Here is a 68,373-nt window from a genome sequence, read left to right on the forward strand (position 1 = left end):
AGCTCTGCTCGAGTTCAACCAATCCGTGCTCGTGAGCAGAAAGGACCCGGAGTCGAGGAGGAAGGCTGTCGCCCAGGTCACAGAGAGGCTGACCTCCGATGGCTACTGGCCTCAGGTGAGCTCTGCTGCACCTTGTGGGCATTTCAGTCTTGTTTACCAGGCTGGCAGTTACTCCCATATGAGGAAAACAGCACGGCGAGCCTCACAGAGAGAGCTGAGTCTCTGCTGATGATGGCCTCCTGGATCCTTCCTCCAGCGTGAGCAAACAGCTGATGAAGATTAGATGAAGTGTTTGGGATGGGAACAACACTCTCTGCTGCCTCCAGAGAGCACATTCCTCATTGCATCCTTAATTACAGTTTGGAAAGTAACCTCAGGTCAGGCCTGGTGCACATTTCGCTGAGTGCGAACAGAAGGTGTTTTGGGCATATTGAAACCAACCTCGGTGCAGAAGAAGCCAGACTGGCCTGAAGATGCTTTCAGTCGCAGGCACACGGCCCTTTGTGATTCCACAAAGGGCCGTGTGGCTGCAGGTTTTTCCTCCAACCAGTCTGACCAATCAGCTGTCTGAACACTGAGATCAGCTGATGAAATGAGTCAAGTCTGGTTGGAAAGAAGACCTTCAGCCACTCGGCCCTTTGTGCAATAGTTTGGACGTGCCTGCTCTTAAATCACCTGCTGCACGTGCACAGTGTCTTAACTCCTCTGTCACGTTTCACTCTTGATTAGATGCTGATGTTTCCCGAGGGAACCACGACTAACGGCAGCGCTCTCATCAAATTCAAACCCGGTGAGTAGCAGGCAGCTGGTTTTTCCTGCAGAACGACGGCGCGCACACACACACACCAGCTCGTTGTTTGTACGAATCAGTGAATGAACGAGTGGCATGAAGGGAGGGAACGGGCTGTTCTGGTCGTGTACTATTAAAAATCCAGCTTGCTTTCACTGGTTTCTCCAACGTGACCAACTCCAGCTTTAACTTTGTTGTCTACAGTGTTGCCCCTTCTCATTTCAGCCCCTCCACTCACTTTTTTTTTTTTTTTTAAATCCTGTCATCAGGTGCCTTCCTCGCTGGAGTCCCAGTCCAACCTGTTCTGTTGCGTTACCCCAACAAGCTGGTGAGTGAAGTCAGGTTGATCTGCTTCTAAACACGACACATCTGATAACTTGCTGCTGCCATGTGTGCTCTTTAAAGAGGAAGAACTGGGCTCTCGAGAGGTCAAAGTTGATTTGTGGTTGTAAACAAACATTTATTTAACATTAGAGTAAATCCTTTCTGGCGGTTCTTTAATCAGTGATTTATACAAAGCTTATAAAAGCTTATAACGCTGCAAACATCCACAACTTAAGGAACAGAAAACATCTCATTTTATATGAAACGTGCACTGAATAAGAGTTTGGAGGTGAACCGCTGCATCATTCATGCATGTCCACCCTTGTTTTAAAGATGGCTGACTTTGCTCCTCACAGCTCAAAGCTGCACAGTTTGAGGGGTTTAAGGAAGCAGAGACTCAGCGGTTTTTTACTGCACGCTAAAGAGTCAGAGGTTTCCTCCATTCAGATATGAATTAGACGATGTTAAGGACGCCGTCATTAGAACAGCTGTCCTCTGTCGAATCTGAGGGGCTGCATGCAGGATGCTCACAGATTCACACCTGAGAGCGACGCTCCGTTCTGTTGCTGCAGCTTGTTTTGCTCGTTTGTATCTGCCGTGTCTTCCCTGTCACGCCGCTGTCCACAGATCAGTGTTCGCAGCACTGCTGTGCGTTTTATCAGGCTGTAGCTGTGCTCATAAACATGCTGTAATGTTTGTCCAGGCCGGTGTGTTTGCATACTGGTTGCTGTCGGGGTGTGTAGTAGGGGAAAATGTCCAGAATACACATGCCATATAAACTGTCCACCCTCTCCTCTGCCATGGATACTCCACCACTGTTTGATCAGCCTTTTTATGACTCTTCCTCAGGATACTGTTCGCTGGACGTACAAAGGAACAACCTGGTGAGTTCCTCCACCTGCCGTCTCCAGTCTAACCATCAGCTTAATGCGAGACATTTCATTTCAGCACTGGAATCGTACAAAGGCAGGAAGCTGAGTGAGCGTGGGAAATAATTTTAACAACTCAGAGATCCTGTCGCACCGTTTATTCTGTGGCAGCACTTTGCTGGAGTAGCCAAATACAAACATTTCTCACTGGTTGTTTCATCCTTTTAACATTTTCTCAACAGCTTCTCCAGAGAATGCCCTCTATCGTGATGCGGTTTATACGCAGCCGTATCAGATTACGCAGCACAATAGAAAACTGTAGCCATGCTGCCGCTCCAGTCCACCGCCAAACTTTAGTTCTCTTATGTCGGCGTGCATGTGGTGTGGTGGTTTTACACTTTATTGCGTTGTGGTTTTCGTGACCAGCTGTAGCTTGACAGGATTTATATTTTCTTTTAGGAACTGTAGTAACACAATGACTGTATTGATTCTTCTACGTGAAATCTAATGTTGACTCTTTGTGCATCAGGATTGAGGCGCTGTGGCACACAGCCTCACAGCTCTACACCAACATTACTGTTGAGGTGAGACCAGAGGTTGACCAGATCGTCCACCCGACAAGTTGTGGCACATTTTGCCCAAACATGTCTTTAAAGAGTAACTTAACACATGCTCCAAACCTTGTTTTTGACCTCTGTCTTAGTTACGTATTAAACATGTGAATATTAAAATCCTGATCCGATGTTTAAAACTTCATCCTGCTCCACCTTTGCCTGCTGCTGAAACTAAAAATGTCTTATTGTGCTGCAGTTCCTGCCAGTTTACAACCCCTCCCAGGAGGAGAGGAATGACCCCAACCTGTACGCAGACAACGTCCAGAAGCTCATGGCCAAGTAAGCAGTGCAGTTTATGATTTCTAACACCGTCGGGCGCAGTCAGTAATCCTTTACTGGCTGTTGGATCTACAGCAAAGATGCCCTCTCTGCTCGTTAGTTAGTTATTTTGAGCGACGTCGGCCTTTCATCTGCCGTGTTCGTGGCTGCTAACATGCTGGCCAAACAATGCTCTGATAACCCACCGTGTGATCTCTCAATCTGGAAGAAATAAAACAAGCACTGGGAGTCCAGTTTTTCAGTGTTGTTGTAGTTCCCCTCATCTGCCACTAGAGGTTACTAACGTGTCTTTTCCACGTTTTATTTTGCCTCTGTGTGTTTGAACGTGCACTGAGGAGGAGCGGTGCTGGTATAAACTCACACTGACCACACGTATTATTTAGTGCACTTCACTGACGTGCATGGCTTGTTTTTGTTGGCCCACATCAGAAGTGAACCAGCACCACTTCGCTTACAGCAGCGCTCGTGTCATCCCTCCGCCTCCTGACTCTGAACGCAGCTGCCGCTGTTTATCAGCTAAACACCGCGGCCTTGTTTTGATGGTTGTGAGCGTAAACCTCTCGCTTTGGCCACATATTGTGATGTCTGATGTCTCTCATTGTCTGCTGCGCTTCAGGGCCCTCGGAGTCCCAGCCACAGATTATGTGATGGAGGGCCGGGTTCCTGTCAACAAACTGGGGGGTCTCTCTCTTCCGCTGGAGTCACCTGCCAGGGAAACGCTCTCACTGTTAGACAGAAACGGGTAAGAAAAGATCTGTTGTTTGGTTCCTGGCCTCCCCTTTTTTTTTTTCTAACCATCTTCATCTCTCTCAGACTGGGGCCTCATGAGGTGGAAGCAGCGCTGGACAGAATGATTGACAGGTGTCAATCAGGAGCTCAGGGGTCAAAGGCCAGCGTGGAGGAGCTCGCCTCTGTTCTCGGGCTGACAGATAGACGGACAGCCGTCACTATCTGCGGCTTCTACTCTAAGGTAGGAGCAGTTTCTGTGTGTTTCGATGAACTGACGGAGACTTTTTTCACCGGTGTTCACGTCTGTGGTTTTGTAGATGACTAACAGCTGCAGTGAAGTATTAAACGTCCTCTGGAGTTTTGTGGTTTTGGTGTAACTGCTGTGAGCGGACGCTCTTTTTAGTGGTTTATTGACTAGCGAACCAGTTTGATATGTCAGTTTCTGCTCACGCTTGTTTCTCCAGGATGAATCTGTGGACCTCAGACAGATCTGCGTGAGCGTCGCCACCCTGTCAGGCTTTGTCAGCTTCAAGTCGCTTCTTCACACAGCTTTTACCGTAAGTCCCGTTGCTTTATTCACATTTGCTTTTATTTTTTATTTTTTTCCTGACTCGAGATTGTCGAGTGTCAGTCACGTGGTCAGCAAGCTCTGATGTTTGCTGTTCTCTTAAAATCCATCTTTTGTCTTCTCTGAGTGCACTGTCTTTGTTTTCCAGCTGTTCGACAGGGAGGGCAGAGGCAGCCTGAGTGCAGAGGAGCTGTCCGACCTCATGGGGGCGCTGCTGGGTTTTCCCCAGCACAACACTGCTGAGCTTTACGCTCAGGCCTCCAATCAAGGCCAGCTTACTGAAGGTGAGCGTCTTAATGCAGGCTCATTCCACAAAGGGCCGTGTGGCTGCAGGTTTTTCCTCCAACCAATCAAGAGCACGCAGTCTGACCAATCAGCTGTCTGAAGACTGAGATCAGCTAATGAAATGAGTCAAGTCTGGTGTGCTGCTGCTTGGTTGGAAAGAAAACCTTCAGCCACTCGGCCCTTTGTGGAATGAGTTTGACACGTGTCTTAATGAGTCTGCCAGCGAAGCTAAGTTTAATGCTAATGAGACAACAAGCACCTCAAATACCCCTCATTTAATTGTCTCTTTGGGGGGTATTTAGGCACAAACATCACCTTTCCACCTGTGACCAGTATCTGTTACTGGACACGTGATGCACCAGCCTCCATGAGGATTTTGTTTGATTTAAGGATACTGAACTGTCCTGTCTTCTCAGTGAGATGTCTTTAAGTTTCAGGTTTGTTTAGGTTGACTCATGCTATTCATAGGCTGCTCACAAACTGTCTGTCCAAACAGCCTGAGATGGCCAGTCTCACATTTCTGTAACAAATCAGTGTGTCGCACAAAGAGGTGAAGAGAACATCTGACACATTCTGTGAACGTAATCTGACAGCAGAAGGACAGAAACGCATGACACTCGACTGAACCTCCGCTGTGGAAACACATTCAACCCTCGTTTCACCTGCTTTGCTTTCCACAGAATGTTTGCTGCGCGTGCTGACGAGCCACCCGACCTATCAGAGAGTGGCGAACGAGTACCTGCAGCCCAAGGAGGCGGGCTCTCGGCTGGCCAATGGGAAGGCAGTGAACAACAACGGAAACATGCGCGACAGCAACGGGTCCCTCTATTACAGCAAAAAGTCAGAATGAAGATTTTTAGTTTTCTTCTTCTTCTTCTCTTATTTTTTTACACGTTGTTCAGGCAAGATGGTTCTGTGCATCCGAGCGTTGTACACAGAACCAGAAAAACCGTCGACAAAGGATTGTATTTTTTTAAAGTTTGGTGTGTGCGTGTGCGTGCGTGCATGTGTGTGTGGGGGGGGCGGGTTTGTCTGAGACCAGCTGTGGAGGTCTTGACGTTGTGTTCATGTTTACCTTTTAATTACACTCTTTTTGTATGATATTCACGTTTTGTTCCGGGGGCGGCGGTCTGCAGAAAGAAGCGAAACACTCTGTAAATGAAAGCATTTCTGTAAATGAACCTTCTTACATTTTTGTATGAATATTGTTTATATTTAATTATTAATTAAACTGTGAATTCTTTTAAGGAGGTTTTGCTGCGTTTTACTTCCCATGTTTGCTCTTTGCGACTCCACCGTCTTCATGGTAGAGATGTAACTAAAGGACGAAGTGCATATTGGTGATTCCTCTTCTTTCCACCTCGGAGCAGTTTTCCTTTCTCCTTATCGAGCCGCTGTTTGCGTCTGTTTGTTCTGCACAACACGAAGTTGTTATACTTGGTGGGTAACCTTCTGGAAGTCCGTGTCCGTCTCTTAGAGGGAAGATGTGGGATGTGGGTTCCCCTACAACTCGCTCTGGTTTCCATCGAGCTGCTTTTCCCACCTCTGGAAGTTTCCTGTCCAGCTGATGAATCTGAGATCTTTTCATCCTTCACCTCTCTGTGACTTGGTTTACAGCCTGAGGCGTCCTCCCTGTGCTGTGCCTCATCTTTCTCGTTCCATGTCGGCTTCTGCTCTTCGTCTCTCTCTGAGTTTATCTTCCACCTTTTCACTGGACTGAAGCTCGTCAGGTCTGTTTCCTTACCACCACTTGGCTCGGGGTTAGATGAGTGGTGCGTTTCCTCTGCTGCCTGATCCTCTTGAACCTTTCTCTTCTTCACTGTTCCTTTTGACACATTAGGCTTTTGAGCCTGTGACCTGAAGTTGTCCCAAGTTTCACCTCCACTTATGGCCTCTGCTTTGCGTCGTTGCTTTTGTGAACGAGCGTCCGTCTTTACTCCTGAGCTCTGCAGAGAAGGTTCGGGCAGAGACGCCTTGTCCTCGATGGAAACTTGACTTGAAAGCAGCAGAGTCTGTAGTTCAGCTGCCGTCTCTCTGTTCTCATGCTGCATTTCTCTCTCAGGTGAGGATTTTACCTCTCTTCTCTCTGAGTGTTTGGTTTTGGTTTTCGTTCCAGCACTTATTCCCAGATTTTCTCCACATTTTCTCTCCGTTTCACCCCGCTCTCCAGACGAAGTGCCAGGGGCTTGCAGTCCTTTGGGCGGCTCTACTGTCTGCTTTTCAGGCACAGCGTCTGATAAATTGGAATCTGCTACCAAAGGCAAATTAGCTGGCACAGGATCTGCGTAGTCCTTGAGAAAAGAGGACTTTGGGTTCAAGTTGTTGGGGCTGCATGGTTCCTCAGGCTCCCTTATCTGAGCTGGTGTTGGAGGCAGGACACTCTGAGCTGGTGGGCTGACAGTCAGCAAAGAAACTCTGAAGATGGTCCCGGGATCTTTCACGGCAATGGCGTGAGGGTCCTCGCCTGACCCTGAAACACTGGAGGTTGAGGGCGGCTCGGAGGCAGGAGGATCCCCAGGTAGACTTCCTCCCTGAGGCTTTTGGGACGTCTCAGCTGACTGTGTGTCCGCAAGGTTTGAGAGGGATGCTGAGGCTTCTTCTGACACATCCTCAGTGGGAAATGTGACTGCATGTTCTTCTACCAATGCAACATTGGCTCTTGCCTCAAAATCAGAAGTAAGACTCATGAGAAGCTGCTGAAACAAATTAAAATCGGAGTCCTTGACGAGGGAACCGTGGGAACAAAGAGGAGACGCGGCATTGACAGGGTTGTTTGTTGTCGTGGCATCAGTTGGTTCTTCGAGAAGGACTGAAGGATGGAGAGGGGAACATTTAGTCCAGCCTTCCTCTGACCCAGGGTTCGTCCAGTTGGCAGGAGGTGGATGTAAATGCTGCTGCAGGAGGTCCTCCAAAGGCTGCTGATCAAGAGAAGAAAAACATCATTGGCCTGAAAATTACCATTATTTTTCTCCAAACATTCTGTCATATCAAGGCAACAAATCACAGCCACAAAACTGGGATTATCTTTTTATTATGTTACCTGTTGCTTAGGTTCCTTTAGTGGAAGAGGGTCATTAGGCTGTGGATCTGAAGAAAGGAGGGAATCCAAGCACTCCATGCTCAGTGTCGGCCACACCTGAGAGGAAGGTATCAAAGAAAGAAATTAAAGGGCTACGACAGCATTTTATCGTTGCACTTCCAGAAATTTCGGGGGTTTGTTAGTGACAGATTTAAAAAATAATAATCAAAATCAAAGAGGCAGAGACAGTCTGACGTTTAATCTAGGATGAGCCACGCCCCCCAAAACCCAGTATCCTACATTTCCCATAATGCAACTCTGTAGTGTGAAACCCTCCCTGCCTGATGTCTTCTAAACTCTACTTTAATGCTTCAAGTGCGTTTCAATTAAAACATGGTGGTCAAAAAAATGAGCTGAATAATGACAAAGTGCTCGGCGACACACCGGCAGTGTTTCTTCAGGCACAGGATCGATCCTGACGTCAGCAGAAGGTTGATGTTCCTGCGGCATCGCCTGCAAAGTCCAAGAGCAAAAAACAAGAATACTGACATTGTCTTCCTCTCCTAAGATCAACCCCCTGCTCACAAGGCACTAAAGCTTTTACAGCACTTCATATCATGTTACCTCTTGTTGTTGTTTTTCCAGTGCTAGAAGGTCAGTGGGCTCTGGGTCTGCAGAATGGAGGGAATTCAGGTATTCAATATCCAGCATCGACTCCACCTGCAAGAAAGACATGAGCACAAACTGAAACGCAAAGACAAACAAAATCCTTTTACTTAATTTAGTATACAGTACATGATGGTTTTAACAACTGTTTACCCAAACTTACCAGTAATCTTCATCCAGAATGAAGAATATTTACTTATCAGTGTCCTGGTTTAGACGTTATATTAATGCCACTAATGACTCACGTTTTTCATCAAGTCCTCGTCACTGCACAGTCCGTCCAGATACTCCAGAAACGAGCCGTTTTCTGTATTCGTTTTTTTCTTCTCTCCGTCCTCTTCTTCCTCATTTTGACTGCCACTGGCCTTCACGTCCTCTTGGGTCTGAGCGATCAGACAGATTTAGGCGTTGAAGATGTTGTCAGAACATTGTATATTGTTGAGTTTTTCATATAAAAATGTAGAAAATGTACATTTTTGTAAATATATTTTAATCTTATGGTGTGAAAACCCTCTATACACGAGTAATTGATATGATTTCCTAAATGTTATAACTTGTAGTCGGGGACCTCGAGAAAGAGGGAGTCCATGATGGTCATGTATTCCTCAAAGGCTCGTTCTGCCAGCGAGTCTTTGTCCAAAGAGGGCACAGATGCCGGAGTTTCATCGTCTGTGCTGTTTGCTTGGGGCTTGTCCTCATTAAATGCGTCATTTTTCTGCTCTTTTTCTGTGAGGAAAGACAATGGAGAAAAAAAAGGGCAGAGAACAGGACCTAAAACATCAGTTTAACTTTCAGTGATTTTCATTTAATTGAAAGGCCGGTGCAGGTGTTAGCATGCTAGCATTTGATAATTAGCATTATACAAAGTCTACAGCTGAGGCTGATGGGAAAGTCATTACTTATGCAGGTGTTTGACCGTAAACTAAAGTCTTGGACAAACTGAGAAACAAATATTTATATCATATTTCAGCTCATGTTGTTGCCAAAGGACAAGTCAGTAGGATCTGGAGACAATGAATGAACTAAATTTCATGGCAATCCATCAAATAGTTGACATATTTCAGTCTGGACCAAAGTGGTGGACCGGCCAATAAAACGACATTACCAGCTAGCGTGGTTAAAAATGGACTTGCGCTTTGACGTCACCTCCTTGCCCTTTCATCTAAACCAGGGGTGGGCAAACTGTTCCACAAAGGGCCGCTGTGGCTGCAGGTTTTCTTTCCAACCAATCAAGAGCTCACAGTTTGACCAATCAGCTGTCTGAAGAGTGAGATCAGTTGATTGAATGAGTCAAGTCTGGTGTGCTGCTGCTTGGTTGGAAAGAAGACCTGCAGCCACAGCGGCCCTTTGTGGAACAGGTTGCCCACCCCTGATCTAAACCCTTGACCTCTGACCTTCTGACTGGGCCTGCTCTTCGTTCTGGTTCTTCCCTGACAACGCAGACTCTGGCATTGTGCTAAACTGCTCGCTGAGCTGCTGAGCTGCTCTTCTCGAGACCCTGAAGTCAGATACAGTATCACAATCAGGATTTAGTTATGTTTAGAATTCAAGTATTAACTTATCTGCTGCATGTGACCTACAGGCCTGCTGCGCAGGACTGGTGGACGGGCACCACCTGTGGACAGCAGCAGCACCTGCGATGTTCCGCAGGCAGGAGGACCAAAGAATTGGGAGGTAAACATGGACTGCTGAAGGCCACAAACACAGGACTAAAACCAAGTGTGCAGTTTGCTGTCGAGATGACGGGGCTCATATTCATCCAGCAGTCTGGAGGACAGCAGGGTGTGTCTATGAGCTCTGGTAAAAGTGGCGTCAGCACAGGCTGCAGCGCGGCAAATGGAGATAAAGCCTGGACACCGACTGCACCGGGACTGTCCTGGGCTTGTATCTGGGGTTCGATGTGGCCCGTCAGGATCAGATGTTGCACAAACTGCTGGTTCGAGTCCCTTTGTGGCCGAGTCGGCGTGTCCGCTCTTTGATCAGAACTATCCATCACAAGGCCAACTGTCCAACCTGGCCGATGGCTACGTGGCTGGTCTGAAGGGACAGCATGAACAGGGACAGAATGAGAAAGTCCTGACTGAGCGCAATCAGGCTCTTCTCCTTCGTTTTGGATCAACTTGGCAGTCCTGGATTCATCTTTTACCTCTGCTGCTTGTAACTGTTCAAAGAAAGTGAGAACATAATGAAGGTCAGTGACATTTTGACCAATTCCAGCAGCAAATTTGAGCAGCATGTTGATTTAACACGCCTTCACTGGTCTGAGTATTTCACAATATGTTCCCACCTGCCATTGTGCTTTTCTGTCCAGCTGCCTACTGGTAAGGGCGTGAAGGGCAGAATGCTCCAAGGCAAGGAAACAAAGGCTTCCCTTTACCCGAGAGCATACTGAACATAACAGTCATATCTGAAAACGTGCAAACCTGGAGGACCAGCCGAACAACTGCAGGAACTGCTCCCATGTTTGTCACTTATCATAGACGAGTGTAGAATATACTTTAATGCACCTGCAGAGAAATGTGTCAAGGGCTCTGCAGTTCCAAATAATACAACAGTAAAACTACAGAAGACATTAAAATGCAATAGAAAATGCAAATAGATAAAGTGCTGCATGCAGCCATACATGTCTGCTGCATAAAGCCCAGGCCAGCCGCACCTTTAAACCGCTCAGGTTTAAAATGACAGCACGTCTCTTATATATGAGCTTTATATACATTGAACCACTGAAGAAACCATTGGTTAGATGTGATCACACGTGTAGGATATCATACATTTTACATTTGAAAGGCTGAGCAGCTGTTCAGATTTCATCCATGGATGAGGGCAGATCTGTTTTCATGACAGACGAGCACACTGACTCCATCGAATGATGAAAATTGTGTGCCGTTACCTCATTTGTTATCATTATCCATGGAATTCAATCTGTATGCTCACACTAACATATAACAGTACATAAAAGCATATAGTAAACTGCCATGAAACGACAGCTTTGTAATCAGGCTCATATTGTGCTGGATCTGCTATATTTCTTGACAGTGGGTAATACACGCTGTATAGGTTGGTCAAGTAAATCTCACAGGGCCTACCTGTCTTGCTGGAGAGGTTTAGTCTTCAACTGCAACTTAAATCAGTTTGCATTTGCTGTAAGTTTTAAAAATAAACTTGATTCAGGTTGATTTGTGTTCTTCCAACTCAAAGTTCTGTACACACAAACATTCTAACCTTCATAAACCCTCATACATTAAAATATAAGACTACTCCTGTATTATATACAGCATTTATATAATATAGTATATAGTGCACTGGTTTGCAGCTGCATCATGAAGAGACCAACATTTCCTTCTCCTACATGTGCTCAGTGTTTTTTTTTAATTGATTATACACACAAATTATGCCAGAAATGATTTTAAATATTTTATTTTATTCTTTATGAAGCAGCAGAAAATGCTCAGTTGGTAGAACTGAGATGGAGAGGAGCCAGTAAGCCTAATCAATGTTTTATTTCATCCATTTTTTACTGTTTTCTTAAGCAGGCGAAATTAAAAAATAACACATTTCATCATATTTTATTGATATTAACATCATATATTGGTATTTTATGTTAAAAACCTCATTACATACTTCAGAGACGTATCAACTTTTTATCAGATATTATTAAATGCAAGTCGGAACTTTGCAGCGGTTGTTACGTTAAGAAACCCCATTTCCCAGGATGCTGTGCGCCCTGATATGTAAACCGGATATCCGCCCTACTTTCTGAGCGACGAGAAACTTCACCACACGTGGAGGCTTTAGGAAAAATAGCGTGTAACTCGCAACCCTTGAGTTTTTTTGTCGAAATTGAGACATTTTTTGTTGTTTTTTGACGCTTTGAAACAAGTTTTCGTCGACATGTTTCTGCAGTTTTACCTGAATGAGAACGGGGACAGAGTCTACACCCTGAAGGTAACGATAGTGTTGTGTTTACGTTATCCATAGCTAACATTCTTCCTCTGATTACACCTATTTATTTATTAAAATTGCTAAATTTTAGTGCAGTGTATGTTATGGTTTATTTGAAGCAATGAAACTAACTCTTTAAGCTCTAACTCAACGTTGATACACGTTATTTGTAAACTAGCTTGTGGCTAATTCCTTACACCAAACGTGTAGTTTAAATAAGACCTTTATCAGCCATTCAAAGCTCCAGTCACCAGTTCTGTTTAGTCTCTCTCAGATGGCAGAAAGCGTTAACGTCGGATTAAATAAGCTCAGGCAGTCTGATAACAGAGGCTGCGTCTTGTGTTTAAAGATGTGATCACTCCAGTTTAAAATATTTTGCTTGCTTGCACATCCTGAATAATGGAATAGCCATCAAAAGTTACCAGAATCCAAGTTTGTCCTCACAAAAAAAGGATGCAACTCGCAGAATCTGTAAAACTGATTTCACTGTTATTGCCTTCATGTAGAACCACTTGGTCCTGTCAATATGTTGCTATTTCTGATTTGTCCTCCGCTCTGTAATCATGACTTCTACCACACCAGGGTGTCTTGCAGGGTTTTAGACCTGAGGCAAACCACGTCAGCTGAAAAGATATTTGCTAACACCACAAGAACTTAGTGTGATTTTATGAAATTAATCTTTGAGGTTGCCACGTATTTAATGTGTGTTGCTATTGTTAAGCCTCTCGATGCGTCAGGACGTCAGTACACTAAACTACAGGCCACAAAGAGGTTGTCCAGTTGGTTGCAGAACAATTTCTGCAGTCACTTCTGACAGCGTTTGCATGGGTGTGAAACTTAGCATGTGTTGGAGATATTATCTAAAAATGCCTTTTATCATATTAAAATCTCCCAGCACTGAAATCAACTGAGCTGTGTGGCTTTCTTTTTCCTTCTTCATCACCACAGAAGGTTGGTCCTGATGAGCAGCCCACCAGCTCGGCCCACCCGGCCCGCTTCTCCCCAGACGACAAGTTCTCCCGACACCGGGTGACGGTGAAGAAACGCTTCGGCCTTCTGCTCACCCAGCAGCCCAGACCTGTTCTGTGAAAGCGTGGTGGAGGAAGAGGCGAGAGATGGAGGGATGATGGTGAAGATGGGACTGTGAAGCAGAAAGTAAAACACACATGCAGGTTCCCCGCTTACGAAAGTACAGTGAGGACCCAAAGCTCATGGATCACATTTAGGGGACTGTTCATGCACTGGACATCAGCTGTTGGTCTTCTTTTTATCTACCGTAATTTCCTGACATTCATGGTTTTTCATTTAAAGTTAATTTTCTAACTGTGTTTTCATGCTGAATAAATGTTTAGTTAATAAATGTTTGGTTGATGGCCTGTAGTTGGTTGTCTCTGTGTATAAAATCCAGATGGGAAGCTTAAAACCTTAAAAAAATGAGTGGAGAATCAGAGCTCAGTGAATTGTTTGTGTTTGACAGCAGCATGAATTAAATACTGTGGCCTTCACTGTCACCAGATTGCAACCCAAATTAACACCTATGGGAGATTTTCCAGCAGTGCTCTCCTCCACTGTCACTGAAGTCTAAATTAATTTATGATAAAAGGGGGAAACTGGTGTTACATTTAGAAAATCATCAGATTTTCTGATGACTGTTGATTCAATTGAATGATATGAAATGACTCATAAGTCATGAGGAAGTTTTTTTTAAAACATGTGACTTGTTGATCCTCCTGCTTTACCACAAAATGACTGTTTTCCTGAGTGACACAGTCAATACACATCCAAAGGTCAAACTAAATATTTTTTTCATATTAAGAATCAATGCCACAAAAGTCTGCAAGAAGAAACAGTATCTCAGAACAAGCAATACTGTAAATACACATTCTGTACACATTTATATTCTGTGGATGTCACAGTAATGAAAGAAGTACTCAGTACCAATACAGCAATGAAAAGATACTCCATACAAGTAAAAGTACAAAAGTATTATAAGAAAAATATGACTAAACTATTAAAAATCAAAGTACTGCTTTGCTGAAAATTAGATAGTAAGTAGGTAGATAAATGTAGTAGAGCACAAAACTCAATCTGAAATGGAGTAAAACTATAATAAAGATTTTAATGGAAATGCTCAAGTTAAGTACAAATATGTCAAAATTGTACTCGAGTGCAGTTTTTTTTTAAACGTAATAGATTTTAAGAAGGTAGCACTGAAAAGCTGGCGTGGTCTTTAAAGACTACAGTTCCCAGTCAGCGTTGTCAACTTTTTCACCATTACGCATGCGTAAACCGTTGAACCGACGGCAAGGGAAATAGGACCTACCAGGCTCAGTCGCATGTTTTTTGTTGGGTCGCTTGGACAAAATAAAGTGCCGAGGGAAACTGGGAGAGGAGCCAAATCTTTCCAGATGTAACGGAAAACAGCCATATGGTGGAAGCATTCTTCAAAGGAAACTTGAGCCAGGTATGCGCTTTATGTGACTAATACGCAGGGCGTGAGGTTTTCAGTGCGCATTCGTCGCTGTCAGTGAAATAGCTGGAGGTTCCGCGGAGTTAATCAGCGGCATGGCTAACCTCTGGCTAATGCTAGCTTCGGCTAGCCGCGCCGAGCGCATCGAAACGGCAGCGACCACCTCACCCGATACAACCTCCGTGTACCTGTAGCCACCCAACTGATGGCTCAGGGCTTGATACGCCGCCCTTCATCATGTGATGATTAATTCAAACGGAAACCACAACTTTGTCAATAACAGGCTAATGACTCCGCCGGTTTATCCCAAACTGCGCGCCTTTCTGATTTTAGCCGGTTTCAAAATGCGTTTAATTGAGCCCCGAAACCGCAGCTTCAGACAGATGCCGCATTCCTTTTGTCACGGAAAACGCTGTCTGAGGTTTGGTCGAAACGACATCCGCTCATAAATTTATTACAACGCCAGCTCTGTCTGTGTATTAATATCGGGAGGTGTTTACTGACCGGTTCAAGCCAGAATTATTATGGCTAGCTTAATTGGCTTAGATGGCATCATAGCGGCGGTTAGCAAGCGAGCATCACCGTCAGCTGAGCTCTCCTTAAGTTGCCGGTTGCCCCTAATTAAACGATATTTGTCCTAATTGATTAAGGCGTGTTTGGCTACATGCTTCTGCCTGTATCGTATTGATTACAGCTGCATTCACGTGTGCCCCCATGGTCATCAGCAGCACGTTACTTCCTTATTTTGAATTAATACTTCGTTATTAATGGTGATTGCAGCATTGTTTTGGCTGTGAATCCTGATGCTTTGATGCGGTAGTTTAAATTACAGGATCTGGTTCTTCCCCTCTGATAGCTGACGATAAAACGCTGTGAACTCAGTGTTAAATGAGCCATTTATTGATGATTAAATTCAGATAAAACTTCAGACAATCATTACACCTTCATCAATAAAACAGCCTTTAGGAAATGTGACAGGTAGTGCTTGATCACCTTGTGACAGGTGATATCTCCTGCATATCACTGATATTGATTTTTACATCAGCTAAGGACAGTGGGGTGTTTATTAAAGAGATCTGGGGAAGCAAACCCTTAAGAATCAAAGAAACACATCACACCGTGCTGGTTTCAGCTCTGCAGCTGCTCCAAAGACAACAGTTAGTAATACAGCATGACGTCTGTAACGGAGCACAAAAACTCTCCTCTGGGATGCAAAAAGAGCCGCCTAAAAAAGCAAAAAAATCAGAGCCGGGCTGCCAGAAGGGAGAACAAAGTGTTCTGCGCCGCGTTATGCTCTGATATCTCTGCTTGGACTGAAAGTGGACAGGAAGTGGAAACCTAAGTTTTATAGTAACCAAATCTGCTGAAATAGCACATAAGTGGCAGGATGAAGGGAGCAAATGTCTGCAGTCAAGAAAAGGAAACACCCTCGTCTCAGTATCACAGAGACTGAGCTGCGATCCCTGCGCCGGTTTATTGATAGCGTGCTATGTTTAACTGCACCAGGATGTATTACTACATTTGTATATGAGCAGTGTGGCTTTAGATCTGAGCTGATTGCATCTTCTCCTCGGGTTGGTACTTGGTTTCCTTGTTCATTGCAAAGAAATCCCGTCAAACTGTCTAAGAGATTCCTAATTGGCTGTAATTGTGAATGTGTTTGTCTAGACTAATAACCTCTCTGGGGTGTTTCCCAAGCCTTTTACACAATGCATGCTGGGATAGGCCTCGGCTCCCCCGCTGAGTCGGGCCAGACGTGGCCTGAACTTTGTGAAGACAATAAGGGAGAGGCTGCCCTTGCTGAATGTGGAGGACGAGTGAGCTGTCTGTCCCCTGTCCATCTGTGAGCGTGGACAGACAGGGCGTGCGAGGGGGGGCGGCGTTGTAAAGCGGAGAACTGTGCCGTGTCTCTGCATGCACAGTGGGAGAAAACAGCCAGCAGCTACTGGCACAACCGGTTGGAACCGCTCTCCTTTTAATAATTAAATTATGAAGTGAGGTAAAACAACGATTCGCCTGCATCCACCTGCCGTGTCACTTTTGTCTCCAGGATAACGGGAGCGGATTGCGTGGTTGACTTTGCACCTGCAGCGTGGTTCATACTGGTTATTGTTTTACACCTCCTTCATTTTCATGTTGTTGAAGGATAACGCCCCTGTCTGAATGTCCCTGGAGTTAGTTCAGCTCGGTTAGTTCACTGTAAAAAGATACGCACTTAACGGGACGTTGAAGAATGAATGTTTGGGCAGAAAAGTGAGTGAAATCTAAGGTGTAATCAGAGGAGTCGCTTTTAGGTGACCTCTCTACTGAGCAGAAAGGCGTGTTGGAGCCTGCATTTGTTGATTTTAGGCAAAGCTTTGAGCCATAAACTGGAGTTACAGAGCTCCTTTTTCACTTCTCTACTGTGCATGCATTTTTTTATAGCACTCCAGAGCAAGCATTGTAAAACCGCGTTAAACTGATTACCTTTACATATAACCACATTACGTAAATGCTTGTTGATAGCCACGACCGTGCGACCAGAAGATCTCATGAGACGTGGTGAAATTGTGAAATGTAGACTGCATGCGGTCCATACAATTATACGGAGATTAGTGCTGCATTTCCTAATTTTAACTTCACCGTGCATGTAGCGTGCTTACATTTTAATACTGTGTTGTAATGCTGTAAACGTGTAAGCCAGTTATTTGCTGTCTAACTAACTTCATCTTCATTTTTTCTCCCTCTCTCTCGTTTCTCTCCCATCCTCTTCCTCACTCCCCGCCGTGATCGCGACCACTGATGGATGGGCGCTACGAGCAGACAGACGTTGTTATCTCCGAGTGCAGTCAAGACAAATTTTGGTCGTGTTTACTTGAGAAACGGCAGAGAGGAAAACGAGTTTGACACGTTATGTGACTGCTGTCCTGAGCCATAGTCCGTATTGAGACGTATAGTAGGCGGAAAAGATTTCACTGCCGTTTGATGGGAAGAAGGGAAAAGATTTAGCTTGACAGACACATCTCAGCTGTTTGTGTACTCATCATCTCTGATAGCTGCTTGAAAGTGCTGCTCTCCATATTCACATATTTATCTTAAAGGATCTGTATTTCTGTGTATGCATCACTTATAAATCCACTGTATTTCAGACTGAGTCAGACAGATTATTGACACCGGTCGGCACTCAGAGGCCTGCGGTCGATCTTCTTTCACATGCCCGGCGGCGGACGTCCACTTTGCTTCGATGGAGAAGTGCAGCAGCAAAAGAACAGATTGTAGAGGCCGCTGTCACCTCAGCGTCAGCTAGCCTAGCCTAGCTCAGCTCAGGTCAGCACAGCCCCGTTAGCTAGTCCTTGACCGCCGCCCGACCCCATCCTTATCTCCCTGCATCCCACGCAACGCCCCTCCCCTTCTACTTCTTCCAAGCGAGTTGCCATGGCATCAGTGCGCTTCACGGTGACGCCCACCAAGGCGGAGGACCTCCCGGGGCTGTCCGACACGTCGCCCGACATCAGCTCCCGCTCCGGCGCCCGCGTGCGCTTCGGCTCCAGGGAGAGCGTCAATCGAAGTGACCCGCTCAGCGAGGCGTCGGGGGGCGTGACGACGGGAGGAGGGGCCGACACGCCGGAGCACAGCAGCGTGGACCAAGGTGACGAGCACACACATCCACGTAATGTGTTATGATGTTAAGGTGTACTTTAACAAGAGGTAACATGTTGGAAATATGCTCCATTCAGCGCGTTCGTGCTTTGTGAAGCGACTGGAAAAGCAGATCACACACCCAGTCTGCATACCAACCTGTCACTCTGATCCCGCCACTCGGGTGCAGACAGTGAATCCACAGCTTAACGTGTTTGAGACTTGTCAGCCCGTCACGTCACGCCTTCCTGAGCAGCAGACAGGCTGCGTTTTGAGCGACAAGTCGCCGTTCGCTTTCCCACTCCTCTCAGAAAAAGAGAAGTGCTATTTTTAGACCTGTCCTCACGCACGTCTCACCTTTAACAGTGCGTTTGTAAATGCGTTTTATGGCCGTCTGGGCCGTAAAGCTCTCCATTTGTTGTCTTAGTCAGAGTTTTACTCTTTTGGGGGGGTTTAACAGCAAGAGGAGCAACAGCTCAGCTGAGTGCAGACGGAGAGAACAATGAGAGGAGTGTCGTAAGCCTGTTGTGATCATGATGGAGGTTTCACTTCCCCCGCTGCTGTCATCAGCCCGCCCACAGGGTGCATGCAGCCATTCAGGTCTTTACTTCATGAGAGCTGACAGCAGCAACCTTTTCACGTGGACTAACAGGTACAGATGTACAGCCAGTAGGTCCAGTTTGACGTGACGCGGGAATCCAGGTGATCAATGGGAGGAAAGCTGGAAATAGTTTCCTTCTGACTGTGCCGTTGTCGTGCCTTAATTCACTCTCTGGAAGCGCTCGAGAATAGCTGCGCTGATTCACAGGATCAACAAGGGGGGTATAACCGTGGAGAGATGTAACTGCATTAGCCACGCTGATCCACTCAAGTGCTTGCATAGTAGCGAGGATGCCCCACGTTGTTTAATAAGCCTCCATAAATAGAAATGGAGCCGCTTAATCCGATTGAGTTTGATCGGGCTGTGTGATACTGCGGCTGTTTATGCAGAGGCACGACCGCACAGCCGTCGTCTCGGCTAAAATAGAAGAACGGCCCGCCGACAACAGAAATGCTGCTGTTGAAGTGAATGAGTCAAGATCCCAAAAGGCGTTGAGGAGGAAAAAGGAGGGCGGAAAAGTGGAGGGTTATTTTCAGAGAGGTCGAATGCTCTGTGATCCGTTACGTTTTGGACACCAATAAAGTTAGCTACTGAATTTGATGTGCTTACAGCTTATAGTCCACACACACACCTGGTTCCAGTAGCTTTCTGCTTCACTGGTTGCTCACACACACATAAAACGGCCTTGTGCTCAGCTGTGCTAATCTCAGGTGGGGGGGCTTCTCTCAGGGAGCACAAACACAAACAGACAGCTGGGCTCCCCCGAGTTAAAGCTGAGGTGTTTACAGAGGACAGGACGCTCTTTTCCTCTGCAGTAAGTTGACTGTGGGTAGTGTCCTGCGTATTTTCAAGGCCTGTGCTGCGACCAAAGCTCTGCTTCAAGTCGTCAGATTTAGCTCAGAGGCCGGTGCGTCAGCTCCCAGCCTGCACGGCGTGGTGGGGAAGCTGGTGCGACCAGGCCGCCGTCCGGTCAGACCGGCTGAGCGCAGTTACTAACTGCTGACATCCTTAAAATGCTGTCGTCATCTGTCTGATTCCTGACCGTCCTGATCAGCAGAGTAGGCCTTGAACATAGCAGGGGGAGATCCCATGTTTATCTGCTTGTTTACATGCAGCGATGTGTATCTGTGTTTACCCAAAACACCTTTGTTTTTTGGTCTTTAATATGCAAAGAGCTCTGTTATTGTTACAGTAAGCATTAGAGCATGTGTTGACGAAGGACAGACAGTAAACATGTCGTCAGACCAGCCAATCAGAAAGTTTTGAGGAACAAATTAGCAAAGGTAGCTTGTGAGTTAATCTTCTCCCACCGCGGCAGCTTCAGCCTCTGAATATTAACACGCACGCTGCTTTCTCTGGTGTGGACTCAGTTTCACACTCGCTATCTTTGGCCAAACGAAGGACTGCGCACAGGACGGGAAGCTGCCACCCACAAGCCGAATGCTGTTATTTATTTATTTTCATCTTTACGTGGCTGTTCGCTCTCTCAGCGCGTAACCGGCCGCCGTTCGCTGCTGAGATCCTGAAAGTTGGCCGATGCAGTTTGGGATTCACCAGCTTTCCCAGAGGCTTGAAAAGCAGAAGAAGAAGCACGCTTGTCCCCCGTCACATCAGATTATAGAGCAGTTCAGCCCATGTTTTTACAGGCTGGCACTCTGCATTTGTCTGCTGCATCCACACATGATTGCATGAGGTTAATTTTCATGTTTAATAGCTTTAGAAGAGAGCACTGCAGCATATATACAAATATTCTTTTAACGAAACGAGCCGTGCTTCGTGTGGGTCCAGTCCTGCCGTGTTAGAAGTGTCCTTGCGCCGAGCGCGACGCCGCATGTGGCCCTTTGCTGCCGTTGGCGTGAGGGCGGCGGAGCAGGAGGGAAGCGATGTTGCTGACTCAGGAGCTGCTGATGCAGTGCTCTGTGCTGACTGAAGCGGAACTGAACTGGCGACACGGTGGCCGTGACATCAAACTGTGTGTGTGTGTGTGTGTGTGTGTGTGTGTGTGTGTGTGTGTGTGTGTGTGTGTGTGTGTGTGTGTGTGTGTGTGTGTGTGTGTGCGCGAGTGAGGCTTGACGCCGCCAAAACTTGGTGACTTAAACAGTCGGGTGCCCGTATGAGCTTTGAGTTGCGTTATTTCTCATGTCAGCATTTTAGCACTTCTTGATTTTCCACCTTGCTCTACTGTTTCCTCCCTCACCTTGCTTTTCCCTCGCGCTGCATCCACGCCGTCTTGTCTCGCCCTTTTTCTGCTCCCCTTTTCTGTTCCTTTGTGTTCGCCCGGCTAACTTTAACAAAGTAGGTTCTCTGTTAAACGGGCGACACAGTCAGTGCGTTCGCAGGAGGGAATGCCAGACTGTCAGCGGACAGGCGAGGCAGCGTGAGGGGAGGCTGTCCGCGGGTGGTGTTGCTCTCCGATAGATAAGATGGTAAAAATAAAAATGCTAAAATGTGTTGCCAGATAGACTTTGGCGGGCGTTGGTGTGCCCGGGCTGCGGCCCAAGTGGAGTCTGTGTGTGGGGAACAATGAGGCTCAGGCTCACTGAGCAGGACGGATGGCTTCAGGGTTCATTCCCGCCGGCCGAACGGGAAAACCTGGGAGGCAGATCTTTAAAGACGATTTCCTGCTTTCGCTTTCATTAATTACCTCTTCCTCTGTGTCTAGGTGATGGAAACTCCAAAATCTCCAGCGTGTACATCAACAACACTCACGGGGTGGATGACGATGACTTCTACGACAGAAACTTGGCGTTATTTGAGGTTCGAAACTCAAAGTCGTTTTCCGAAACTGTTGTTCGTTAGAGAGATGTTCCATCAGAGGTGGAAATCACTCAGCTTGTCTTGTGTTGTACTGCGCCTGGCTAAAAACAGAACCTCCAAATGGTGTCTGCTCAACCAGAGCCAGAAATAAACCAGCGTTTGGCTGGTGGGTGCAGATCACTTCAGTTTTTTATAGATTTTTAAGTTCGCTCATTCAAAATGCCTCTTTCTGCCTTCATGTTCCTCCTCTTTTATGTCTCATCTTCTGTCCTCTGTGCTTCTCATCCCCTTTTTCTTCCATCTCTGCTCCTCTTCGCTCCACTTCCTCTCCCTTCTTTATGCCTCCTTGTCATTTCTATGCCCTGTCCCTGCTCTTTCTCTTCTTTCCTCTTATTACCCTCCCTCCATATCCCCCGGCTATCTCATTCCTCCGCTTTCCTTCGTCTACTGTCCGCCTCCATTCTTTATCTCTTTCCACCCCAATTCTCCCCTCTTTTCGTACCGCAGGAGGAGATGGACACTCGGCCGAAGGTGTCGTCTCTGCTCAGCCGCCTGGCCAACTACACCAACCTGACGCAGGGGGCGAAGGAGCACGAGGAGGCCGAGAGCATCGGCGAGAAGAAGAAAGCCAGCAAGGTGCGCCGGACTGTCTTTTTAGAAAGTGATGAAGGGGGTTTGGTGGTAAAAAGAAGCAGCACATAACACACAGATGGCCCCCCCACAGCGTCTGTTACATAAGAGTCTGATCCAACTCCAAAGAGCTCACAGTGATCCGTCCTGGTGAAGTTAAATACTTCTCTAGAAGCCTCGTGCCGCCTGCACAAAGCTAAAGCGTGCCTCTGTGTGGCTTCTGTACGGTTACCAGTGAGCGTGTTTTTCTAAAGGAATAAAAGGGATGAAAGAAACGAGCACCTTCATTCATCAGCTAACTGTCATAGACATATTTTATCTGCCGCTGTCGTCCTCTTGACTCAGCGTCTGGAAGTGAACGTACAGTCGAATGTGACCCTGATCTGCCCTGATAAGGAGCCAGCTGGCCTAGATAAGACAGTCTGTTGCGGCGGTTCAGAGTAATTCACCGTCTCCTCCCCGCTCTGAGTGCACGTTTGCAGGATCGGACGCGTTTTCCAGCAGACGGCCGGGAAACCAAAACATTTTTAATCTTCCCCTCTGGCCACGCGGTGTAAGCGTTAGCATGAGCGTGGCGCCTCAGGGTGGTGAAGTGCAGGGATTCCCATCCGAGGTGCATCCGCAGTGCCGGGGGGGGGGGGGTGGAGCAGCTCGTCTAAACTGAAAAAATATATATTTAAACAGACATTTTCACATTGTTCTGTTTAGGAAATGGCCTCACGCCCTGAAGCACCTGTAACACCACAGATAATCTCTATAAACAGATATGAATGCGTCATCTGGAGGCAAGGGACAAGAACGTGGCTTTGTTCTGTTCTGTTATTGACCAATCACGTTCAAGCAGGCTTTGGTTGCATGCTAGCAGTCAGCCTGGAGAGTCAGAGGCGTAACGCTTTGCCTGAGATAAAAGATCAAAACCTGATGATGATGATGATGACGATGATGATTTAGCTTTTTACTGTCCTTTTTTTAAAAATCCGTCTGCATTCATAAGCACATATCTGTCTGTAGAGATTAGCCAAAATGTCTCTCAAGTTGCTAACTGGACTGCAAGCGTTGACTGCTGCATGGAAGGAAAGTCCTGGTCCAGGTAGCTGAAACACTGGCCTTTGTCCCCAGAGGCTAAGTCCTTGTCTGAGCTCAGTGGACAGTGAGAGTAGAATTAAGCTGCAGGCAAGCAGTCTGCAGAAGCTAACAGATGATTTATAAGGAGCTGATGTGATTAGCCACAGGTGATTTATAAACAGTGTTAAAATGGTTATCAAAGAACTGCTGTAAAGCGTAGCTAAAAGTCATTTATGACTACATTTAAGATGAGTAATTGGTTGGAATAATCAGGAGGTTAGTTTGCTTAAAGTAATTGAAACAATTAGCTTAATGGATAAAAGGTTGCTACAGATAATTAAGTGGAATTTAACAGTTTTTGAAATACAGTCGGCAGTATTGAAAGCTGTTTCACTCATACAGATTTCTCTGTAAATTAATTCAGTTTAAAGTCGGTGCAGATTGATGTGTTGGGTGGTGTTGAGTGGTGGTGGTGGTGGTGTGGGTGTGGACAGCGCTGCTGTCAGTCGTCCGCTGATCGCTGGTTGACTCTTTGCTCCATCTGCCCTCCAGTCGCCACAGATGGGCACGTTCATGGGCGTCTACCTGCCCTGCCTCCAGAACATCTTCGGCGTCATCCTCTTCCTGCGGTTGACCTGGGTGGTGGGAAGTGCTGGGATCCTGCAGGGCCTCTGCATCGTCTTCATATGCTGCTGCTGTGTGAGTGTTTGATTGTTCGGCTCCGTTAGAGACGAAATTCAGACCCTAAACTGACTAAAATCTGTCTGTCTGTCTGTCTGTCTGTCTGTCTGTCTGTCTGTCTGTCTCTCTGTCTCTCTGCAGACCATGTTGACGGCGATATCCATGAGTGCTATCGCCACTAACGGAGTTGTACCAGGTATTCCTCCACCTTTCACTCGTTTCCTTTTATTCTTTCCACACAGGTGGATTAAATATGAATAATCTGAAAAGTAATCTTACACAGCACAGCTGGAGTAGAGACACTCTCAGTGTAATATCTTGGGAGTGATTGATGATGAGCAAAGGATTAGAGAGCTAACTGATAATTAACGGTTTATTATCAACCTGTCCAGCAGGTTCAGGCTTTCTTTGCTTCATGTCTTCATGAATTAATATTTTGTCATTTTCTTTTCTGGTCGCTGATCATACTGAGCAAAAGATTTTGTGGTGGCTTTTTTCATGATTTTTAATTTGATCAAATAATCCAGACAAGATGGATTAGTGGATGGTTGAGGTGGTTTTGATCTATTAGAATTGTAAATTTTGGAACCAGATGGATAAATCAGTGATAAATCTGAATTTGAGGTCATTTAGATGAAGCGTTGTTCTTTATCTTCAACTTTAAATGAAAAAATCCCGTAGTTACAGGAGTTAACTGCTCAGAGGAGAGTACAGCTGAGATGAAAACGCTCTGAAAATCCAATGAGGGGACGTTTAATAGATCAAATAGAGTCAGCAGAGGGCGATGTGTGTGTTTGGTTACTGCACTGAAATAAATAGCTGACAAATGACAAGGCGTCATCACACTGATGTAAAGCCGATCCTGATTAATCGAAGTTCTGCCCAAAGGAAATGTGACGTTCGTACAGGTGTGCAAAGTGTAGGTGAACATGCAGCAGCATTTTGTTGGAGTTTCTGGTGCCTGTCCACACGTCCCGCTCAAATGCTATCTGTGTTTATGGACCCTAGTTTCCCATGTTTGTTCGTCCATGTGACTAATGGGCGCCACAGTTTTTAAAATCGGTGCAGTACTGAGCGAGACGCCAGCAGCCGTGCGTGTCGAGTGTAATCTCTCAGTGAGCATCCACTGAAAGTGTCCCCACGAGAGCGTCCCCACGTAGATGGACCTGTTTGTCAAAGAGTGAAACCCTTTTTGTTGAACCAGAAACGGCCACCGTATCGCTCCAGCAGAGCCACCAGACTCCATTCACAGAAACGCTAATTTTAGTTAGGATTCAAACTCGACACAAATGAAATAAAACTCACCGAAACCTTCTGGTTTTGTCTTTCCGCTGTTCCAACGATCGACTCTGGTTTGGTGGAAATGAACCCTTAATTCGCAGAGTTAGACGTGAGAGTGAAACGGCGTGCAGAGCACATTTTGACTCTGGTGCAGATGTGAAGTGAGCGGTTCGGTGCTTGATTTCGGAGCACGCCAGAGTCCGCTAACTGCGCCTTCTGCCGCAGCTTTAGATGCTTTAGTCGCTCCAGATGTCGCTCTGTAGCACGTCCATGTGACTTTTCCAGGTTGTTCTCCCGTGCTTTGTCCTGCTTGTCCTCCAGCTGCGGCAGCTCTGATAAAATCCATGTTTTTCTAATGAGTGTCATTTCTGTTTGTCCTGTCTCCCCCTCTGTCTACCTCTCCCTGTCTGTCTGTACACGCATTTTAAAATAAAACCCCGGATTATCTATCCGCCATTGACTTTACCTTTCACTGGAACGCCTCTTGACGAATATCCCAAATGTCAAAGTAGTGTGGCTTTTCCACCGGCATGTGACATTTCGGTAGCTGAGCGTAGAGCGAGAAACCCTCGGTAACATAGAGAGTTAATCTAACACGTCTTGTTTGGCATCATTTCACTCCATGCTGTCTCTTTCTCACCGAGCAGCTTCCAGCTCTCGTGCTCTCTCACCATCTCACCTCAGATGGTAGAGGATGCTGTCTGGATGTAGTTAACGTAAAGGAGTGATCAGAAGTGTTTGGCTTCCTGAATACAGCTCGGAACAGTTTCCTTCACCCGATCAGTGACGTGTAGAAAGCTTCCCAGAGCAGTTTTAAGCATGTTTAAACCTGCAACATCACATTCATGCGGCCATTTTTCTGCATAATTAACCTTAATTTTGTCCTTTTTGTCTAATGCACACGCAGCTTTTTGTTAAACGGGTTGCATTTTGGAAACCAAACACTGATTTGTAGTGAATTCGTAGTTTCTTTACTGTGTGATTCCCTCATGTGCTCTGTTTTAAAAACGGGTTCAAACCGTATCGGCAAAGAAAGTTCACTGTTTGTTTGAAGCTCACTTGGAGTACGAGCCGTGTGCACATTTCGGGCTGTTGCAGGGCAGCTTGCAGTTAATGAAAATGTCAATTCGGTCTAAAAATCGGCTTTTTTGTTGATACCTTACTGACTTTTTTGATATACTTAAGACAAAAGAAGCCAAAGCTCTTAAATGTTAAAAGTCGCCGAAACACAAGCAGCTGCTGCAGAGCTTTGCCCAAATAAAACAGCTCGAGAACTGCAGCATCCGAGCCCTGAAGACGGCCCAGGCTGTCCCCGGGATGCAGTACTTGTACTTCGAGTGAGGCGGGAAACAGTAGCGAGTCGCTTGCGGATACTGCCTCTGTCTTCTTGCTCCAGTGTGTCGTGTAGAACAATATGCTTATTCCTTCAAGCATAGGATGACTTCTCTCATCACCTGTCCTCTTTTCTCTCTCTTTACCTCCTAACATGTTACTAACATCCACCCCCCCCTTTTTGTGTCCCATGTCCTCTTGTTGTCCATCATCTGTCTCTTCCTCCGTCCTTTACGATCTGTCCTTAATTTTCCCCCTTTGTCATTCTTCACTTTACCCTCCTTCCTTCTCCATTTCCACCTCTTCCCCTGATACACAACCCGCCCCGCTCTCTCTCTCTCTCTCTCTCTCTCTCTCTCTCTCTTCCTCCTCCTTCCCTCTCCTCCCCCTCCAGCGGGAGGCGCCTACTTCATGATCAGTCGCTCTCTGGGTCCGGAGTTTGGGGGGGCGGTGGGCCTGTGTTTCTACTTGGGCACCACCTTCGCTGGAGCCATGTACATCCTGGGAGCCATCGAGATCCTTCTGGTGGGTTAATCTTCGCCTCTTTCTCCAGGATTTCATCAACAGTTACATAGAAATCAAACCAAAATCTTTCCATCGTCTCTGTCGCGTTTTGTCTCACGTCTCCCCCCCCCCACCCTCCAGATGTACATCGCACCTAAGGCGGCTATTTTTGAGTCGAAGCAGCCCGAAGGCGAGGGGGCGGCCATGTTGAACAACATGCGGGTCTACGGCTCGATCTGCCTCCTCCTCATGTCCTTGCTGGTCTTCGTGGGCGTGAAGTACGTCAACAAGCTGGCCTCCATTTTTTTGGCGTGCGTCATCGTCTCCATCATCTCCATCTACATCGGAGCGCTCGTCTCCGCCTTCAAGCCGCCGAATTTCCCGTGAGTGCCGGTCAAGCGTTTCCAATCCCGATCCTTTTAACCATGGCGCTTTCCACTGACCAATGGGCTTTTCCCTCCGCAGCGTGTGCATGCTGGGAAACAGGACCATCAGCGGCCACGAAATTGACGACAATGAGTGCGCCAAAACCGTCCTGCTGCAGATCAAAGAGCCGGCGGAGAGCGCCGACGCCAACCTCACCATTGTTTACGGTAGGAGTGCGCTCTGCCGCCATTGGCCTTCTCGTGTCTGCCCGCTCGCTTTTCTTGACAAACCGCATTCCTCCCGTCAGAGAACATCACCGTGGGCCCGACCTTTGACCCCAGCCTTGCCCCTGCTCTGGTGGAGAAGACCACGTATCTTTGGAAGCAGTTCTGCGAGGGCCCCGAACTCAACGCCTCCTGCGACAAATACTTCACATCCAACAATTTCTCCCAGATTCAAGGGATTCCCGGCCTGGCCAGCGGGATCATTTCAGGTAGAGCGTGTGTTTGTGATTTTTGTCTGCCTCAGCAGCAGACCCTCGCTCAGCGGCGGGTAAATTTTAACATACCCGACCTGTTTTCAAGCTGTTTTCACTCACTCACGAGCGCTCGTTGGATCTCCTCCTCACAGAGAACCTGTGGAGCGCCTACCTCAGCAAAGGGGACGTGGTGGAGAAAGGCTCCCTGAACTCCTCTCTCGCTGCACATCCGGCGTCCACTCATCAGCCTTACGTGTTCGCCGACATCACCACCTCCTTCACGCTGCTGGTGGGCATCTTCTTCCCCTCTGTCACAGGTACGCACTTATTTCTGGCTCCGACTCAGAAATAGGAACACATAAGAAATGTAAACATAACAGGAGTGCGGTGATATTGATTCACTCGTGTTGGAGCTGTGGCTGCTGGATCCGCTGCATCAGCTCACCGTGTTCTTCTTTTTGCTCTGTACAAAGACATGAAACTCTGCGCAATTCGGTTTGATTTCACTTCAAAACAGGTGGATTCTTCTACAAGATTTGAAGAATATTGTCGCGTCTAAGCACCGTAAATAACAAATAACAACAACAATCTGAACGGTTTTCTTCTTCTCCTCAGGAATCATGGCTGGTTCCAACCGGTCGGGAGATCTGAAAGACGCCCAGCGCTCCATCCCAATCGGAACCATTCTCGCCATCCTCACCACCTCCATCGTCTGTATCCTTCCGCGATTTGTTCGCGATCCGGTTTCCAGCCACTCGAATTCAGCTCAAAGGACCGTTCAGACATTTTTGTCCCACGTCAGTTTACGATCTCAGCGCAGAGTTAAAAAAAACCATCTGCCAAACAAAGTGTTGGGGAGCTAATTTCATTTTTTTGGTCTCATCATTTTTATGATTTTAGCTCAATTGTTTGCTCTTTTTTTTTTTGATCTGACTGCTGGGCTGCTATGTGTTGTTTTCCTGAGTGCCGTCCATCCAGACCTGAGCAGCGTTGTTCTGTTCGGCGCCTGCATCGACGGGGTGGTCCTCAGAGACAAGTCAGTACCTCTGCTCGTGTATCTGACTCTTTTGTCCGCTGCTTTGAAAGCTCTGAGTGTTGGTATTGTTGCCTCCTGCAGGTTTGGAGACTCTGTGAAAGGGAATCTGGTGGTGGGGACTCTGGCTTGGCCCTCCCCCTGGGTCATCGTGATCGGCTCCTTCTTCTCAACATGTGGCGCAGGCCTCCAGTCGCTGACCGGCGCCCCCCGGCTGCTGCAGGCCATCGCCAAGGACAACATCATCCCCTTCCTGCGGGTTAGAGCTGCAAACATTCGTTCACCGGGACTCAAACTGACAAAATAACTTACAAACGATCCACAGCTGGAACGTAACTGCCTGAAACATTAGACATCACACACACAGTTTAAGTTCTGTATATATTTTTACCCTCCTCTGTGTGTGTGTGTGTGTGTGTGTGTGTGTGTGTGTGTGTGTGTGTGTGTGTGTGTGTGTGTGTTCCTGCCAGGTGTTCGGTCATGGGAAGGATAATGGGGAGCCCACCTGGGCCCTGCTGCTGACGGCGCTGATAGCCGAGCTCGGGATCCTCATCGCCTCTCTGGACCTGGTGGCCCCCATCCTCACAATGTGAGACATGGTAGCCCGCGTGTGTGTGTCTTTCTGTGTGTGTGTGTGTGTGTGTGTGTGTGTGTGTGTGTGTGTGTTTAGGGCGTATCTCACTGTTGGAATTTGTGTCTTTAGGTTCTTCCTGATGTGTTATCTGTTTGTGAACCTGGCCTGTGCCCTGCAGACCCTCCTGAGGACGCCCAACTGGAGGCCGCGCTTCTCCTACTACCACTGGTACTACCACACACACACACACACACACACACACACACACACACACACACACACACACACACACACACACACACACACGTATAAACCCTGATCTGTGCCTCTGGTGTGTCCAGGACCTTGTCATTTTTGGGGATGACTATCTGCCTGGCGCTCATGTTCATATCCTCTTGGTACTACGCAATCGTTGCCATGGTGATCGCCGGCATGATCTACAAGTACATTGAGTACCACGGGTATGTTGCCATGGAGATGTATTCCCCCCCGCATGCTGTACATGTACAGCATGGTCAAGAGTGATGTGTGTAAAAGTGTGTGTTTAGTGTTTTTGCAAGCATCTGCGTCTATTTTTGGTGTGAGTCATCTGTGTTTTGTGTGTGTGTGTGTGTGTGTGTGTGTGTGTGTGTGTGTGTGTGTGTGTGTGTGTGTGTGTGTGTGTGTGTGTGTGTTAGGGAGGCCACACTGTGCACAGTATATATCTTTATTATATATCTTTATATAGTCCATGTTTCCATGTATGTGTGTGTGTATCAGAGCAGAGAAGGAGTGGGGGGATGGGATCCGCGGTCTCTCGCTCAGCGCTGCCCGCTATGCCCTCCTCAGGTTGGAGGAGGGACCACCACACACCAAAAACTGGAGGTACGGAGCTGAAGCCTGCTTCTGCCGCCATCATGACTGCACCGCCGTCATAAACCTCAGACACATGCCATTCAGTAGTTACAACTACAGATTTACACAGTATATTCATGTGATTCTTCTCGCCCGCTCCTCTGCAGGCCCCAGGTGTTGGTCTTACTAAAGCTGGACGAGGACGCCCACGTCAAGTCTCCTCGCCTGCTGACGTTCGCCAGCCAGCTGAAGGCGGGAAAGGGCCTGACCATCGTTGGCACGGTCGTCTCGGGCAACTTCCTGCAAAGCTACGGCGAGGCCCTCGCCGCCGAGCAGGTGGGAGCTTCTGTCTTGGCAGCGTTTTTGTGCAAACGGATGAGTTTGTGTTTCGTGTGGAGGCTCCAGGTTTAGTTACCTTCAGATGGCAGGAAGTCAGTGATGACAGGACATGCTGTCAGGGTCAGTTCATGTGTGTTTGCCGTGTCTTGGCCCAGGCATTACTCATCGATTAGTCCTTCCATGAGCCCTCTGCCCTGTTTGTCCCATTTCAGACTCTGAAGCACCTGATGGACAAGGAGCGTGTGAAGGGCTTCTGTCAGTGTATCGTGGCTCAGAAGCCGCGTGAAGGTATCAGCCACATGATCCAGTCGAGCGGCCTCGGAGGAATGAAACCCAACACGGTGGTGATGGGCTGGCCTCACGCCTGGAGGCAAAGCGAGGACCCCCAGGCCTGGAAGACCTTCATCAGTGAGTCAAAGTACTATGAAGAGAGCGGAAATGTTTTCTTTCCCACATAAGCTCAGAGTTTGCAGGCTAACGGCGCCCCCTCTCTTCCTTCCAGACACAGTGCGGGTGACCACGGCGGCCCACCTGGCCCTGCTGGTGCCCAAAAACATCTCCCTGTTCCCCAGCAACAGTGAGCCATGCACAGAGGGCTACATCGACGTCTGGTGGATCGTCCATGACGGCGGGATGCTCATGCTGCTGCCCTTCCTGCTGCGCCAACACAAGGCACGAGCAGGCTTTTTCCCGCCTTTCAGCCCATTTTTTAATATCTCTCCCTCATGCTAACTGCTTCGCCTGAATATGCTCTGCTGCTCAGGTGTGGCGCAAGTGTGGGATGCGAATCTTCACGGTGGCCCAGATGGAGGATAATTCCATCCAGATGAAGAAGGATCTGGCAACCTTCCTCTATCACCTACGCATCGAGGCCGAGGTGGAAGTAGTGGAGATGGTACGCTGCTAGCTAGCGTTAGCTACCTGACAGGCAGACGACCAAAATATAAAGCACTCCAGTTAATCGATGTATCTTCTGGTCGCAGCGTTCATTCACGCTGACATCCACTTTAGCTGTTAATCTCCTTCATGCTCGTCTTTGTGTTCTTGTCTCTCTCGTCTCCTCTCAGCACGACAGCGATATCAGCGCATACACCTACGAAAGGACCCTGATGATGGAGCAGAGGTCTCAGATGCTCAGACAGATGCGACTCTCTAAATCGGACCGGGAGAGAGAGGTGAGCTCAGGTCGTGTTTGAAGGCGGGGCGTAGGGTTGCATGTAGACCGTCAAAGACCTGAAATCACTTTTAAGTTTCCACTCCATGTTTAATATTCCTAGTGGTGGATTAAAAGTGGTATTAAAGCAACAATATGTAACTATTTTACCTTCGTTTCAAAGGCCTGTTGGGACTCGAAGTCGCAAAAATATTGCATAACGTTGCTTTAAGCGATCCGCCTGCTGTAGTTGGGTCATCATTAACATCAGCTGTGTACAAAGTCAGCTGTGATATTACCCGTCTGATCTGCTTATGACTGTCATGCATCATTTTATCAGGGAAATCCTGGTAGCAGCAGCAGTAGGCCACAGACAGGTGGAGCTACAAGGTCTCAGGTGAGGTCAGTGGTTATGGCCGGCTGTGAGTTCATCAGTTTGATTTTAAACTGTGGACGATGTTGTCGAGACCGCTTTAAAGATAGCTGTGGAAAGTTCTGTGTGTGCATCTGTTGGTTAAAAGAAAAGCTTTGTTATTGTAAAAGTGTGTAAAAAGTGGTTTACTATTTTATGCAAATGGTCCTGTTGTCTCAGATGTATGTACAAAAACAATGTGCTAAAAGTTCCTGAAAATCAGAGGAAAAGAAATCATCAAACTCTTGTTTTGGAGAAATGAGCAAGATGGTCTGGAATCAGAAGTATGAGCAAACTGGAGATGATCTGTCTTTAAAGATCCTTCAGACATGAAACCAGAGTGAAATTGGCCATTAACACTCAGAATTTAGCTTCTGAAAGTCGCATCCAGGTGCATTACGCTCAGGTGGAACCTGAGAAGACATGAACCTCGCTCGGCTTTGTTGTTGAATCCATGTCTTCTCCTCTCCCACCGGTCTCCTCAGCGGGTACGCTGGAGTTTTGATGATGTAAGTTTACTGCGTGCACAGTAGTAAAGCATCAGCTGTCTGATGTAGAGCAGCGTAGACATAGCGACCGTAGATCAGCGAGTTCCTCCTGAATCCTTCAGAAAAGGACAGAAAATGTGGTCAGACTGCATCACAGCACCGATAAATGAATGAGAATCTTTGGGTCACTAGAAAGGTCAATCTGACCTTTGACCTTTCTGGTGGAAAGGTCGAGCTAAAGGATCATTAAGCTCAGATCTGACACTCACTCACTCTGTTCTTTATCTGAAGGATTCAATTTAGAGTTCGTCTAGTAATCAAGTTAATCCATGCTGATCTGGGTCAAATGTGCTGCTTTTTAATCATGAAACCGGCTTTTCTGTTGCCATTTGACTCGGGTCCTCTCAGGAAGTTAACCACTAATGGCGTCATGTCCCTCTAGTTCACCTCCAGTGCTTCTGCTAGCGTAGACGCAGCCTGTGTTTGTATTAGCTCAGGTGACCTTGTGTTGTCTGTAGGTGTATCTTTCCCCCAGGTACAGGAGTACCGGAGTCCACACTTCCAACACCTCCAAAGGGAACAGAGACAGACAGGTACAGAGGGACAGGAGGGACAGGAGGAAGGAGTCGGGGAAGGGAGAGCAGTGATGTAGAAGAGGGAGGCCTGGAAATACGGTAGAAAACAGGGTGAGATGAGAAAGAACATGTTTCCTGTGCTTTTGTATCAAACCAGGCCCAGCTGGTGAAAGACCGCAACTCCATGCTGCGGCTGACGAGCATCGGCTCCGACGATGACGACGACACCGACGGCGGAGAGCGAGACAGGGCGGTGAGCAGCGGCGGCGGCGGCAGCTCGGAGCACCACAGACGAGTTCAGATGACCTGGACCAAAGAGAAGACGTCGCAGTACAGAGCCACGCACTCCGGCTGCTCCACGCCCGAAGGCTTCAGAGACATGCTCAGCATCAGGCCGTGAGCGGAAACAGCACTCACCTGAGGGAGGGCGGGGTCCTCTCTGATTGGTGATCCTTTTAATTAAATGCGTCTCGTTTTCCCCCAGGGACCACTCCAACGTCAGGCGGATGCACACCGCCGTCAAGCTCAACGAGGTCATCGTCAACAAGTCCCACGACGCCCGGCTCGTCCTGCTCAACATGCCGGGACCCCCCAGGAACACGGAGGGAGACGAGAACTGTATCCTTCACTCTGAGTTTCACTTTTTCACTGGTTCCACTGAATTCTGCCAGCATGCGTCAGCAGAAGCGCTCGTCTGATGCTCGAATAGCTTTAGAAACATGAGGTCACAGCAGCGCAAGGACAGAGAGAAGTACGGATAAACTCAAAGAAAACACGTGTATGACATCAAATTAAGAGTAGAATAGAGTAAAATAGAGTACAGAGCGATTAGACTCAAAACAGAAAATTACATTTTAAGCTTTGACTAGTCGACGAGTTTAAGAGGAAAAAAAAAGTAAAAAATGAGCACAGTTTAATCTGCTGTATTATGAATATTGTCCAAAAATATTGCAGTTAAGAGCCATTTTAAACTCTTAATCATGTTCAATGCTGCTGAAATCTGTGGCACTTCACTTCCACGTGTCCTGGAGCACTTCACTGTCCTCAACAGACACCATTTACAAAAACAGTAATTTTACCATCATAAAACACGCTTCATTCAAGCTCTCATTCTGCAACAAAACAGCAGCTAACAGACGAGACGATCACATATAGGGATGATACGTTTGCATACAGAATCCTCCTGAACGTGCCGTCCAGACATGGAGTTCCTCGAGGTTCTGACTGAAGGACTGGAGCGCGTCCTGTTGGTCAGAGGTGGAGGAAGCGAAGTCATCACCATCTACTCCTGATGGGGCAAACGCAGCGTTAAAGACGCAACTGATCATGCAGAAGTGAAGGGAGACGACGGCGGCTGCGGGTGGGGGGACGAGCTCTGGGGGGCACGGGCCCCAAAACGAGAGACTATCATTGGCTGCAGCGTCAGTCGTCATGCCCAACACCCCCCCCCTTCAGCCCCCTTCCTTTCATCTTTACGCTCTCCTGTCATGACGAGGGTTTCCATTCCACCTTCCTCATGTCAAGCTACAGAAACGCCAACACGATTCCACGAATAAGCAAAAAAACAACAAAAAAAAGAGTGATCACCTGTGTGTGCGCGTGTGTGTGTGTTTGTGTGAAAGTCATCCACCTGAAGGAGTTTGTTGGAGAAAGGGACCAGTGTTGTGTGTTTGGGCGGTGGACCAGCGAATGAGAGCAGAGATCCCACGCAGAGCAGGAGAGGCTGTGAGCAGTCCCACTGACGAGACTCAGGGTTGCTTTTTGTACAGAATGTATTCTGGAAGCAGGTGTGAGTGTCTGAGAGGCGGCTGAATGTCTGCGTCCAGTGCTTTTATTGTTGTCGTTTGTCCTTGAAGACGCAGTTACATTTATTCCAATACTCCATGAAAACTGGGAAAGTAACAGAGGAAGTGAGTTTTGGTTCCTGCGCTGAGATGAAAGGAAAAAAAAGAGGCTTTCTTTTAATTGCATATCAATATTGGTTTCCTTTCGGACCTCAGAATTTGTTTCATCCTCAGTGAAGTTCAATGCGACACCGAATTATTTGCGAATTCTCGCGTGTTCGTCCGAACGTGCTGCTGTTTCTCAGAATCTGCTCTTCGGTACGGAGGCCCATTTGTGCCAGGCAAAGTAAAAAAAAAAAGCTAAATGAAAAGTTGGCGGTGATCAAAATAAAAATGCTCAAACGTTTTACTCGCTGCTGCTGCTTTTAATTCTGCCTGATCTCATCATTTTGACACTAATTTTATTTCCAAAGTTAAAATTATGGCATAAAAAGTGAGTGAGTGATTAGTAGATCAGATATCTAAAATTTGACCTGCTAAGTCAAACTTAATATTAGATTAAGTTGTTTTTAACTTACTAAGGCAAATTTAAATGATAAAAAGTCAAAATTATGAGTGAAACATGAGATACAAAGTCACGTTTTTTAAGAAAAAGTATGGAATATTAAGTATGACTTTATTTTAAGCCATCATATTTTTGTCTTAGTAAAATGGGCTTCCATACAACACAAATGATTTACGACGACCCACTGACACATATCTGCTAACCAGTGAAACACCAGTGGGAATTACTCGAGAAGAGAGATCTTCTCTGAGTTGTCATGTTAGTGTGTCAGAGCAGACGATGGCGGCGTAGATGAAACATATGTTTGACTGGAACGAGTGGAGGAATTTGGAAATCAGTATTGTTGACACACTGGACCGTCGTGGAGAGGACCACTGCACTGCATGCTGTCAAAACGTCACTTTGAATGAAATCTGTGTGTGTGTGTGTGTGCGAGAAATGTATGAATGGCACACTATATGGTGTTTCCCATTCCTTCAAATGAGAATATTGGCTGCGCTGTGTAGTGTGAGCTTACACCCTAAAACTCTCCACCTCACCTCACACCTAAACTAAACCTGACGACACCCTGCTGTGTGTGTGTGTGTGTGTGTGTGTGTGTGTGTGTGTGTGTGTGTGTGTGTGTGTGTGTGTGTGTGTGTGTGTGTGTGTGTGTGTGTGTGTGTGTGTGTGTGTGTGTGTGTGTGTGTGTGTGAGTGAGAGAGAGAGTTTGTTGCTTATGTGCGGAGCTGTAAACTAGAGGTGTTTGATTCCACTCTAATGCTTTGGTTCTTTTTTTTTCTTTTTTTTTTTTACAGTGTTATTGTGCAGGGATTCTTTTATGTTCGTTATTTCCTAAACATTGTTTTCTTGCTTGTTCATAAAGACAAAAAAGATTCCAAGTTTTATCTTTTTTTAATTACATTAATATAAAAAGGAATTCTAAAAAAAACTTTGCTTGGAAAAAATATGGGAATAAATAAAGCAATTTTGAAGGAAAAGTTACAATACCCGTGGTCCCTTTTGTTTTATGTCATGATAATGACAAAGTGTGCCTGAAATTGGGACTGTAAGTATACCCCCCAGAAAATGTGTGTGTCTCAGAACATTAACCAAAGAGAACAAAAGGTGGACTTATTATTGATTAACCTGCTGATCTTTTGATTGGTTGTTAAGCCTTGAAAATGACAGAAAATAGTGAAAATGCCTCCTATAGGTAACATCGACAAATTATGTTGTCTGACCAATAGTCCAAACATATATAATATAATATAATATAATATAATATAATATAATATAATATAATATAATATAATATAATATAATATAATTATGAACATAAGCGGCCACAGTGATAAGGGAGATGTCAAATTAACTGGCTCTTATTTTGGAAGGTTCGCCGACGTACCGTTTTAGCGTGATGAGGTCACTTCCACTTGTACGTACAATCCGGAAACCGTACCTTGTAATATTTGAGGAAATCAATTCTGGGCGAAGTTCACTTGCAAAAGTGGGATAAAAACAAAACAGTAATCAGATTTCGGGGGTGACCATGGAGGTAAGCGTAGTTGGTTTTAGAAACTTGTGACATAATAAAAGAGTCATCTTTGTCTTCATATGTTGATCAACTACAACACACGATTTCTGGTTGTCACAAACACGAGCGCACTACCCGTCTGTCTCTTCTGTCATCCCTTTAAATCGATTAATTTAACTTCACCCATTTACACTTTTTTCAGGCGTTTAATCCTATATACCTGGTTTGTGAGTCAAACTTACTGCTTCGGGTGTTAAGTTTATAATCACACGCTAATATAAAATGTTTAAAGCTAGCGCCCGGCTTTCAAACAGCTTGTTTAGACGTTAAACATTTGCCAATACGTTTTTAAGTTTGTCATTTTGTCCGTAAATTTGTTCTTAAGTAATAACGTTGTGTGTTCCTCCGTTTAGCGAGAGGATTGAATTGGACTGAACCATTTGAAAAGAAGAGGGGTAAGATAAGAAGATAAGCTGCCAGGCGGCCGTAAAAAGCTAATACAATAAGTTTTTATTCGTTAAAACTTTACACACAATCTGTTCGACGATATATATTGTGTCTTCCACAGCTGTACTCCACGTCAGGCACGACATATCTTGCTCAAGGCACAATAATTACTGAAGCAAATGTGACTGATTTGTTGAGAACGTAATGACAAGCGGCTTCCTGTTAAGGCTTTCAAAATAAAATCAAGACTCATAAAATCTGGAAATTAATCGCTATATAAAGTCCTTCTGATATATTGATTAGGGCGAATAATAATACTAAAGTGCATAGAGAAGGGAAATGAGCGAGTCTTTAAAGGTCAAAAGTCCAACACTTAATATACAACTCAACTGTGAGGCCAACACCTGTTAGCTTGAAATGCTTTATGCTCATTTAGTGGAAATGTTCACACTTCATAAATAGGACATTTGGCTCTTCAGTACATGACAAAACACTCGCTGCTTTAGTAATAAAACATAGTGGTATTGTTGTAGCGGGTGGTCCTGGTGTTACTTGTCAGGTCAAAACCTAGTTTTTAGTATTGCCCACTTTTATTGGGGGTGTGAGTGTGTGTGGGTTGGTCCCCTAACAGGTTTATCAGGTCATGGACCTGATACCCATTTTGTGGTGGGATTCGTCAAACGGGAAGTACTGTACTGTTTTCCAATCATTTTGTGTTTTTTCATCTGCATTTAGTAGTAACAAATATCAAGATAGCTTATTTTGAAACCCATATTGCTCAAAATCCGGCGATCACCTCGTGTATCTTGACGCTTTCTGCTTGTCTCATCCGCGATCCGTGGCTCGGGTTCGTTTGAGCAGCCTGGCCCGGGCCAACGCGAAGCAAAGCCAAAAACGGGGGACTCGCTCAGCCTCCCTTCCCTGTCAGACACCTTGAAAACGTTCGCCGTGTGTTTCCGGACCTCTCGGGCAGTGTTAACAGACCGTTAAATGTAGCCGTGTCTGCTAGCCGCGACCATTGACTGGATGTCACGTTCGAGGTCCGACAGACTAACGGGCGCCAGGCTGGCCGTGGAGCGAGGAGCGCTGCAGCCTTGCGTCAAAGCCAGCTAAAGCTAAACCGCGGTAGGACAAGTCAGCATTAAAGACCGGCACCAGCCACGTTACCTCGGTAGCTAGCCAGCCGGCCGGCAAACAGGTTATTTTTGGCACGGTCGCCGGCGTACACATGCTCTGGTGTTAGCTAACGTCAGTCGTGCGTGCTAGCCTCACATCTGTGGAGGAGCTGTCAGTGTCGGCGGATACAAAAGACGTAACGCCGCAGCTCGTCTCGGTTCCCTCAGAAACGACTTTAACTACACGTTTTCAAGCTTTGTTGCGGTAAAGGAAATCTCGGTTAACTGCGTGGCATCTTGAACCGAAGAAGGGCCTCATAGCTAATATATGAGGCCCGGTTGAGAAGATGGATCTGAATTTTTACTCGGATTTAACGGACGGCACCGGGCAGCACGACGGTGACCCAGAGTTCCTGGATCCGCAGTCTTTCAATGGATTTGACTCGGACAACAAGGTGACTCCGTCTCAGTGCTGCTCGTTTGCATGAGCTTTGTGTTTGCATTGACTGAAGGCTGTCAGTGAACGCATCTCAGAGTGTAGATACTGAATAATTGTTGGAGTTTGTTTCCTTTCTGCATCACTGTTGTCAATCGTCTTTTTCCCACCTTGATGTTTCAGTTCCCTGGAGGCAGCGACAACTACCTGACGATATCTGGGTCCGGCCATCCCTTCCTGTCCTCCTCAGAGGTAGGCCTTGACTCCTTGACTTGTGTGCCATTGAATTTCTGCCTGCCAGGTATTTCCCCCTCTGTGGACAGACGTTTTGTCTTCCAGTCACCATGCATTGCAGTCACAGAGCTGATGCTGCTTTCAAAGTCACGTCTGAGTCACAGCGCTGGAGAGTTTCTGACAGGCCTCTCGCCAACATCCGAGCCATGATTACAGCTTTGAAACTTAGATTTTCATTAGTGCTCCATCGCATCCAGCTATGGATCCCCCACGTCAGCCAAAGTCCATTGTCCAAACCCAAATTTTATCCTAAATTTTCTCACATGCTCAACTCTTAAATCATCTCGATGGCGTGATGTGGCTTCAACGTTTGTTTTTCCTGAGAGATAAAAACCCAGAAAGTTGTTGAGCAACACTTGCTGCCGCTCTGAAGATGCTCCCTGGATCTTTCGGGATATTGGAAAAGTTACACCTGCTGCACGATTTAAAGTCGATTTAACCATTTTCCTAAATTGCGACTCTTATTTCCTAATCCAAGGGAACATCAGGGAGATATTCGGAATAAGGTCTCAGCTTGTGGCTGATGTGCAGCAGACTGAATATTCTTTGATCCAGACGTTACAAGAGCTTCTGGAAATAGCTTCAAAGCGCTGATAAGTGTTGTGAAATGACCCTTTCAGTTTCTTCAATCATCTCCAGGTCTTTTATCTCCCAGGACTTTGGACGCTCAGCTCTGTGACTTCAGGGTAATGGTGCGCATTAGAAGCACAAATCAGCATTAACCTCACTGCAGCCACACTGAGGGTGTATGATGTGTGCGTCACACAAAGTCAGGCCTTTGTACTGTGTGTATGAGCCCTTTAATGCCAGTGCCATGAGTGCATATAGACATTTCTAATATACTTCAACGTGCACTTACTGACATACTCACATTTTTTAGTGTGCCACTAAACCCATTGACCTCTTCAACCTCGCTGGATCTGCTGGTGGAGTATGAATTATTTATAAATACTTTATATTTTACACCCCTCCTGCTTAAATCCAGGCAGCCTCTTTTTCAAACAAGGCAGAGGAACCAGACTTTTTAGAGAGAGTCGGTCGGTCTGATGGATTTAATGTGAAGCAGCTGCAGACGCGTGCGCATGGAGGCGCTGCGTTTGAGGCCAGCCTGTTGCATGCAGAAGCTGTCTGGCCATCAGGAACAACAGAAACATTAGACAAGGACGAGCGAAGTGATGACAGAGAGGAGTGAATCAGCTGTAGAGGAATGTTTGTGATAGAAATGTAGGAGCAAAACACAAACACAAGCAGACCCACCGACCCAGACTCTCATGGTGCAGACGCACTGGATCGCTGGTGGGTTGTTTTTGATGAGGAGGGGGATATCTGGCCACGCGGTGCATGACAGCAGTCTAACATCACCCACCAGCCGGAGCTTTCAGTGGTCCGGTGCGTCTGAATTCTGTGTGTTTGCACTGTTATGCCTCATTGTTGCCTGTCTGTTTTTGTTTTTCATTGGCAAAAGTTGTGGGTACGACCTGATACGTGGTACTGGTTTTTTGGTAACGCCTCAGCTGAGGTTCCAGAATCGGTGGAGCAGAAGCACTGCAGACCACTGATTGGTCAGAGAGAAGCATCACATGCGTGTTTTTGGCGGGCTTTTGTCTCGCTGCCTGTGGCTGCGAGCGATGACGTGCTTTGACAGTTTCAAGCTGCTTTTTGGGGCCTGTAGCACAAATCAACACGCTCTTGCCCTCTTTGAGCCGCCTCGCCTCACCAAGCCATCCGCGATCCTTGGTATCGTGAAGCCTGTTCATCAGCTGGCTTCAGTCACTCGGGTTTTCCTGTCCAGCTGTGAGCGTGTTCGCGTGAAAGATGCTAATTAGGAGCACATGCGGCGCCGTCAGAGCCATGAATGGAAGGATGAATACAACACGAGATAAATTGGTCGTCCCTGCTTTAGTGTAAACTGGGCACTTTTTCTCTGTTTTTTTTCCCAGTGATCTGATTGGTCAGTAGTTGGGCTGCTAACCTGCTAACTGTGAAAAGTGAGCCATGAAACCCGAGTTAAGCTCAGAGATCGCTCGCTAACCCGCTAACCCGCTAACCCCGCTTTGGGACGCAGCCCCCCGAACACTGAAAACAGTTTTCCACACCTGACTCGACCCCTTTGGAGCATTTTAATACTTTTTAGGATTTAAAAAAATGACTCTTCTGAGGTTTCAAAATAAAGCTGTAATCACTGATTCACTTCCTTGTGGCTCTCTTTCCTTCCTTTCCATATTGTTTACTCCTCTCCACCCCGATTTCTGACAAACTTGTTTTCTTTTGTCCTCCTCCATCCTTTTATTCCTTCTTTTCTGCTCTTCTTTTTCCTCTCTTTTCCGTCTCCATCTGCTCTCCAGACGTTCCACACTCCCAGCCTCGGCGATGAGGAGTTCGAGATCCCTCCCATCTCTCTGGATCCAGACTCGGCGCTCACCGTGTCCGATGTGGTGTCCCATTTCGGGGAGCTGTCGGACACGGGCCCCTCCGACAGCGTGGTGGTGCCCGGGAACGCCGTGGTGGAAGGGGACGACCCCTCGTTCGCCTCCACTTTCGTCAACGCCCCCTCGCAGGGGCTGGAGCACCTGAGTCTGGGCGTCATCAACCAATCAGGAGGAAGTGCTCTGTTGGGGTCGTCTCTGGGAATGGTGAGGACTGCGGGACGTTTTGTCTCAAGTTATCTCCGGATCTGATGTCCTTCACTCACCTTCTCTGCCCCCGTCTTCTTTCTGTTCCCCAGGACCTCGGCCATCCCATTGGCTCTCAGTTCAGCAGCTCGTCCCCGGTCACCATCGACGTCCCGCTGGGTGACATGAGCCAGGGCCTGCTGGGGTCCAACCAGCTGACCACCATCGACCAGTCGGAGCTCAGCGCGCAACTGGGGCTCGGCTTGGGAGGCGGGAACATTCTGCAACGCCCCCAGTCACCCGAACACCCGCTGTCAGCCACGGCGTCGCCCACCAGCTCGCTCCAGGACGACGACATGGACGACTTCAGGAGGGTGAGTCTGCGCTCTCCTCGCTGGTTTGAAGCAGGAAGTGCAGGTTGCAAGGAATATCTGATGTCTTTAGTCTTACTCTGCTCCCGTCCAATCAGAGCGTCCTGGTGGAATCTCCGGTGTCCCTGGCCGTCTCTCCCGGCGTCATCTCCCTGGATCCCTCCCTGTCCGAATCCCCGCTCTCGGCCCCCGCGTCCAGCATCTCTCCGGCTGTTGGACGGAAAGGAGGAGCCGGAGGAGGGAAGAAGGGGAAGAAGAAGAAAGACCCCAACGAGCCTCAGAAGCCCGTGTCGGCCTACGCTCTGTTCTTCAGGGACACACAGGCAGCTATTAAGGGACAAAATCCCAACGCGACGTTCGGGGAAGTTTCCAAGATCGTGGCGTCCATGTGGGACAGTCTGGGGGAGGAGCAGAAACAGGTGAGACGAGGACAGAGGAGAGTCTTTCCTGCAGTCAGGGAGTTTCCAGTTTGTGAACTGGTGTTTGTTTACTGTGCCTGACTGACGGTGTCCTCCATCAGTCAGCTGTATGAAAGCAGACTTCAGCGCTTCATTTCTGCCTGTTTTCAGGTTTACAAGAGGAAAAACGAAGCTGCCAAGAAGGATTATTTGAAGGCGCTGGCAGAGTACAGAGCCGGCCACATTTCTCAGGTGAGAGCCTCCGATTGATGAGACGTCCTCGGTTTGTAAAAGCTGACCGCTGCACAGCGGCAGCGCAATTGGTTGGAAATAGCTTCATTACTGGGCTGTGATTGGCCGTCACCAGCTGCACCAGGCAAACATCGATGACACATCATCAGTTAGCGTATTTATATTCTATGTAACCGTTTCTTCTTCTGTGTCTTTATTGTGTCCAAACGTGCTCTTTTTAGGCTCCTATTGAAGTCATGGACACCGCCCCGTCACCCCCGCCTCCACCCCCGGCTCCTGCTGTCACAGCCACGCTCACCGCCACCGCAGCCTCTCGCTCCACCAGGTCGCAGCATTACAACCCCGAGGAAAACACCATCACCAACATCTGCACCTCCAACATCATCCTGGACCTGCCTCAGGTCACCACGCGCTCCCGCACCGGCGCCATCAAGCCGCAGCCTCCGCCCGCCACCGCCTCCCCGAACCCACCCACCGTCACAAAGATCATCATCAAGCAGACGCCGCTGCCTTCTGGTGGTGTGTCTGTCACGGCGACGGCTGCCTCCTCGCCGCGCCAGCCGCCGCCGCTTCAGCAGATGCAGAGCACCCCTCCTCCGCCTCGGCTGCAGCAGATGGTGCACGCCCAGGCCCCCCCACCGCTGCAGGCCAAACCGCGAGGTGCCGCCACCGCTCCACCTCCGCTGCAGATCAAGGTTGTCCCTTCGTCCCGGCAGTCGGACTCGAGCGCGCCTATCATCGTGACGTCAGGCGGCGAGACGCCCACGTCGGTGTCCTCCTCCTCCGGTCTGACGGTGGAGGTGGGACAGTCGGCCGACGTGGTGACAGGTGGAGAGGAAGTGGCTGAGGGAGAGGAAGGGGTAAACTCACGCTGCTCGCTCAGTGTTTGTTGCATATTTTAACCTGCTGACATTTGATGAATACCTTGAAACGGAAATGTTTGTCTCTCAGATGGAGGTCGAGGTGAACGTCGCCCCTGTCCCGAGTGTGACCCCCGCCGCCAGCCCCAACATATGCGTACGTGCCGGCTGCACCAACCCGGCCGTGGAGAGCAAAGACTGGGACAAGGAGTACTGTAGCAACGAGTGTGTCGCCACACACTGCAGGTGTGTACAAAAGCCAGGAAAAAGCCTGGGCCCTGGAGAGTGTTTTAAGTATTTTAACTACCTGCAGATATATTTTTTAGATCATCAGTAATAAGAGCAAAACAAAGAGTCAAAACAAGGATCTCACATGAAGAGAATGAACAAAGTTACTGCAGAGCTGGACTGAAGTGCGTCTTGTCCAGACCCCACATGTCACAAATGGCCTAAAACAGAGTGAAAATGATCTTTTTCTTCCTTCTTTCCTCCTCCACAGGGACGTGTTCATGGCCTGGTGTGCCATCCGAGGGCAGAACTCCACCACCGTCACATAGGACCCGTCTGACGGAGGAGGAGGAGGAGGAGGAGGAAGAGGGGGCTCCACAGAGAGAAAAGGACAAAGGATAAACACACGAAATGCAAGCGAACAGAGGAATGAATGACTGAATGATCAGGCTCAGGTATCACAGTGTGTTTCATCACGTCATCTCGATGGCAAGAACAAAGACGAGACGGGCGCAGGAAAGCGTTTGAAGGCGGGTACGGTTTGTTGTTCTGTGATCGACATCACGGCTCTGCGGCAGAATAAAACTGAAACCCTGCGGCGGGAGTGACGGCCAGCAGTGAGGACGGATGGATGAAACACAGAAGAAGAAACTAAAGACTTTGCTCTTGGTCATCTATTGTCAATCTGAAATACGGACGTGATAAAAGAACATTTTATATGGACTCATGATGTTTTTAATTGTTTTGAAAAGAGAAAAAAAGCGCAGGAAGGAAATCATGATCCTGCAGACGAATTCAGTTCATTTCAGAAATCCCACTTTCTATGTGTCTGCTCTTCCCTTTACTGTTACGCTGAGGATGATCGATCGAATGGAATCAGAGAAGTGGTTTGTACTCAGTTGTTTTTCCCAAAAAGTGCAGGCGCTTTGGCGTTTAGGGCCCCCGCAGGGACTTTAGAGATTTAATGTGCAAACGAGCAACAACTGGGCAAAGCACAAACAGTCTTAAAGGTCGTATGAAGTCACGCAGGAGGTTAAAATGTGTGTGAGAAGCCATTTTTAGTCAAGGCGGCAGTGAATCTGCCACCAGCCAAATGTCGTTTGTCAAGGGGGAAAGAAACATCAGGCAAAGGATTTAACTTCAAACGTTCAAAACAGGTGCTAAAATTCAGGAAAAGAAATGGCTCTAGTGTTCTGTTCTCCTCTCCTGCTGAAATCCTGGTAACATAAGAGCTTTTTAAATACGTGGTACTTTCTTTTTCTAATGAGCGTTTATGGTGAAATTTGGTGTTTGAGGGAATGTATTGGAATGAAATAAACACACCAGCTCTGACAGCACTACTGTAAGGGGAAAGGGAAAACAGTAAACAGCTTTACTTTTTAACATCAGTGTTACGTTTAACAAATTGCTTTCAGGTCTGTTGGAAAAATCAAAGGCGGCTTCCAAAAAAAAGAAAAACTGTTCCCAGTCAGATGAAACGATGCAGTGGTCGAACTGGTTTATTGTAGATATCCTGGAAATGTTTTTAATGGTGAAATAAAATATTTTATGTTTTATTATACATTTGGTGATGCACATTTTGGCCTCATAGTTTACAGCTGAAGAGATATTTATTTGATTAATCTCAGATGATGATTCCATTTATTTCTTTTTTCCTTATTTCAGAACAGGAAGAGAACAAATCACACTAATATGTATATATGTATTATAATTTTTGTTTGTAAATTTGCATTTATGAATGCATTTAGTGAGATTAGAAATAGTTTGAAATTTAAATGTTAGTGTCTGAGATGCCAAATGGTAAAAAATATAATGATATAACAATAATAATATAAAATGTCCATCAGTGAAAACCTGTAAAAACATAAAAGTTATTCCGGAGAAAGTGTCACTGAAAGGCAGAAAAACGCGAGTTTCACACGGGTGATCTCATTGCTGCAGTTTCTATCGCGAGATTGACGTCAGTCCAAGCGTTTGATGACGGTGGCGGGAAAACCCACCATGGCGGGAAAAGGCAGAGTGTTCGACATAAGACAGGGGGCGCTGTTCCGCGGTGCAGCGCTATAAATCCACTAAAATGCGCCACAAGCCATCAAATAAAATTAGCTATAAAGTAACAAAAAAAGGAAAACAGGAAGTCACCAAACATTAAACCGCTGATTTATTTCTCTTTTCCGTCAAACATTTTTATTGCCGTCGAGTAAGAAGGTTGTGTTGGGCACCAATGGTTTTAAATAACGTTTGTTTATTATAAAAGCTGTATGTGAAGACACGGAGGGGGAGGGAGAGGAAAAAGAAGCACAGGAGGAAGGAAAGGAGGGGGGGTGCTCAGGACTTAATTATAACAGATTGGTGTGTGCGTGGTTGTGAGTGTGGCCAAATTACATTACATTTTAAAAATTTAGCGTATTTTAGTCGAGCAATTGTTTATTGGGATCATTGCGTGGTTTGTTTTTACATGACTCCTCAGTGGAAAAGGTCTCTGTGGTGACATAAGGGAGGCAGCAGCATCTCGTAGTGGTTTGTAGATCCCAGCAGGCGTGGAAAGAAAAGTGCGTTATTGTTAGTTGACACTGATCATCATCATCTTCCGGCCTGCTGAGAAGCGAAGCCGGGAGCTGGAGTTTGCATCGCAGGACTCACCATGGCGGTAAACCTGGACAAGGAAGCGTACTACCGCCGGATCAAGAGATTATACAGCAACTGGAAGGTAAAATTTGGGGGATTTGCAGCACGTTTTGGAGTTTACGGGAGCACTGTAGCGTATTTTAACGCGGAGAAAGTGGGCTGCTGGAAGATGCCAGCCGCGGAGTTAGCCGCGTTTTTCTGCCGAGCGAGTTGGCTCTGTTGTCGGCGTGAGCGGTGATGTGTCCATGCCTGCTTCCAGCGCCGACAACGAGGCGGAGGATAGGCCTCAGTCTGCACGATATGGCTGCTGCTGTTGCTCTGAAACTCTTTTCCAGCTGGACTTGTTTGGTCCACTCGTATGTATCACTAGTAGGCTATACCGCATCTAACAAACAAGCTAGCTAACTCCCGTTAGCGCACCAGCCATCCCATTCACCACGTTAGCTAGCCTGCTAGCTAGTAAGTTTGCTACTCAGCTAACTTACTAGCCAAGTAGCTGAGCGTGTAGTGGACCAGCGTCTGCTAATTTGACTAAAAAAGTCGTCTTAAAAGTGATCACAGAAGCGTATTTTACCACGTATGTATGCTTGACATTTGCCTGCCAAGCTGTTAAACGTTACTGTCAGTTTGCACTTGTAACGTTCGCAATATGCTAATCTTAGCTTGCTAATTAGCATCAGAATAACGCAAGCATCCCAGTGACATGTGCAGGATGCCCGCAGCTTCTGGAAATTACTTCCTATAAAGTCTTACGTTTTTCAGAGTGCTTTGCATGTCCTCGTGGCAAGTTTTTATGTGTTAAATCATTATCAGAAGTTTTATTTTGGTGTCGCTTGGTGAGTTTTTCCCTCATGCTGTTGCAGCCCAGTCACTCAGCAGCCCGAGAAATGGTTCCCACTAACGGTAAAGCAGCGTTAACTGCTGCGAAAGACCGCTTCATGTGCGTTTTAACTGACATTAAAAGACTTTAAAACAGCTTTTAGACTGGCAGCCTCCCCCTACGTGCTGCCAGGTGATACAGCAGCAGGTGCTGATGTGGCTGAAGCCGTGAGTGTTACACATCAACTTTTCTGTGATGCTAACAAAACTAGCTGCCTGTCTTCACTCAGCAGGTTTAAGCATGCAGCAACTGAGACCAGCACTCTTTGTCTAACTACCAGAATCTTCCTGAAGAGGAGCACCTCAGCCTGGTGTAATTTGTTCTCTCGTGCATAAACAGTAAATTGTGCGTGCTTGTTTTTCTGTGCTTTCCAGAAAGGAGAAGATGAGTTTGGCAGAGTCGATGCCATTGTGGTGTCTGTGGGAGTGGACGAGGAAATCGTGTATGCCAAATCCACAGCCATACAGGTGAGGCCACATCCGAGCTGCAGCGGCATGGAGGGATGACTGAGGATGCCCAAGCACAGGCTGATTGAACAGCACTTAATGATCAATGCACAGATAACTGACTGGCATTTATTTTGCAAGCAGCATGACTCCATTGCTTTCACAACTGAACATCTGTGGAGGTGCTCAGGATGAATTATTCACTGTTTTGGTTGAATTCACCTCTTTGTTTTCCCCCTTACTTTTCTTGCAGACATGGCTGTTTGGCTACGAGTTGACAGACACCATCATGGTGTTTTGCGACACCAAAATCATCTTCCTCGCCAGCAAGAAGAAGGTGGATTTCCTCAAGCAGGTGGCTGTAACAAAAGGCAACGAGAACGCCAACGGTGTGCCGCCCATCACTCTGCTCACCAGAGAAAAGGTAAGCGGTGTAGAGACAGACGTGATGGCTGAATGCACCGCTACAATCATCTGTAATATTATAGTTATCCTGTAGTGTTGAAGGTAACATCAGGCTTCACTTTAACACAATGTAATTAATAAATACAGAGATAAACTTTCCAGAATTGTTATGTATTATTAAAATAATTATCATGCACCTGCACTTTGGTGAAAAATTAAATTAATTACCATTAAAGTGTAATCCTTTTACACGCAGCATTACATTGTTGTCAATAAAGTTGAAAAAAATCTGCATGGTGGGTATGAATGACCATTATTTAATCTGATTATGTAGCCAGTTTAGTGTTAGCATCCTCAGCTACCAGCTCCAGTTCAGGTGTGCATATCTTGCGTGGCATTGTTAGTAACGGCCTCCATTTCCCATCATGCACTTGGCACGCTATACTGAGCTGTTAAATGTTCCAGAATTAAACGCAGATTTCTCGTCTTTGCTGTCTCTCAGAATGAAAGCAACAAGGCCAATTTTGACAAGATGATCGAGGCGATCAGAGGCAGCCGAGAAGGCAAAACGGTGGGCGTGTTCAGCAAGGACAAGTTCCCCGGAGAGTACATGAAGAGCTGGAACGACACCATCACCGCCGAGGGCCTGGAGAAAGTAAGACGCAACCCAGAGTTTTTAAGATCGGAAAGCTGGAATGAAGAGCAGGCGTCTTGTAACACCCGTCCCTTTGCATTGCGTCCCGCCCGCAGGTGGACATCAGCGCCGTGGTCGCGTACACGATGGCGGTGAAGGAAGACGGAGAGCTGGGCCTGATGAAGAAGGCAGCGGCCATCACCAGCGAGGTTTACTCCAAGTTCTTCAAGGAGCGCGTCATGGAGATCGTTGACGCAGACGAGGTGGGACGTGGATTCATGTCTTTATGGCCTGATCTGCCTCTCGTCTGTGCTGCCGCTGCACCGCCCTTTGGGCTGAAAGTTGCGCAGCTGGTCACCTTCACACTGTTTGATCACTTTTTTGCTGCATTTAGTTTGATCATTTAGACGTAAACATGAGCAACCGGCGTTGGAAAAACAGTCCACGTCAGCCTCAACAGCAGTTACCTGTACCTTAAATGATCCATTTCACTTCACATGCTTGACATAAAACATGCATCCTCGTTCTTGCGGGACTACAAGGTTAACAGCGGGTTAGCCATCTTGGAATGAGTTGTGCGAGTTAGGATAACGGGAGGATTTCCTGTTTTTAATGCTGACCTGTCCCCGACTCGTTCCTCCTCCGCCCAACAGAAAGTGCGTCACAGCAAGCTGGCGGAGTCGGTGGAGAAGGCCATCGAGGAGAAGAAGTACCTGGGCGGTGCGGATCCCTCCACGGTGGAGATGTGTTACCCTCCCATCATCCAGAGCGGAGGGAACTACAACCTCAAGTTCAGCGTCGTCAGGTAGCGGATGTCCGTTCAAACATGTTCATCTTATTATTACTTTAGTCGAAAAGCATAAAAGTTTCACGCTGAATGTGGAACTGGTTCATTTTTGGTACTTTTTGGAGCATCCACTAATTGCTTAATCAAATAATAGCCGTTTCAGCTTTAAAAAGCTTGGTGCAAAGTTTTCTGAAAAGCTGCAAAAACAATTTGGAGAAACGTGATTTAGATAAGATCGATGCTGCTGTCATATCTGTCCACTGAATATGAAGCTGCAGCCACAATGTGGAGAGCTTAGCATAAAGACATGAAGCATCAAAGAGACAAGTCTCAGACAATCCTACTTTTTTTACTGTGATCATCACTGTCACTGACGCTCTTCCCTTTCCGTCCCAGCGATAAGAACCACATGCACTTCGGCGCCATCACATGCGCCATGGGGATCCGCTACAAGTCGTACTGCTCGAACCTGGTGCGCACCCTCATGGTGGACCCCCCTCAGGAGATGCAGGACAACTACAACTTCCTGCTGCAGGTGGAAGAGGAGCTGCTCAAACAGCTCAAACACGGTGGGTTCAGGAGCACGCCGGGAGCGTGGGAGCATCGGGCGCTTGTCAGGGTTCCTAAACGTGTCCTCTGTCCTCCACAGGCGTAAAAATCAGCGACGCCTACAGCACTGTCCTGGAGTACGTGAAGAAAGAGAAGGCTGACCTCGTAGCCAAGCTGACCAAAAACCTCGGGTAAATGTACACAAGTGCCATCTGTTTCTTTTACTCCATGATGCTTTTACACACGCCTCATATGTTTCATTTTTCTTTTGTAGCTTTGCGATGGGGATCGAGTTCAGAGAAGGCTCCTTGGTTCTGAACGCCAAAAACCAGTACAAACTGAAAAAAGGTGAGGATTTCTCTGCGTTTGTTACAGTACTGGTGATAATTAGTGCTCCTAAATACATGCGTCATAGAGAATAACCACAGCTTGTGTGCGCCTCCTCCAGGCATGGTGCTCAGTATCAGTTTGGGCTTCTCTGACCTCGTCAATAAAGACGGCAAGAAGGACGAGCAGAAGAAGTACGCCTTGTTCATCGGTGACACAGTACAGATCAACGAGGTAAGACGCCGTCCCCCTGCTGAAGACGCCGCACAGCTAAGACACTTGAACGCTCACATGTGCAGAGATTCAAACCAGAATTTTCATTTTGCATATTCTCCATCACATGATGTGATCGATGCTGCAGAAAGAAGCGCCGACCTTTGACATTTATTCCAACCTGAAATGTTTGTGTAACAGGAAGAAGCTGCCACGATACTCACACCGGTCAAGAAAAAGATCAAAAATGTGGGAATCTTCTTGAAGGTAGGCGTCTCTGCTCTTAAGTCATTTTACAACCCTTAAACAGCCGTTCACATGTCGATTCTTATGCCCGCTCAGCGAGGAGAGCACAGAAGAAGAATCATCCGCCGCCGTGCGCCACCACGTTTAGCGTTTCAGCATCAGCTCTCGCGGTCAACACGGCTCTTTTTTAACCTTTCTCGTCTTCGTTTTTTCCCAGAACGACGACGAGGAGGATGACGAGGAGGAAGGGGACGACGCCGAGGAGCTGCTGGGGAAGGGAGCTCGCAGCGCCGCCCTGCTGGCCGACAGAACCAGAGTGAGTGTGTGCGGACGTGTGTGAGTGCGTGTGTGTGTGTGGGGTTAAATACGTGACTGGTGATCAGTGTTAATTTGCCACCTTCACAGAGTGTTAATAACTAAGAGTGTGAATGTTTTTGTGCTCTACCAGCTACTTGGGAAGGTAAGTATTCACCGTTTCTTCTAAAATCTCATCGGCTGAACTGGTTCAGTTGTGAAAATCCACTTGCTGATGGGAAAACGTTGTCGTCCTTTTTTTTTTTTAATATTTCAGTGATTTTTTTTTTTTTTCGTGAGTGTTTTTAGTTGCTTTTGTTCTTTGGACCATCCACAGCCACGTGACACTCATCCATGTTCTGCATGTGTTTAACCCCCCCTCCCCGCCCACCACATTCTGTGTTTCCTCCGCTCTGGTGTGTCTGTGCGATCACTCAGTTGTGTCTTTTGTCGATCTCAGAACGAGATGACGGCGGAGGAGAAGAGGCGGGCCCACCAGAAGGAGCTGGCCAATCACCTGAACGAGGAAGCCCGGCGTCGTCTGACGGAGCAGAAAGGAGAGCAGCAGATTCAGAAGTGAGTGGAAACGCTGCCGGCGGGGAAAGACGCGTTCCTGTCTGTAATCCTGCTCCAGATTCAACTCAGTTTTCCTGAATTGTAAATGATTTAACGAGCGCCCGACTGTCTCTGGCTACAAAGTCGTGGATTCACACATGTGGTTAAATTTGTGCTCGTTAATTGAGTCCACCCTCCTTTTTTTTTTCCCCCTCAGGGCCAGAAAATCCAACGTGTCCTATAAGAACGTCTCTCAGATGCCCAGAGAAAAGGACATCAGAGACATGAAGATCTTCATCGACAAGAAGTACGAGACCGTCGTCATGCCCGTTTTCGGGATCGCCACACCGTTCCACATCGCCACCATCAAGGTACGCCGAGGTCTACTCGACTGCCCACCATCTTTAAAATCATGATTTGTTGGTTTATTACTGGCTCGTCTCTTCACGTTGACTGATATTTTTGGCCTTTCTTGCCTCCACCTGGCTAGAACATCAGCATGTCTGTAGAAGGAGACTACACCTACCTGAGGATCAACTTCTACGTCCCTGGAAGCTATCTGGGACGGCAGGAGGGAAACATCTTCCCCAACCCCGACGCCACGTTCGTTAAAGAAATGTGAGTCTTAACGAATCCTGGCGTGATCAGTGAGTCTTTATGTTAAAGCTCGTTTTTTCCCTCTTCCTCCTCACTCACGATCATACCCTCTGAACCTCCATCAGCACGTACCGAGCATCCAACCTGAAAGCCCCCGGCGACACGTCGGTGCCCTCCACCAACCTGCAGAACGCCTTCCGCATCATCAAGGAGGTACAGAAGCGCTACAAGACGCGAGAGGCCGAGGAGAAGGAGAAGGAGGGCATCGTCAAGCAAGACTCGCTGGTCATCAACCTCAACCGCAGCAACCCCAAGCTGAAAGACCTCTACATCAGACCCAACATCGCACAGAAGAGGATGCAGGGCTCGCTGGAGGCACATACTAATGGTGAGAAGGCGGGAATGAAGTCTTTGCTGCGATGGATTCGAGTGTGACGCCTAAACCTCGCTGCTGGTTTTTCACAGGTTTCCGCTTCACATCAGTCCGCGGCGATAAAGTGGACATTCTTTACAACAACATCAAACACGCCATCTTCCAGCCGTGTGACGGGGAGATGATCATCGTCCTGCACTTCCACCTCAAGGTGCGCTTTTTTGGAAATTTGCTTCTTTGAGCCGGGTGAGAAGGTCGTACCTCTGTGCTGAACGTGAAGCTGCAGCTGGTTAGCTTAGCTTAGCACAAAGACTCGAAATGGCTAGCTTAAAAAATAAATACATAAATCAGACCAGCTCTTCTAAAGCTCATTAATTAACACTTTTAATTAATCTGGTTTGTTTCATTTGTAAACCTTTGAACAGAGCCAGGCTAGCACTTTCCCTGTGTTTCCAGTCTTTATGCTAAGCTAAGCTAAGCTAACTGGCTGCAGGCTTCATATTGTACAGGCAGATATGAGACCGGTCCAAATTTTTTCATCTAAAACTCTGCAAGAAGGTGAATAAACACATTTCCCAAAATGTTAAACTACTCCTTTCCGCAACTAGCTTGAAATACTTTTTTTTTTTCCCCTCAAATGTATGTTTACATTTTTCAACGCTGCCACTAATTTATCAAGAAGTTGTTCAGAAGCTTCATCAAGCTCCAGTCAAAATCCATTTATTTTATGCTGCTTATTCAAGTCACTGCCTCGTCCGTACTTGTCCGTCATACTTTTAATATGTTGGTCAGTGCGATCATCAAACGGGTATTAAATTGTATTGTAATGGTATTAAAAAGATAAGTTTAACACTGAGCCTTGTTTAAGGAAAATCTAGCTGTCAGTTATAACTTCAGCCAATGTTTCATTTCCTCCTTCGCTCTTTCCTCCCAGAACGCCATCATGTTCGGTAAGCGGCGCCACACGGATGTCCAGTTCTACACCGAGGTCGGAGAGATCACCACAGACTTGGGCAAACACCAACACATGCACGACCGGGACGACCTGTACGCCGAGCAGATGGAGCGCGAGATGAGGCACAAGCTCAAGTCGGCCTTCAAGAACTTCATCGAGAAGGTGGAGACGCTGACTAAAGAGGAGCTGGAGTTCGAGGTGCCCTTCAGAGACCTGGGGTGAGCAGATCCCGCCGCGCTTCGTGCCAGTGAGATCCAGCCTGGGAAGCTCTACGAGCAGGTGGACTGACTGTTGTGGCTTTGTTTACAGGTTCCAGGGCGCCCCCTACAGGAGCACCTGCCTGCTACAACCCACGTCCAGTTCTCTCGTCAATGTTACTGAGTGGGTGAGTGAACCCGCAGAGCCAATCAGTCTCTCTCCACGTCCTCGACTTTGTATTCGTGTGGGCCCTGAACGTTTCTTTTGTCTTTTGTCTGCAGCCGCCGTTTGTTGTGACACTGGACGAGGTGGAGTTGGTCCACTTCGAGCGCGTCCAGTTCCACCTGAAGAACTTCGATGTCGTCATCGTCTACAAGGACTACAACAAGAAGGTCACCATGATCAACGCCGTGCCCGTCAACTCCCTCGACCCCATCAAGGAGTGGCTGAAGTAAGAAAATCAGCTTCCTGATGTTACGTGGATTCAGAGTCTGAGGTCAAAGTGCGTCTTTATAAATAACACCGCGCTGGTTTCTAAAAATGCTCTGTTTCTTCTCCCAGCTCGTGTGACATCAAGTACACAGAGGGAGTCCAGTCCCTGAACTGGACCAAGATCATGAAGACCATCGTCGACGATCCCGAGGGCTTCTTCGAGCAGGGGGGCTGGTCTTTCTTGGACCCGGAGAGCGAGGCACGTTCAGCAAAGGGGACCCAGTTTTTCCTCTCGATGTTCTCGCTGAAGAAGACGTTCCTCTCAGCCGTAACTTGAACAATCAGCTGTCCTGTTTTTGTCTCAGGGAAGTGGCGCCGAGGAGGATTCGGAGTCTGAAATGGAGGACGAAACGTTCAACCCGTCTGCAGATGAAGAGGAGGAGGAGGAGGAGGACAGTGATGAGGACTACGACTCAGAGACGGAGGACTCTGGTAGGATTTTAGCCTTTTTTTGAGCTTTTTTCAGTGCTGTTTGAAGTCACATTTCCAGCATTAATTTGAGTGTGTCCAGCTTCTCCTCTCGTGCACACACTGTCCTCACGGTCTGTCTTGCTGTGTTTGGTAGATTACAGCGCATCGGTGGGCAGCGAGGAAGAGAGCGGCAAGGACTGGGACGAGCTGGAGGAGGAGGCGAGGAAAGGTTGGTATCTGGAGCTGGTGCACATGCAGAGGAGGAGCAGTTAGTTTTGCAGCAGAAGTAATGCTTTATGTTTAAATAGCGCCGCAACCTACCAAAATAATAGGAACACCGTGCGAATGGAAGTCAAATTTCAGCTGTAATGAGGTCCACATGTAAGTTCTGTGGTCCTGATGTCGACTTGAAAGGCTTTCAGGACAGGGTGTGCTTGAAACACATGCCAGCTGGAACACACTTAACCTGCACTTGTTGCACACTTCACAGCTTCGTGTATCCCAGAATTCACTGGGGTCTGCTGCACCTTACCAACGAGCCGACCTAAACTTTACTTCCTGCTTCATATCGTCTGTGTGGTTTCAGCAGATTTTATTATATTCTGCAAATGCATCCTGTGAGGCAGAACATGGAGTGCATCAAGTCGTCAGTTCTGTTTGCTAAAAGGTTCATTTCCTGTGCTGTCGCCCTCTAGCTGACAGAGAGAGTCACTACGAGGACGAGGACACCTCCTCCAAGAAGAGAAAGGTCCGGTCAGTAGCCCCGCCCAGCAAGAAGAAGCGACGGTCCTAAATGTCTCACACACACACACGCACACACACATGCACACATACACACACTGCCGAACCTAGTTGACCCTTGACCTTTCCTTCTACCCCAACTGGCTCTTTTGACTCGTGTCACACGAACACAAACACACATACACTGTATATAGATGTAGAAGCCCCTTATTTTGGTGTTGGTCAGTGAAGTGTCATGTTGAATGCTAAGAAAGAACCAGCAGGATGGACACACACGCACACACACACACACACACACGCACACACACGCACGCACACGCACACACACACTTCATTCATTAGCTGTTTTTCCTCTTTTCCTTCCTCATTCTCTTCTGTTTCCACCTCCATCCATCCATCAGGGTTTCACGTTTGTGTCTGTGTGTGTGTGCATGTGTGTTTAGATGAGGTTTTTATTGCAAGCATTGTTTATTTTCTGTTAAAAAAAAAAAAGTTTCTTAACTAATGGATAATAAAAGTCTTGACACGTGCTCTGCCAAGAGTTTTATATAAAACCTTCTGATTGACGCCGATCGTCTGTCCTCCACCTCCTCATCTGCGTTTCTCTTTCCCCTCATGTTCTCCTTGTTTGTTCAATTGTGCTAATAAGATGGAGCGTTTGTCTTTTTTGAGGGGGGGGCAGATACATTTTCTGACGATTTCTTTTTTTAAAATGGGGTTTGTAAATGCACACACACACACGAACACACCTCTCCTCTCTGTTCCCTTTTTTTGTTCATTCTGAGTAGATACGTTGTTGTATTGTTAATTCTGAAAATCCTGTTTTTGTAATAAAATTAAAAGGAACTGTAGTTTGTTTTGAGTGGTCTCTTCTTTCTCAGAGCTGGAACGCTCTTCTGTCGGCACACTCCTACGTCGTCACGCCGTTTTCAGTTAAACTTGTGTTCACTTAAAGCTCCTGAGACTTTAGGAGCTGCCGGCAGCGCAGACGGTGAAAATCGACGGACGTGGCTGGGACACGTTTCAATTGCAGACCGCTCTGCAACCAGCTGTGTTCGAACGTGCATAGAGCGTATCATGTTTCTGCTATGACCTGGGAGCAACAGGCTTTTCCTAAATTTGCAATCCTTTGCAAGTCAGGAGTCGATCGTTCCGAGTCGGTATAGGCTGGATTGCAGCGTGAGTCCTTATGAATTGTCCTCCACACCGCTTCTTGACCTCATGATGATTCCCATGGAGGTCAAAAGTGTTGAGGAAAAGACTGATGATCTCATCTGATAATGAAACTAATGGGGTGGTTTTGGAAAAAATCCTTTAATTAACGTGTTAATGAAAGCATCCTTTAACTAACCTGCAGCATGCAGTTCATTTGTAGATAAAATGACATTTATTTGCTGCAGTGCTCTCTAACAACTTTTGTGCAGGAACATCGGGACATATTCCTGATGACGATGATGATGATGGGGTCTGGCCTGCTGTTCTTCAGCTCAGTCGCTGGTAAGGCTTCGAACATGATCCAGAGGGTGCTCTCTGCCTTGAACAGGCCTGCGTAGCATGTTGCAGTCATGATCAATGGACGGGCCAGTACGTCACCTTCGTTGGCCTGTGGGGACGGGTTTTGTCTTGCATTAATGGGAAATCATCACCAACAGCACCTGCAAACGGTCTGACAGCAGGTTCCAGGATTTCATTGTGGCTCTGCATGTGTCCGACCCAAACCATGATGGAAGCTCCACTGTACCCACAAACTCCAGCGCCGACAGCTTACAGCTCTCCAAACCCTGTCCTTACTTGAAACGGTCAACCTGAGTTCACAGCCTCCAGTCTGGTGTTTGTGTGCAGTTTGATCCTATTCTGCAGACAACAGGGCTCATGACCGGTCATCTCTCGTGGAGTCCCAACAGTCCAGTTGCATGGAAGTCAACTTGAAGTCAACCTATGAGGATCGAGCTGTGCGAGCGAACTTGACCTTGTTCCCAGCTGCATTGACCAGCCTCTTGGTGGCCTCCATAGTCGGCTGACCATGCTTGGAGACGCAGCGAGCTACCACCTGAACCCCTTCACCTCCAGCAGCTGAACAGTTCTGCTGACCTCAGTCTGGTCCAAATGCTGTCTGACGCCGCCAACGACTGTCAGGAGACGTCTAGCAATCACAATCAATAGCAAACATCCTGCAGATAATTAGCTTCAGGATTTATTGTGCTGTAATCATGGACGCCTCACCTGCGGGGGAATGTCATCACTCTTCTGCTACTTGTTCGTTTGTTTTTCAGTTGAGTTTTACTGTTTGAAATCTGTTTGACCTATTGCTCAACAGAAGCTTTGCTTTGCACTTATAGCACTAACAGCCATGTGCATAATCTGTAGTATGAGATAAGCCTCAAGAACTACAACCGGTCATCTTTGACACACAGACCTGGTGGAGAAGCTCAAAACCATAAACTCATTATTCACTTGAGTCACTGCGCAGGTGGGTTCGACCTTTTGCCACCAGATATCTTAGCAGAAAAAGCTGCTTTTAATGTGAGTTATTTTAGGTTGTAGCTCATCCTCTGAGTGTTTGAAGTGAGTCTTTATGAACTCCAGAGGTTGTGCCATGCAACCAAAACCTGTTCTGCTCTGGTAAGTCGTCATCGTGTCATTCAGTGAAACTTGTCTGGTAAGAATGTTTCCCCCACTTTAGCAAAAAAATACCTTCTCTCCCGTTGCACACTGCTCGCGTAAACACTGTTTAGTGACGACAGCGTGTCTTTGTGATCGGAGAGATAGAAGAGTAAAAAATCCTGAGACGAGGACAACTCCACAAAGACGCAGCTCTGGGTAAGTGATGTTTGCTCAGTTTAAGTGTAATAAGTTTATGTGAAGCATGTGCTTTAGTGATATATTAATACAAGTTCATTCTTACAACGCAGACTAATTTCTGCTATCTGTTATTATAGATAGTAGATTACTATCTGCTATAATTCTGACTAAAATCTTTTGTCTTCTTCCAGAAATCTACATTTGCTTAGATTATACTATATTAAAATTATGTTTCATGTCTGAGAACAAGCTAAATGTTGATGTGTGTGTGCAGAAAAACAAAAAGTGACGAAAGCTGACCAGACGTGATGTGGAAGCTGGCTGTCCTGTTCCTTACAGGTAAGTATTATTTATGGCTTTCAAGAGACTCACAGTGAATTTGTTGGTGTTTATGACATTAGTGAACTACAGGATGTATCTGACAACGGGCCACTTTGGCCCTGAAATATTCTTGTAATCCATATTAAAATGAAAGGCAACAGGAACATTTGATAGTGATGTTTTTAGTGTATAGTTTGCTGTTGTTGTTTTCGTTAATGCAATCTCCCCTGCTGGATTACATGTGAACTCACTGACTTGAGCATCTTTGTCACTCACAGATGTTGTCCTGCTGGTTCTTTGGCTTTTAGGCCTCAGGTAGAGGAGGACTAGAACAGGGTTGGGCTTTTTGAGCTGTCAGCCCCTGAAACAAAATCATGTCTACTTGTGGTGACCTGTCAGAGGTCACCACAAGTAGACACAAGAAGCCTTTTTATAATTCAAAGAATTTTTATTGTCACAAAAAAAAAAAAGTCTCCTCCGTAGCCAACAGGACAGATGTCTTATTCGGCACTTTAGCTTGTTGAACAAGCGACCAAACAAATGTTGACAGGGTTTCCCGCACTGCTAATGTAAGTTTGACAACTAGATACCAGCTAATTAGCTCCGGAGTTGAGCTAATTAGCTGCTGAGCTGCAAACATGCCTGCAACTGTCACTTCGTTTAGGTTAGATACTGGTGTGGTCCTTACTCTGAAATACCACAAACAACAAGCTGTCTGCTGAGGACATGTAGGCTAAAGCGCCGGTTTGTCTTTCCCATGGTACAACGCTGGTCCTCCGGCAGTCTGCTGTCAATCAAACATTGACCCGCCTCTCCTGTGGGCTGAAGCATGAATTTCTGATATTTCCCTGAAGACCAATTTTCTTCTTTTTAATAATGAAGAAACTATAAATGATACATCAAAACAATGTGATGACTTCAGGAAGACTTGAAAAACGGTCCCGTATTATGCACATTTTCAGGTTCCTCCTGAGAAGCCTGGTCTGCTCTGATTGGTCAGCTCTCACAGGCCTGAGCAGGCACCCCTGACCATGTTTCCCTGTTAGCTCTGCTGGTGTTTTTACAATCTCATTTAAAGGCACAGTGTCTGAATACAGGCTGCATGCATTTCTTAGTGGATTGGACATTTTGATCCTTTCATTGTGTTTATTTCTCAGTATGGGACCTTTTCGTCATGTTTCTTGATGGACCCTCAGCCTTATCTTGGGACCTCTTCTGAAAGTGGTTTGTGTCCTCCGTCCACAGGGCTGTGTTCTCATACCTGCTGCCTTCCTCAGCAGTACCACTTCATTGGTACCACCTTGCCCTGGTTGAAGGCCCAGAGGTACTGCAGAGAGCAGCACACTGACCTGGCCACCATCTTCAACATAGAGGACATGAACCGGCTGGTGAACACTGCTCAGGACTCCACTGGAGGCTTTACGGGGAAGGCCTGGATTGGGCTGCACGATAACCTCACCAGCTGGAGGTGGTCTTTCTCAGACAGCCGACTAGAGGGCAACTACACTGGGAACTGGGATGTTGGTCAGCCTGATAATTTCCTTGGAGACCAGATGTGTGTGAAGATGTGGAGTGGAGGAGTGTGGGAGGACTCGCGGTGCTTCCTGAGAAACCCCTTCATCTGCTACGATGGTCTCAGTTCAGATTTTCTAAATAGATTTGTAGATGGATACATAAATTGCCCGTCCACAGTGACAGATATCAAACTAAGATTCATAATGGTCATTCCTTGATCTCTCTTTCTTTTCTTCATCAGAGACGACTGACACCAATCAGCGTTTCATTTTTGTCGAGGAGGAGTTGAAGTGGTCTGACGCTCAGCTGTATTGCAGGAAGCACTACACAGACCTGGCCAGTATTAGAGATGAGAAAGAGAACCAGGAAATCCAGCAATTGGCCAAAAACAGGGGCGTCTGGATTGGCCTCTACAGGTCTGGAGTAGTGGTTGATGGATAGTTATTTGGCCTCATGAGAGAACCACCCAACAATCCTCGCATCATATTTTTATTCATCCTGTTTTAGGTTGTGAAAATAACTGTGATTCTGCACAGGATGCGGGAATGGTCAGATCAAAGTGTCTCCAGCTACCGCTACTGGAAGCAAGGACAGCCTGACAATGTCGGAGGGGAGCAGCACTGCACTGCCACTGATCTGGGCAACGCCGGCCTTTGGTCAGATGAACTCTGTGGAAGGGAGCTTGTTTTTATCTGCTATGGAGAAAAAAGTGAGCGGGTCCTTCTCAGTTTTGGCGAAAGCCTTGGTGGCAACCACTGCTCATGCTAATCTATTCTTCATTTTATTCTACACAAACCACATAAATAATGTTGCCAAAATCAGTGGATAGATTTTTCATGAGTGGGGACGATCAGTGAGCTCAGGATCTTTAAAGGCTTGTGCTACTCTGGATAATCTGGACAATGAATTCATTTTGGGGGATTTTAAGAAGTTGTTCCAATGAAATCTGTTCACAGCAAGGTCTGTTTTTCTTTTTTCTACATTGCAGATGAAGCTCCAGTCGAGCCAGTTGTGTCCACCACCACCACAATGACCCCAAACAAAATAACCACCCCTGAGGGACATTCAACCACTTCAGAGATCACCTCCAGTATGTTGTTGGGAGCCATAAAAGAAACCAGCTGAAGTTTGCTGGGTCTTTCTTCACCAATGTCTCCAAGACATCTAAAATGTCCTGTTAGCATTTCTCATGAATGCAACTTTGCAGGCGGACAAAACACAAGAAAGGGAACTTACCAACAATCTGATCCTGCTGTATCCATTGTTCTTCCTCTTGTTCTTGTCCACCATCACAGCGACCCCAAATATAAGAACCACAGCCAACACTGAATCAACCAGCGGTTATCTCACTGCAGGGATTACCTCATCTGAGCAGCCTTCAACTGCAGGGGTTTACCAAACAAAACCCATGTTCAGTGAGTTTAATTACTTTTTTTAATTTTATTTGGAGGTAGTAATTTCAGGCCTTGCAAATTCTATATCTGCATTTTCAAGATGAAACCAGCCACGTTTGTCCACCAGCACCACCATTGAGAGAGACTCAACTATTACAGAGAGTTCAAGATCTTTAAAGGGTCGTGTTACTCTGAATAATCCACATTGCTAACAGTTTTTTGGGGTATTATTTTGCCCTTAAGAAGTTGTTCCAATGAAATCTGTTCACAGCAAAGTCTTTTTTCTATGTTGCAGACGAAGCTCCAGGCGAACCAGTTGTGTCCACCACCACCACAATGACCCCAAACAAAATAAGCACCCCTGAGGGACATTCAACCACTTCAGAGATCACCTCCAGTATGTTGTTGGGAGCCATAAAAGAAACCAGCTGAAGTTTGCTGGAACTTTCTTCATCAGTGCCTCCAAGACATCTAAAATGTCCTGTTAGCATTTCTCATGAATGCAACTTTGCAGGCTAACATTGGCGAACATTTTTTAGCACGTGTGTTTAGATACAGTAGACACAAGAAAAGTGAACTTACCGACATTCTGATACTGCTGTATCCATTGTTCTTCCTCTTGTTCTCGTCCACCATCACAGCGACCTCAAATATAAGAACCACCACCAACCCTGAATCAACCAGCGGTTATCTCACTGCAGGGATTACCTCATCTGAGCAGCCTTCAACTGCAGAGGTTTACCAAACAAAACTCATGTCCAGTGAGCTTGATTACTTTTTTGTTTATTTGGTGGTGGTAATTTCAGGCCTTGCAAATTCTGTATTTACATTTTCAGGATGAAACCAGCCAGGTTACATAGTTTATCCAGTATATAGGAGACATATATCAAATTAGTTCCATGAACAATTTTCCCCAAGCCTAAACTCCCAATAACTCATACATGTCCACCACCGCAGTGACCCCCACAAGCAGAACCCCCACTGAGATGAAATCAACCACTGGTCCTGCCAATACAGAGATGACCTCATCTGAGTGGCCTTCAACTCCACATGTGGACCAATCAAGTCCCGTTACTGGTGAGTAAAATTCTTTATACTTTTATCAGTGGTGGGTCTGTTACATCATGTGAATGTCAAGTCTCTGTTTTACAGCTGAAACTTCAAACCAGCCAACTCTGTCTGCCACCACAATGACCACCATTGAGAGTGGTCCAACCAGTACAGAGGTTTCATCTCAGCAGTATTCAACTCCAACTGTGGATCCAAGAATTGTTCCAGGTGAGGGAAATTATGATTAAATAGGGAACATCAAAAAATGCTCACATCCATCCACTGATGTGACTTTTCCTTCCATGTGTCTGATGGTGATATTGAGAGTTATTGCATTAACGCTGTGATTCCGGTGTCTTGCAAAGGTTGTCAAACGTAAACCCACTTCCAGGCTCCAAACAGCCCATCACAAACCTTCTTGGGATGCCACTCTTCATAGTTAAAGTGTATGTATGTGTGTTTTCAAAGTCAGTGCAGTTAACGTTGTTTGTTCTGAGCAGCACACGTGATTGGCCTGCGAGTGAAATTCACCTCTGAGACAGAGCTCAGTGAAGACGACGTCAAAGAGCTGGTGTTAGTGCAGGTGAGATATGTGTCCAAAACACTAAATGTCCAATTTCATACTTTATTCAAAATTTTAATATTTTGTGAGCAAAGGTATAAAGATGACCTCTCTCTTAAAGGTCCAGTGTGCAGGATTTTGTGGCATTTGTCACTAAAAGGCACTAAAATTGCTAAATGAAATTGTTTGTCAGCTTCACAATCTACTGATAGAAATGGGACTTCCTACGAGCATCAAGGTGGGCTTGAAGACATCACTGAAATGATGATAGGAGACAGGGGGTACATGAGGGACCATTGAAGAGATGAAGAAGGGAGAGGCTGAAGTCCTGAAAAGGATGTTGAACTTGAACTTTTGTATTTTTCTACTTTGGCAACGAAGAAGTTAATTCAAGACAGCATTGCTCCCTGTCCAACAACAGACTGATGGAATATCGGAGGAAATTGAATTGATGAAAACTCGTCGTCATTTCAGCGGGAAAAACTGACGTTTGTTACCTCTGTCGACACGAGAAGCCTGATTGTGTCTGCATCTGTCGGGACCCTTTGTTTAAAAAGCAAAGGCTAAATCTACTGTCAACATTTTCTGCTTAGTGTCCTCTTCCTCGTTGGAAAGAAATTTTAAACAGTGTCTGATTAAACAACAATAATAAAGATTTTAATGAAAGTGTACAGTTGAGTGCGACGTGTCATGACGTGACATAGTTGTATTGCTTTATGTGCAAATGTTTATTTTCTATGTTTGGCAGCCAGATGAAACTTGACGTTGGGAAAATATTAGGTTAAAGTTAAAGGTAAATGTGTGAGTCTTAACCTCACTGTAGCATCACAGCACTCATTTACTTATCGCCCCCAAATTAATTAGGTTCATACGATGGCGATGAAGGTATTTTCAATTTCCCCATGTGCACATTTGCTTTTTCTGAGGTTTCAGCCAGTTTCACCTTTTGATTTAAGGACTTGAAAATTGCTCTGCTGGTTATTAACCTCCATAAAACACAATTTTTTTTTTTATCGTGCTAAGTTAGTATAAGCAACAGGTTTTACTGTTGCTGCTCTTCATGTCTTCTGTGTCTTTATCCTCTGCGCTCAACATTTCAGTGTTTGCCTTGTATTTTTGTATTTAAGTACAAAACAGTTCCAGTTAAAACATTTTAGAAATAGTTCAAAATTTTACAAAACCACCTCTTTGCTTTCTTGGAGAGAATTAGAAAAGACGATCGATGCAGTGCTCACACCTGTACAGTAAATATGCACTGTAGCTGTAGCCAGCAGCCGGTTAGCTTAGCTTAGCATAGTGAGTAGAAACAGGTGGAAACAGTCAGTAATTACATCTGCCATTAACTAAACATGTTATAACTCCATTGTCTAATCTTTGCAAAAAGACTTGACATTTATGGCTCATGTGCAGGACCACCAATGACTTGCAGAACATGACGACTGTGTTTACCTCTCAGAGTCTGTGTAAGTTTAATGGTTAATAAAGACGTCACATTAGACACACAGGCAGCCCTGCCCCCCGTGGAAGTGATGAAAACAAGGACAGACGCTTGGGTGACGAGGGTGGCAGAGACAGGTGTGAGGTGCTGCTGGTATAAATCCAAGTTCAGAAACAGAGAGACACATCTGGACGTCTTCAACTCACCTCTTCTCAGGATTCAGACCACACAGGTAAGACAAAACCTCAGACTTATCTCTGTACTTTCATTTGCATTTGTTCCATTTGAGATGTGGGGACTGGAGGGTCAGCCTAGGCATCTACTGCTGCGTCATCCAAGAAGGACAACGTTTCATGTCATTTCATTCAAACCTTTATTTAAATTCGAGGAACCACTGCCCTCATTTACCATGTTGTCAGTTACAGACAAAAGATTTAGATTTTTTACAAACTGAAGCAGCGAGGTTTGTGATCATGGTTTTAATGGTTGGTTCATGGTTGGTTTTTGGTGTGCGTTGTATAAGAAAAGACTGACTTTCCAAATTCAGACCATGCATCCGAAGGAAACCTGAAGCATAAGCCAGTTTATTGAGCGAGTTTGAGAGGGTCCAAAGTTCCAGTCAGTATAATTCATATGTAGGGCAGTACCTTTCCACCAAGGAGTTTACAAGTCAACATGGGAAGATACACTGGTGAGTATCATTGTTAACACCAGTAATAAATCTTAGGTTCAGAATGACAAAGCCCAGGGCATTGAGGGTGGAAGGAGTACCATTTATACAACTGACTGTCCATAGTCCACAACTGATGAACAATCCTCTTTCTATCAACACAGAGAAGCTGGTTCTGATTCTGTAAAAGAGGAACCCAGATTAAATCAAGTCTTCTTTCTCTCCTTCAACAGGTTGACAAAAGTATTCAGACCACCACATCATGGAGAACCACATAGACTTTCTCCTGTCAAGGGGTTTTGATGGACACCCTTTGTTGACAGAACGTTTTCTCCTGAGCTACTCCCTGCTGGGGCTCATCAGCTTCAGCTTGGTCTTCTGTTTCCAGAGCAGCAGGCTCAGAGTTGTTAAAGAAAGGATCTTCTTGTCCTGCTTTCGCTACTATGAAAAAAACGTGTACGACATCCTTTGTGCTCTGATCTTCACCGATGCTGTGATTGTAATCACAGCAGTCGTCATGGAAATCATGCTCCTTACTTCCACCTGCAACTCTGGACTCACTTGTGTCATTTTCTTCGTGATTTGGTTCCTTTTGAGATACTTAGGAATTGTTTTACATCTCCTAGCGGCCCTGTGGTCCATCATGTTCCTGAGCCCCCCACAACTGGGTAACAAACTGCGCCATGCGTCCACAGTGCTGATTATGTTGGTTGTAGTGTTTCTCCCTCTTCTTATGGTGCTTGGTATGATTCCGATATTCGTGATCTCAGCTTTAATCATTGTATTAGCTTTGGCCATCATTGTAAAATTTACAACGACAAGAACGATGCCCTTTGCTGCTCTTTGGAAGAAACTGACTGTTCTTGTCGCCACACTCACATTCTTTATTACCTTCATGCCTACTTTTGTTGTTCAGTGCAAAATGATACGTTCAGGCGGCCTTGCAGCTCCAGATGAGAGCTATATCAGTTCATACTTGTACATTCTACTTTGCACCAACCTAAATGTTTTTTTGGATGCACTCCTGTGTTCACTTATCCTGAAGCTGCCTACTACAGAGGACCAACAACAACGACAACTACAATTACAGCAACAACTACAACTACAACTGCAACAACAACAACTACAACTACAACAACAACAACAGCAACTGCAACAACTACAACCGTCACAACTACCACAACAACTACCACAACAACAACAACTACAACTACAGCTACAAGTACAACAACTACAACAACAACTACAAATACAACAACAACAACTACAACAACTACAACAGGGTTTAGAACCCCCAAGCTATGATAGTGCTGTAAGTGTAAAACTCTAATCTGAAATATTTGTGTGTAACGACATGAAAATTGTCATGATTTTACATCACAATTGCAAATGATGGATTCTTGTCTTCAAGGACAAAACAACGTGTAACTGTGAATCATAGCCTCACTTTCATTATTGTTAAATTTATTTGAATATTTTATTTGGTTGTGGTCCCTTCAGTTGAACATTTGCTTCACCCTGAACAGCATGTATCCAATCATCAGCTAAACTACTGCAAGTAGGCACAAGGAGCCAGTCAAGCTTTGGGTTTCCTCTTCAGGCTGTATTAAGACCTACACTCTGTATAGAAAGAGAATCACCACCTCGTGTTGGTGGAGGGGTTTTTTGTGTCTCTGAGGGCAGTAACTCCTGGTAGAGTCTGCAAAGGCGAACGCGTCCAAAGGAATAGAGTCACAACATACATTTCTTGGTTTCATGAGAAAATCACAAACTCCTGATAGTGTATCCACAGTGTAGTTTCCCCCATTGTGTGAAAGCTGCACCTGGATGGGATCAGAGTTTGGAGTAACATCAGTGGCTGTAACATGTATGTGGCCATCAAGTGCAAATTTTAAGGTTTAGCTAGCATTAGCTTACTTAGCAACTAGGTACAGCTAGCTAGTTCATTAAGCTACAAACTGTGCCAGTGGCAGTTGTCATTTCAGCGGGAAAAACTGACGTTTGTTACCTCTGTCAACATGAGAAGCCTGATTGTGTCTGCATCTGTCAGGACCCTGTGTTTTAAAAAGCAAAGGCTAAATCTACCGTCAACATTTTCTGCTTAGTGTCCTCTTCCTCGTTGGAAAGAAATTTTCAACAGTGTCTGATTAAACAACAATAATAAAGATTTTGATGGAAGTGTACAGTTGAGTGCGACGTGTCATGACGTGACGCAGTTGTATTGCTGTATGTGTAAACTTTTATTTTCTATGTTTGGCAGCCAGATGAAACTTGACGTTGGGAAAATATCAGGTTAAAGTTAAAGGTAAATGTGTGAGTCTTAACCTCACTGTAGCATCACAGCACTCATTTACTTATCGCCCCCAAATTAATTAGGTTCATACGATGGTGATGAAGGTATTTTCAATTTCCCCATGTGCACATTTGCTTTTTCTGAGGTTTCAGCCAGTTTCACCTTTTGATTTAAGGACTTGAAAATTACTCTGCTGGTTATTAACCTCCATAAAACACAATTGATTTTTTTTTATCGTGCTAAGTTAGTATAAGCAACAGGTTTTACTGTTGCTGCTCTTCATGTCTTCTGTGTCTTTATCCTCTGCGCTCAACATTTCAGTGTTTGCCTTGTATTTTTGTATGTAAAGTACAAAACAGTTCCAGTTAAAACATTTTAGAAATAGTTCAAAATTTTACAAAACCACCTCTTTGCTTTCTTGCAGAGAATTAGAAAAGACGATC

At 46.4% G+C, this 68,373-nt stretch overlaps 5 protein-coding genes and 1 long non-coding RNA gene across 14 annotated transcripts in view; all 6 read left to right on the top strand.

The window, feature by feature from the left end:
• The window catches only part of lpcat4 (lysophosphatidylcholine acyltransferase 4), a 7,371-nt gene extending 2,054 nt beyond the window's left edge, over nt 1–5,317 (top strand). Inside the window, exons 3-13 of the mRNA XM_070993478.1 lie at nt 3–115; nt 730–790; nt 1,060–1,118; nt 1,964–1,998; nt 2,513–2,567; nt 2,794–2,876; nt 3,493–3,618; nt 3,690–3,846; nt 4,070–4,162; nt 4,322–4,457; nt 5,139–5,317. Of these exons, the coding sequence (XP_070849579.1) occupies nt 3–115; nt 730–790; nt 1,060–1,118; nt 1,964–1,998; nt 2,513–2,567; nt 2,794–2,876; nt 3,493–3,618; nt 3,690–3,846; nt 4,070–4,162; nt 4,322–4,457; nt 5,139–5,308 (1,088 nt within the window). The 3' untranslated portion in view covers nt 5,309–5,317. The remainder of the gene's footprint in view (nt 1–2; nt 116–729; nt 791–1,059; nt 1,119–1,963; nt 1,999–2,512; nt 2,568–2,793; nt 2,877–3,492; nt 3,619–3,689; nt 3,847–4,069; nt 4,163–4,321; nt 4,458–5,138) is intronic.
• Nucleotides 5,318–11,879: 6,562 nt separating this feature from the next.
• Nucleotides 11,880–13,461, top strand: nop10 (NOP10 ribonucleoprotein homolog (yeast)). The gene is made up of 2 exons (XM_070992694.1): nt 11,880–12,088; nt 13,034–13,461. Exons 1-2 carry the CDS (start codon nt 12,035–12,037, stop codon nt 13,172–13,174), a joined length of 195 nt encoding a protein of 64 aa, XP_070848795.1. The 5' UTR covers nt 11,880–12,034; the 3' UTR covers nt 13,175–13,461.
• A 954-nt stretch (nt 13,462–14,415) lies between these two features.
• Nucleotides 14,416–36,604, top strand: LOC139351050 (solute carrier family 12 member 6-like). Of its 6 annotated transcripts, XM_070992695.1 has the most exons (29): nt 14,441–14,549; nt 17,358–18,183; nt 21,437–21,531; nt 22,039–22,167; nt 23,779–23,925; nt 24,049–24,103; nt 26,915–27,045; nt 27,166–27,407; nt 27,490–27,617; nt 27,698–27,883; nt 28,021–28,185; nt 28,484–28,582; nt 28,847–28,904; nt 28,986–29,160; nt 29,372–29,490; nt 29,605–29,703; nt 29,817–29,936; nt 30,235–30,339; nt 30,477–30,645; nt 30,861–31,056; nt 31,151–31,320; nt 31,412–31,543; nt 31,716–31,823; nt 32,142–32,198; nt 32,699–32,722; nt 33,220–33,294; nt 33,434–33,672; nt 33,761–33,894; nt 34,477–36,604. In XM_070992695.1, exons 2-29 carry the CDS (start codon nt 17,970–17,972, stop codon nt 34,566–34,568), a joined length of 3,663 nt encoding a protein of 1,220 aa, XP_070848796.1. In that variant the 5' UTR covers nt 14,441–14,549; nt 17,358–17,969; the 3' UTR covers nt 34,569–36,604. The 6 variants fall into 6 exon arrangements, with proteins under 6 accessions (XP_070848801.1, XP_070848796.1, XP_070848798.1 ...); XM_070992697.1 differs by lacking the exon at nt 33,220–33,294; XM_070992696.1 differs by lacking the exon at nt 32,142–32,198.
• Nucleotides 36,605–37,061: 457 nt separating this feature from the next.
• On the top strand, nt 37,062–45,715 carry tox4b (TOX high mobility group box family member 4 b). Of its 4 annotated transcripts, none has more exons than XM_070993561.1 (10): nt 37,062–37,162; nt 39,323–39,391; nt 40,314–40,364; nt 41,779–42,066; nt 42,159–42,419; nt 42,515–42,835; nt 42,986–43,066; nt 43,288–43,926; nt 44,018–44,172; nt 44,426–45,715. In XM_070993561.1, the coding sequence occupies exons 1-10, from the start codon at nt 37,157–37,159 to the stop codon at nt 44,481–44,483; spliced, it is 1,929 nt and encodes a 642-aa protein (XP_070849662.1). In that variant the 5' UTR covers nt 37,062–37,156; the 3' UTR covers nt 44,484–45,715. The 4 variants fall into 4 exon arrangements, with proteins under 4 accessions (XP_070849662.1, XP_070849663.1, XP_070849661.1 ...); XM_070993559.1 differs by lacking the exon at nt 37,062–37,162 and adding an exon at nt 38,442–39,158; XM_070993562.1 differs by lacking the exon at nt 40,314–40,364.
• Nucleotides 45,716–46,434: 719 nt separating this feature from the next.
• supt16h (SPT16 homolog, facilitates chromatin remodeling subunit) lies at nt 46,435–56,747 on the top strand. Its single transcript, XM_070993430.1, has 24 exons — nt 46,435–46,864; nt 48,037–48,129; nt 48,362–48,532; nt 49,016–49,168; nt 49,264–49,410; nt 49,801–49,952; nt 50,331–50,503; nt 50,584–50,674; nt 50,758–50,831; nt 50,932–51,044; nt 51,225–51,290; nt 51,487–51,585; nt 52,024–52,139; nt 52,336–52,489; nt 52,609–52,736; nt 52,841–53,103; nt 53,181–53,299; nt 54,023–54,261; nt 54,353–54,428; nt 54,523–54,692; nt 54,803–54,932; nt 55,039–55,165; nt 55,299–55,373; nt 55,840–56,747. The coding sequence occupies exons 1-24, from the start codon at nt 46,799–46,801 to the stop codon at nt 55,935–55,937; spliced, it is 3,093 nt and encodes a 1,030-aa protein (XP_070849531.1). The 5' UTR covers nt 46,435–46,798; the 3' UTR covers nt 55,938–56,747.
• Nucleotides 56,748–62,910: 6,163 nt separating this feature from the next.
• Nucleotides 62,911–63,541, top strand: LOC139351836 (uncharacterized). The gene is made up of 3 exons (XR_011603591.1): nt 62,911–62,994; nt 63,070–63,195; nt 63,468–63,541. It is a non-coding gene; the product is annotated as an uncharacterized lncRNA (long non-coding RNA).
• Nucleotides 63,542–68,373: the final 4,832 nt, after the last annotated feature.

The sequence above is a fragment of the Chaetodon trifascialis genome, chromosome 23 (assembly GCF_039877785.1).
Source record: "Chaetodon trifascialis isolate fChaTrf1 chromosome 23, fChaTrf1.hap1, whole genome shotgun sequence".
In the NCBI taxonomy this organism is placed as follows: domain Eukaryota; kingdom Metazoa; phylum Chordata; class Actinopteri; order Chaetodontiformes; family Chaetodontidae; genus Chaetodon; species Chaetodon trifascialis.

Coding starts and splice junctions, on each gene's coding strand:
- nop10 (XM_070992694.1), top strand. CDS start 12,035: ATGTTTCTGCAGTTTTACCTGAATGAGAACGGGGACAGAGTCTACACC. Junction 12,089..13,033: donor ACAGAGTCTACACCCTGAAG/GTAACGATAGTG, acceptor TCATCACCACAG/AAGGTTGGTCCTGATGAGCA.
- LOC139351050 (XM_070992695.1), top strand. CDS start 17,970: ATGGCATCAGTGCGCTTCACGGTGACGCCCACCAAGGCGGAGGACCTC. Junction 27,046..27,165: donor GAGCCATCGAGATCCTTCTG/GTGGGTTAATCT, acceptor CCCACCCTCCAG/ATGTACATCGCACCTAAGGC. Junction 27,408..27,489: donor TTCAAGCCGCCGAATTTCCC/GTGAGTGCCGGT, acceptor TTCCCTCCGCAG/CGTGTGCATGCTGGGAAACA.
- tox4b (XM_070993559.1), top strand. CDS start 39,051: ATGGATCTGAATTTTTACTCGGATTTAACGGACGGCACCGGGCAGCAC. Junction 43,067..43,287: donor GAGCCGGCCACATTTCTCAG/GTGAGAGCCTCC, acceptor TGCTCTTTTTAG/GCTCCTATTGAAGTCATGGA. Junction 44,173..44,425: donor TGTGTCGCCACACACTGCAG/GTGTGTACAAAA, acceptor CCTCCTCCACAG/GGACGTGTTCATGGCCTGGT.
- supt16h (XM_070993430.1), top strand. CDS start 46,799: ATGGCGGTAAACCTGGACAAGGAAGCGTACTACCGCCGGATCAAGAGA. Junction 49,953..50,330: donor CTCAAGTTCAGCGTCGTCAG/GTAGCGGATGTC, acceptor TTTCCGTCCCAG/CGATAAGAACCACATGCACT. Junction 50,504..50,583: donor GCTCAAACAGCTCAAACACG/GTGGGTTCAGGA, acceptor TGTCCTCCACAG/GCGTAAAAATCAGCGACGCC.